General features: G+C 45.8%; 5 protein-coding genes and 1 long non-coding RNA gene across 11 annotated transcripts in view; 2 read left to right on the top strand and 4 right to left on the bottom strand.

The window, feature by feature from the left end:
* Positions 1 to 16969: 16969 nt before the first annotated feature.
* LOC120678506 lies at positions 16970 to 17404 on the bottom strand. The gene is made up of 2 exons (XR_005676612.1): positions 17302 to 17404; positions 16970 to 17179 (listed from the first exon to the last, which is right to left on the bottom strand). It is a non-coding gene; the product is annotated as an uncharacterized LOC120678506 (long non-coding RNA).
* Positions 17405 to 18171: 767 nt separating this feature from the next.
* On the bottom strand, positions 18172 to 29527 carry LOC120678226 (formin-like protein 6). Its single transcript, XM_039959371.1, has 5 exons — positions 29171 to 29527; positions 25161 to 25217; positions 23953 to 24560; positions 23629 to 23718; positions 18172 to 18985 (listed from the first exon to the last, which is right to left on the bottom strand). Exons 1-5 carry the CDS (start codon positions 29525 to 29527, stop codon positions 18964 to 18966), a joined length of 1134 nt encoding a protein of 377 aa, XP_039815305.1. The 3' UTR covers positions 18172 to 18963.
* Positions 29528 to 34268: 4741 nt separating this feature from the next.
* On the top strand, positions 34269 to 42555 carry LOC120678382 (peroxisome biogenesis protein 5-like). Of its 5 annotated transcripts, none has more exons than XM_039959544.1 (15): positions 34294 to 34597; positions 35474 to 35599; positions 36176 to 36329; positions 36881 to 37074; positions 37271 to 37513; positions 37812 to 37919; positions 38259 to 38429; positions 38825 to 38997; positions 39298 to 39544; positions 39946 to 40030; positions 40420 to 40529; positions 40728 to 40952; positions 41639 to 41704; positions 41964 to 42058; positions 42145 to 42555. In XM_039959544.1, exons 1-15 carry the CDS (start codon positions 34481 to 34483, stop codon positions 42221 to 42223), a joined length of 2193 nt encoding a protein of 730 aa, XP_039815478.1. In that variant the 5' UTR covers positions 34294 to 34480; the 3' UTR covers positions 42224 to 42555. The 5 variants fall into 5 exon arrangements, with proteins under 5 accessions (XP_039815479.1, XP_039815478.1, XP_039815477.1 ...); XM_039959543.1 differs by lacking the exon at positions 36176 to 36329 and adding an exon at positions 35654 to 35804 and having other exon boundaries at positions 34295 to 34597; positions 37800 to 37919; XM_039959542.1 differs by having other exon boundaries at positions 34295 to 34597; positions 37800 to 37919.
* A 1641-nt stretch (positions 42556 to 44196) lies between these two features.
* On the bottom strand, positions 44197 to 47628 carry LOC120678782 (pre-mRNA-splicing factor cwc25-like). The gene is made up of 4 exons (XM_039960151.1): positions 47266 to 47628; positions 46940 to 47087; positions 45829 to 45990; positions 44197 to 45386 (listed from the first exon to the last, which is right to left on the bottom strand). Exons 1-4 carry the CDS (start codon positions 47451 to 47453, stop codon positions 44322 to 44324), a joined length of 1563 nt encoding a protein of 520 aa, XP_039816085.1. The 5' UTR covers positions 47454 to 47628; the 3' UTR covers positions 44197 to 44321.
* A 5631-nt stretch (positions 47629 to 53259) lies between these two features.
* On the bottom strand, positions 53260 to 57724 carry LOC120678783 (probable protein phosphatase 2C 66). The gene is made up of 5 exons (XM_039960152.1): positions 57334 to 57724; positions 55081 to 55461; positions 54851 to 54968; positions 54463 to 54686; positions 53260 to 54272 (listed from the first exon to the last, which is right to left on the bottom strand). The coding sequence occupies exons 1-5, from the start codon at positions 57601 to 57603 to the stop codon at positions 53709 to 53711; spliced, it is 1557 nt and encodes a 518-aa protein (XP_039816086.1). The 5' UTR covers positions 57604 to 57724; the 3' UTR covers positions 53260 to 53708.
* A 9798-nt stretch (positions 57725 to 67522) lies between these two features.
* Positions 67523 to 69828, top strand: part of LOC120678953 — a 3086-nt gene continuing 780 nt past the window's right edge. The window contains exons 1-3 of one of the 2 annotated variants that reach the window (XM_039960422.1): positions 67523 to 67868; positions 68574 to 69329; positions 69366 to 69828. The exon at positions 69366 to 69828 is cut by the window's right edge and continues 780 nt beyond it. In XM_039960422.1, coding sequence (XP_039816356.1) covers positions 68680 to 69329; positions 69366 to 69828 — 1113 coding nt within the window. In that variant the 5' untranslated portion in view covers positions 67523 to 67868; positions 68574 to 68679. Of the gene's footprint in view, positions 67869 to 68573 lie in introns of both variants that reach the window. The other variant, XM_039960420.1, reaches the window with a different exon arrangement.

Here is a 69828-nt window from a genome sequence, read left to right on the forward strand (position 1 = left end):
TGTGCCGGATTTTTGAAAGACACCTCGCTCCCACACCAATGAGGTTCTTTTCGCCAGCCATCAGAACCAAGTTTGGGAAGCACGCATGAGAAGTCTGGAACGGCGCCGCCATGAAGAAGACCCCCTGTACCAAGTGGCTACTTACCTAGCCTCCTTGGATCAGCTCTTTGAGGGAGCAGACCCCTCGAGCCGAGCAAGCAGAGCTCGCAGTGAGACTGCAACAGATACGAGCAGCCCAAGCCGAGGCAAGAGCCGCAGCCGCGGTCAGCAGCGAAGCGGTTGCTCAGGAGAGCCTTAGACAAGCCCGAGACCGGCGTATGCAAGAATGGACCAGAAGCGGAACGCCAGTCCCAGCAATTGGGGAAGACCATGTTCTACTCGGGACGCCCGTCATAGGATGGGGACCACTCGTGATAACCCCACAAGCCCCACCCGAGAACCCTGAAAGGTCTACTGCCACCGATGAAGGAGAAGCTGCTACACAACCCTTGGCAAATGGAAACCTAGAGGACGGCGAGCAAGGACCACTCACACACTCCGCCCCAGAAGAAGGCTCGCCCCGCGAGTAGATTGTCCGATGCCATCCTAGTGTTGTACCCTCCCAGCCCCTTTGGCTTAAGTTGTACCCTTAAGTGTGACCCTGTACCCGGACATGTAGTACGCGTTTTAGTCTTGTCCTCGTGTTGTACCCTCCCTTGCAGTGTTAAAGTCGTTTGTGCTTACTGTTTGCTTGTTTGTGTGCTTGTTGTTAGTTGTGTGCTTGCGGCAGAAGGAAGATTCTGCCTTTCCAAAGATACGAATTAAACAACTTAAACATCACTTAATCCTAATATGACAAAGACTCTACCCCATCTACAGATGGCTACCCAAAGCGGTACGAGGGCCTCCCGCAACCGGACCCCTGCAGCCACTGATGCAGGAGTACAACCTAATGGGCAGAATCCTCCTCAGGAAGAACAGGAAGTGAGCCAGAACAGAGGGAAAAATCAAGAAGTGCCACTGCCACCACCACCACCCCTCGGAGACCTGGCTCAGGTAATACACAACCAAACCCTCATACTGGAAGCACTGGCCAATGCCCTCGTTAACAAGCAGCCACGAGAGCAAACCATGAACGACAAGCTGACAGCTTTTCTGAGGACCAAGCCGCCCACCTTCGCCGGATCCAGCAACCCCTTGGATGCAGACGACTGGCTGCGTGTGATCCAGAGAAAACTCAAACCGTTCGAATGCCAGGATCGAGACAAAGTCCTTCTGGCAGCACACCAACTCACCGGGACTGCCTTAGCCTGGTGGGAGAATTACTGTGCAGCTGCCGAAGATGCCTCCACCACCACATGGAAGGAATTTGTCAAGGAGTTCCACCGCTATCATATCCCCTCGGCCACCATGAAGTGCAAGGCGGATGAGTTTCGAGCACTGCAGCAAGGGAGCATGTCAGTGGAAGAGTACACCCATCAGTTCATGGAGCTGGCCCGATATGCACCAGAAGAAGTGAACGATGATGAAAAGAAGCAGGACATGTTCAAGAAGGGATTGAACCCAGAACCCCGGACCCTGCTTACCCCTCAGATCTACCTGGACTTCAACACCCTGATGAACAAGGTCATTCTTACAGAAAGGGCCAAAATTGAAGAAAGGAAGGATAACAAGCGTAAGTTTCTAGAAACCAAGGCCCGCCAGCAGGATCGCTTTCAGAAACCCAGAAGCTTTAGCTACACTGCACCAAGATCTCAGGCCCCAATGCAGTATAGGACCCAGTGTCAGGTGACAGGCCCACAGGCCTCTAACACACAGTTCAGGAGCCAGAACACCATGAAGGCCCCGTAGAGCAATGCCAGTTAAGTCACCACCAACAACAGCAATGCTAGGGGTTGTTTCAACTGTCGAGAGACAGGGCATTTCATTGCTAACTGCCCATATGCCAAGAACAAGCCTACTACATCAGCCTTCTCCAATACAGAGAATGGACCAAGGCCAGTTCTGTCAGGTGCCAATCGAGTGCCCATCCGCAACAACAGCAACACCAACAACAACAGTCAGCAGATGAGGCAGCCCCAGCAGTCATTTGGACGAGCCCGCGTCAACCACATCAACGCGCAGGAGGCTCAAGGAGCTTAGGGCGTCGTGCTCGGTGAGTACCTAGTCAGCTCAGCTCTTGCAACAGTACTATTTGATTCTGGAGCATCACACTCGTTCATATCCTCAAGTTTTGTGGAAAAGCACAATATACCTACAGTACTACTAAAAACACCACTATTAACCCGGACGCCTGGAGGTGACATCAAGTGTCAACTAGGTTGTCTACGGGTAATGATCAATTTAAGTGAGGTAGAATTTCTAGCAGACCTAGTAGTACTTAAGTCTAAGGGAATAGACGTGATCCTTGGAATGGACTGGTTAAGCTGACACAATGGTCTCATAGGTTGTACTGACAAAGTGGTACACCTAACGAACCCAGAAGGAGTACGAGTAACAGTAACCTGCCATACCCAGGAAAGTGGATCTAACCCAATGGTGTTTAGCATGGAAGCCAAGTCCTTGGAAGAAGTCCCGGTAGTAAACGAATACCCGGATGTTTTCCCTGAAGAACTTCCTGGAATGCCTCCAGATAGGGATATAGAGTTTGTCATCGACCTTGTCCCTGGAACCTCCCCTATAGCCAAGAGACCCTATAGGATGACAGCTTCTGAATTGGCAGAATTAAAGAAACAACTGGAGGAATTACAACGAATTGGCTTCATCAGGCTAAGCTTGTCGCCTTGGGGAGCCCCAGTCCTATTTGTCAAAAAGAAGGATGGGAGTATGAGGTTGTGTGTAGATTACCGGGCGTTAAACGAAGTTACCATCAAGAATAAGTACCCCCTCCCCAGGATTGATGACATTTTTGATCAGCTAAAAGGAACCAAGTACTTCTCTAAGATTGATCTGGGGTCGGGGTATTTTCAGCTCAAAATTAGAGAAAGCGACATCCCAAAGACAACATTTGTCACCCGTTACGGGCAGTTTGAGTTCACCGTAATGTCTTTTGGACTCACCAATGCACCTGCATATTTCATGAACCTCATGAACAAGGTGTTTATGGACGAGTTAGATAAGTTCGTCGTAGTCTTCATCGACGATATACTTATTTACTCGAAGAGTGTCCAGATTTAATGAAAATCCGCAAGCATACTGGAGAAAACAAAGCACCGGATTTTCGAGTAGATGATAAGGGAACCTTGTGGTATAAGGATAGAATTTGCGTACCCAAAGAAGGGGGCTTCCGGCAAGTGATCATGGACGAGGCTCATAACTCAGCATATTCCATCCACCCAGGATCCACCAAAATGTATCTGGATTTAAGACAAAAATACTGGTGGAATGGAATGAAGGCGGATATTGCACGATTTGTCGCCCACTGTGATACGTGTCAGAGGATCAAGGCCGAACATCAGAAGCCAGCAGGATTGCCCCTACCCATTCCGGTTTGGAAATGGGATGAGATAGGAATGGACTTTGTAGTGGGTTTGCCCAGAACACAGAAAGGACATGACTCCATATGGGTAATAGTGGACCCACTCACTAAAGCGGCTCATTTCATACCCGTACGGACCAACTACGGTGGAGAAAAGCTAGCCAAGCTATATGTGGAGAACATAGTAAAGTTGCATGGTGTGCCTAGCAGAATTGTTTCAGATAGGGGAACCCAATTCACCTCTAGGTTTTGGAAAAGTTTACATAAAGCCATGGGCACCAAATTGGATTTCAGCTCCGCTTATCACCCGCAAACGGATGGCCAGACAGAGAGGGTGAATTAGATTATGGAGGATATGTTGAGAGCATGTGTCCTTACCTATGGCAAGGATTGGGAGCAAAGTTTACCTTATGCAGAATTTTCATAAACAACGGTTATCAAGCAAGCTTGGGCATGTCACCGTTCGAAGCTCTCTACGGAAGAAAATGCAGAACTCCTCTGATGTGGTCAGAAGTTGGAGAACGTGCCCTAGTCGGACCCGCGCTCATAAAGGAAGCGGAAGAAAGAGTTGCCGAGATTAGAGAAAAGCTGAAAGCAGCCCAGTCAAGGCAAAAGAGCTACGCGGACAAGAAAAGACGGGAAATAAGTTTCAACCCAGGAGATTTCGTTTATCTCAAGGTTTCACCCATTTGAGGAACCCGAAGGTTTCAGGTACAAGGAAAGTTGGCCCCTCGGTACATTGGACCATACCGAGTTCTGAAGAAGGTCGAAGCCGTAGCATATTGTTTGGAGCTACCAGAAGAAATGTCGGATATACACCCAGTGTTTCATGTCTTGCAATTAAGAAGGTGTTTGAAGGTACCCGAAGCAGAACACATGCCAGTAGAAGCGATAGATCTGCAGCCAGACCTGAGATACCAGGAAATACCAGTCAAGATCCTGGACACGGTCACTAGGAGGACAAGAAACTCCGAAGTACGGACTTGCAGAGTTCAGTGGAGCAGACACGGCATAAAAGAGGCTACATGGGAACGTGAAGATGCCCTGAAGAAGGAATTTCCCCATCTGTTTAGAAGCCAGCCGAATCTCGAGGACGAGATTCATTTTAAGTGGGGTAGGTTTGTGACATCCCGAAAAATTCACTAAATTAAATCACGCACTAAAATAATTTTCATCGTTGAGCTCAAAACCTTCATAAACACCTGAGCCCTAATTCCCGAAACCTGTCCCAACGGATCTCCACCCCGACACCCGAAATCAATCACTGTGTCGTCTCTTTCTTTTCCTATTCCGCGCATCGCGTACCGACGACCGCCGCGCCACGCACGACGGCGCGCGTGCATGACCGGACGCGGTCGCCGCCGCGAAATCCGCCGAGCGAATCTCTCTCTCTCTTTCCCCTTTTTCTTTTTTTCCGTTTTTCTTTTTCTTTTCCATTTTTTCCTTTCTCTCTCTCTCTCTCTCCCTCCTCTGCCACGCTCTCGCGCACGCGATGCCGCCGTGCCCCTTGCGCCGGCCACCGCCTCACCCGGCCGCTCCCTGCCCGCGCACGCCTGCCCCTGCTCCCTGCCTAGCTCGCGCGCACTCACTCCCGGCCGCCTCCAAGCACCCACGCGCGCGCCCCCGCACACGCGCTCCGCGTGCCGCGACGCCCGCCGCGCACCGCACGCCGCGACACCGGCTCGCCCGCGCGCGCGTCCGTGCCACACCGCACGCCCACGCGCGCACGCGCGCCTGCTCAGCCCGCCAGCCGCTTTCCCCTCCACGCGCCCCACGCACTGCACGCATGCCCTCTGAGCTCGCCGCGCCGCCCGGCGCAGCGCCACCGGCTTGCCGCGTGAGCCCCGCTGCTCGCGAGTAGTGCTCGGCGTCGTTTAGCCACGTCGGCCCCTCCTCCACATGCCCGCCGACACCCTCGATGCCCGAGCTCCCGCATCTGCCAGCGAGAAGGGCCACGTGCGTGCCCCGTCTTCGCCGCCGGCCGTCCCCACGCGCTCCGCAGAGCTCGCTGCGCCGCTCGCCTTGCACAGCACCGCCACATCGCCTGCCCGAGCCGTCTTGTTGTCCTCGCCACCCGCGCGCCGCTCCGCGATGCTCGCAAGTGGCCAAATGACATTAATGGCGCCCGCGCCGCTCGCCGGCTGCCACCACAGCCTCGTCCCCTCTCCACCGCCTCTCCCGGCCTATAAGTGGCACCCCCACGCAGCTCACCTCCCCCACAAACTCCATCGCCACCCCTAACCCCTTCCACGGCCTTGCAACGCCGCCGCCACAAGCGTCTCCGCCCGCCGTCGCCAGCCCTCGTGGTCCCGCCGCCTCGCTCAACCCCAGCTTGAGCTAGGTGGGGGAATCAAACCACCTCCTCCTCCTCTCCCTTTTCCCCCTATTCCGGGCCGCCACCGAGCCCCGGGCCGCCGGAATCGGCCGGCGCAGAGGCTCCCCCTCCCCTCCTCTGTTTCCCATGGAGGGAGGAGGAAGCGGGTGGCTCTTTGCCACAAAACCCCCTGGCCTTCCCTCTATTTCCTAAAAGAACCCTCCCCTTTGTGTCACTTTTGTTTAAGGGCCCTTCTACTTTTTGCTATTTAGGAAACTGACCCTGCACCATGCAAACTTAATATTAATTAGACCCTACACCTTTCGAGTATGCCCCAAATATTTTCTAAAAATATAACCAAGCCCTTGCCCTCTCATAAATGATTACAAACAGGTCCCTGACTCCTTGTTTAACCCCTAAACCTCTCTGTAACCTATCATTTCATGTGCCAAATAACCCCCGATCGACCTGAAACTTTACCACGCCATTCCTAACATAGTTTTGGCCATGCCATTAGGAAATCGCCCAAAAAAATTACTCCTATATCCATATCTTAATTGTTTCTGATTCGAGCTCAATGATAAAGCTTTTATTTCTTTTTCTTGATTGTGTGTTTGTTTGTATGCGTCGTAGATCATGGTGTGAATGAGGGAGAACCCGTCGACGAGCAGTACTACGAGCAAGCGAACGAGGACTAGTTCAGCGACCCCGAGCCCGAAGGACAGTACTTCGACCAGGACCTCCCGGAAGGCTTTGAAGACGGCAAGTTCAATCCCATCCTTTGATGCATGTTTTGTCCAAGTTTTTACAAACACAACCTATTGGCCTATTATATAAAATTGCATATGCTTTGCCTGCTGAAAACATGGTTGGATAGCCACCCCTTGATTTGTTATAACCATTCCTTGACCACCTAGTTTAATTTCTGAATGTGTTTGGACGTTAATCGCTGCTAGAACGCTTAGGACCTTAAACTCGGTACAATTTGTTTTATAAAAAGAAAACATGTGAGTGTGCGTGGGAAGGGAAAATATGGAATTTTCGAAAGATGAGTTTAGACAGGATGGATGGAATTTCGGTGTGATTTGCCGATTGGTGTGCTCGTGCCTGTGTGGCAGAGCAAGGAAGGGAGATATCTATCTTGTCACAACTAAGGACCGAGTTGGTGTGTCATCTCACCTAACTCCACTATCGTGCAAACCACTCGACCGTTGAATGGGCAACGGCTTAGCATAAACCCCACTAGTTAGTCTGATAGCCATCAGGAGAGCTGAGAGCAACGGGTGATCAAGGAGAAGGGATTAGCTCTCTGTGACTTATGCCCCGGTTAAAACCTCTGTGATAGTTCAATGACCCCTTGGTGAATCCCGTGATGGCTAGTCAGGTCTAGCTAAGGTGGGTAATGGCTTTGTTGGGATCTACACCAACACTACGGTGTTCGAGCTGTGGTACCCCGCTTGTGGGTAAAGTTGTACACCTCTGTAGAGTTAAAATCTATTCGAATAGCCGTGCCCACGGTACTGGGCGAGTTACGGTGTGGTCACATAACTAGTGTTTATTTTTGGATGGGTTGGCGTGAGTTGTATTGGGAATGTGTCCGGCAGTTGTGCCGTGTGCTACGGCGGATGAGGAGTCCGGTAGCAGCTTAAAATTTGGGTCCTGTGTGGGCCAACATTATGTGTTATTCGGTACAATTAAAACTTGCTTTGAAAATCCTTTTTTTTTCAAATGAACCCTTGCATAAAAATCAGCCTTCCGCAAATTAAACCTTAGCCTTATCCTTGATTTATCCAGTGCATTATATTCTTTATATACCCCTCCGTGGGTGTGGTTGGACTTGCTGAGTACATTTGTACTCACCCCATTCTTAATTTTTACAGAGGAAGATCCCAACTTCGTTCCCGAAGACGTCGAGTAGAGGTTCCGTCCTACACCCAACCTTGCTTGTGGATTAGGGTCACCCGCAGGAGGTTCCGCATGGCACAAGACTCTGACGACCCCCTCTTCGTAGTTAATATCGTCGTGTGGGTGTTAGTTGTTATCCTCTCGATAGTGACGCTTCACTGCCCACTTCCGCGTAGAGTTGTACGGTGATGTACCATCTGATGTAATAAAAGTGTTATCAGCCTCCTTGGACTGATATTGTATCACTTTTAAGTCTTCTCTTATGAGGGGATGCTTCACCCACCGGCAAAGGAGGAGGACGAGTCACTCGGCAGCCACATGGTTGAGTGCGCCAAGCTGACCCACGAATGGGTCGAGGTAAGTCCCTTTGCTGCTCTCCTTTTGTAAAGCTGACTTGTTCTTGGAGGTGTTGTCTTGTAACGCATGTGTCTTCATCAGGCTCTTGTGGATATGTCAGAGCAGGCCGCCCAGGAGCTGGCCAGGGGGAGCGCCGCCCTCAGTCGGGTGGTGGAGCTCGAGGCCAGGGTGGCCGAGCTGGAGGCACGGAGCCGCCATCTGGAGGTCGACAAGGTCAAGGCCGAGGATGCTCTGCGCAAGGAGAAGCACGGTATGTAGTCGGAGTTATGTCCGCCGAATTCTTTGTGCGCTGTTTAGTCTCTGACTTGCTTTTGTTTAGAGCTGGAGGCCTGCACCAAGGCCAACGAGGAGCTGCAGAAGCTCCGAGAGGTGGCCAAAGCGCGGGAGGCCGCCACCGAGGAGAAGCTTCGCCTGGAGCGGGAGGCTCGGCAAGGTATGACCCGGAGATCATATGCTATGTTCTTTTTGTCATGTTCTTCGGCTTGGGCTGACCTAGCCGGGTGCTTTTTGCAGAAGCGGAGGATCAGGTGGCGCAAGACCGGGCGACACTAGATTGCCTGAGCAGGCCGCTGGAGGCGCTGCTCGGGGCTTTTGAGCCCGAGGACGTGGCGGCTATCGAGAGCCTGGCTGAGAGGCTAGAGGCGTCTCGCGGCCGACTGGAGGCCTGCATCCGGGGAGCTGCCAAGGATGCTGTGCAGCACACCCTGGGTCTTATTAAGACCCATCTCCCTGAAGCGGACCTGGACCCGGTGGGAGACGGCATCCCCGAAGACTGCTCGGACACAGAGTGGGAGGCCAACCACGCTGCCATCCTAGAGATCACCGAGAGCGTCATGGCCGAGCTGTAGGCTGCCAGTCTCCAGGAGTTTATTTTTATTCCTTTTGCTGCAAAGAAAGTTGGTCAGAGTGGACCGACTAAGAACAATATTTATGTAAATAATGTTTTTAGTTTAATGTTAGTGTTATGCCCACGGTCCGAGTTCTTTTCTGAATTTGCCGAGTAGGTGGAAAGCGAACTCTGAGCCCTTTGAATGGTGCTTGAGAGCGAATCATCAATGTGCGCGTTTGGTCAGGGTGCACAGAGTGGTTCCTGGACGTACTCGGCTGTGTTTAGGAAAGACGAACGGGTTGTTCTTGTCCGACTGGTCGGACTCCGAGTGGGGGCTGGCTGGATGGCCGAGACACAGCCCCCGAGCGTGTTGAAAATGACTCGGTAAGGAACGAAGAGCAAGTGGTATGCAATGTTTGAAATATAACAAACTTTATTGAATGAGTAGATGGGTACATAGCTTTGCATTTCCTGCGCTTCTACGGATAGAAGCGACGCAGGTGTTCGATATTCCATGGGTTGCCCACATCTATACCGTCTGGCCTCTGTAGGTGGTAGGTTCCAGGAACCACTATCCCACTGACTACAAAGGGGCCTTCCCATGGGGAAGACAGCTTGTGAGCGCTGGTGGGCGACTGGATTCGTTGTAGAACTAGGTCGCCGACGTTAAAGTCGCGCTCGTGAACGTTGCGATCATGATAGCGCCGGAGCTGCTGCTCATATCTCGCGTGATGGATGGAGGCCGTCAGGCGGTGCTCTTCTACCGAGTCGATGTCCGTGCATCGAGTTGCTTCAGCTTCGTTCTCGTCGTAGTTCTGGATGCGCGGAGCACCAAAAGCTATGTCCGATGGCAAGACTGCTTCAGAACCGTACACCATGAAGAATGGTGAGTAGCCGGTAGCCCGGCTTCTTTGTGTGCGGAGTCCCCAAACTACTCTGGGTAGTTCGTGGAGCCATTTTGCACTGTATTTTTCAATCGGGTCGAAAATTCTGGCTTTGAGCCCCTGAAGGATCAAGCCGTTGGCCCTTTCGACTTGGCCATTGCACCTGGGGTGCGCCACGGAGGCGTAGTAGACGGCGATGCAGCTTTCTTGGTAGTAGTCCCAGAACTCGGATCTGGTGAATGAAGTACCCAGATCTGTGATGATCTGGTTAGGCACCCCGAATTGATGTGATATCTCCTCAATGAACTCGGCTGCCTTGGCTGCTGTAGTGACTGTCACTGGCTTGACTTCAATCCATTTTGTGAATTTGTCGATAGACACAAATATATGACTATATCCGCCGACGACCGTCTTCAAGGGTCCTACCGAGTCGAGTCCCCAGCAGGCGAAGGGCCAAGAAGGCGGTATGGTCCGTAAGGCCTGGGCCAGGACGTGTTGCTGCTTGGAGAAGAACTAGCACCAGGGACATCGCCTGACGATGTTCCGGGCATCGGCCAGAGCCGTGGGCCAGTAGAAGCCTAATCGAAAGGCTTTTCCCACGAGGGTGGAGGCGCCTGCGTGGTTGCCGCAGATACCCGAGTGGATATCGCTAAGGAGTCGGACTCCTTCGTCCTATGCGACACATTTGCACAGGGTTACTGAGGAAGCCGAGTGCTTGAACAGCTCGGTTCCTATGACAACGTAGTTGCTTGACCGGCGGGCAAGCTTCTCGTGTTCCTTTCCTTTTGGATAGCTTTTGTTGTTCTTGATGAAGTCGATGATTGGGGAACGCCAGTCAGTGTCGAGGGTCAGGACCTCCTGTCCTATGGCCGGGGCCAAGTCGGGCTTTGTGGGAGGCTCCTCTTCCATCTTGACCGTGGGGCTCCTGAGTGCTTGAACGAACATGACGGGTGGTACGATAGACCGCTTGGATCCGAGTTTGGGTAGAACATCGGCCGCCACATTGTTGTCCGCCGCAGAAGAGCGGTTGGGTGGGAGGGTGAGCGAGGCGTGTTGGAAGCCAAGTTCCTCTCCTGAAGTCGGGTCAGATCGGATCTGACCGAGGGTTGTCGGGTCGGGTAGTCGCACTCGGATCTGATCCGAGTACGTTGCAGCTACATTACGGAGCCCGAAAGGGGTCCGATCCGGGTCGTCGTGGTGACGGAGTGCATCCTCGCCGAGCCTGACGCACTCGGCAATGGATCTGCCGACTAGATCTATCTGAGAGATAAGATCGTTAGCTGATCTGGCTGGACGGCGGGTCGTCCTGGAGGAAGTGACCGTGGTGGAGTCCGCCTCGGGTTCGGGAGTGACCAGATCGGATCTGGTCCTGGTGGGAGCGTTGCCGAGTTCACGAAGAACACGGTCGGGGTGGTCCCGATGGCGAAGCACGAATTCGCCAAGTCGAATGCACTCGGTGATGGATCTACTGATGCGATCTATCTGGAAGATCAGATCGTCAGCAGATTCGTCAGGTGTAGGGTCGAGATGGCGGACTAGAGTGGGTGAATAGTCCTTTCTAAAAATAATCGTGCTGGCTAACCGAAACTTATGTGGAATTGAAACTATTCGCTTAGTCAAGACTTCACCCCTATAACTATGACTCTAAGGCACCTCCAAAAAGATCCTACACAAAGCAAATGGAGTGCCAAGCTAGCAAGAACTCTCCTGACAATTCTAATGCCAAGCCACACAAGCCTAAGCACTAGTACTTCACAAACCGGGGGAGCTCCTACACAATTCTAATGAGCAAAAGCACAAAGCCAAATCTAAGCTCACTAGATGCTCAAGGACAAGGATACACAATCCAAATCCAAGAGCTCAACTTGCTTAGCTACACAATCTAAGAAAGAGCAACTAATTAAGCTACACAAGCTAACTAGCTACACTAGAGAGCAACTACACAAGCACAAGGTATAGATGAATGTAAATACAAGGCTTGTGATTTGGAGAATGCAAACCACCGAGAAGAGTAGACAAAATTGACACGGTGATTTTTATCCCGAGGTTCACTTGGTTGCCACCAAGCTAATTCCCGTTGAGACAAGCTCCAAGGTTGCCGCCGATCCTCTTGCTAGTGGTGACTCTCAAGTCACACTCTCCCACGTGGAGTGCTCACACCGAGCTCTAGCACATGATCCGGCCAAACCATTTGTTGCTCTTCACGTCTCACACAACTAGAGTTGCTCTTCGCGGCTCCCGCGGGGTGAGCACAATACCCCTCACAATCTCTTCTCCGGAGCACCACACAATCTTCTTACGGGCTTCAACGGAGCCTCTTGCCACCAAGCCGTCTAGGAGGTGGACAACCTCCAAGAGTAACAAGCACACCGGCTTGCAACACGATCACCTAGTGCCACTCGATGCAATCTCTCAAAGCAATCGCACTAGAATCGCTCTCTCACTCGATCGGATGATTACTATCAAGTTAGAGTGAGTAGAGGGCTCTCAAGCACTCTCACACATGGACACCAAGTCCCCAAGGTGCTCAGCAACCTCAAATGGCCGGCCACACCCTCTATTTATAGAGGGAGGCCCCAAACTAGCCGTTACACTCAAATCCCGTGAAAACAGAGTTTTCGCGGACTGTCCGCCTCACAGAGACCGGACCGTCCGCCATTCAAAACCAACGGCTAGAACTGCAATGATTGTGTCAGAGTTGACCGTTAGAGCCCCGGGAGGACTGTCCGCACCCCTGGGGCGGACCGTCCGCGGTTCAAAACTTCGAACCAACCGATTTGTAAACGTCTCTGACTAAATCTGGAAGTGACAGGCGGACTGTCCGCTCCCCAGGGGCGGACTATCCGCCGTTCAAAAAGTGAGCACACACAGAAACCGCAGTGTTTCTGTCCCAGAATTTTCAGTAGGAGGCGGACCATCCGCAGTACAATTTGGACACCCAAGACAGAACTACCAAGTTTCTGCGCCCGTTTCAGCTTTTAAATGCGGACCGTCCGCCCCCATGGACCGGACGGTCCGCAGATCATTTTGGACCACCAACAGAGCCAAAAACGGTTCTGTTCTAGCTCATCCGAGATAACGGTGGACCATCCTCCCCACAGGAGCGGACCGTCCGCAGGTCTATTTCCAGCAGAAATGTATCTCGGTAAAACGGCCATAACTCTTAGCTCCTATGTCCAAATTTGGTGATCTTGGACTCTATGGAAAGCTTATTCAGAGGGCTACACAACCCAACTGAATATTTGATCCAAAATACAATGGATCAAAGCAGTATTTCACTCCAAGAGCCAACCTAATCTCCGAAGAACACCTAAAAAGCCTTTCTTGCTTCCCCAAGTTGATAAACATCAACTCCAACTCTTTCTCCTTTGCAAATGTGCCAACAACACCACATGAACAACACCATGTGCATGTGTGTTAGCATTTCACAAACATTTTCAAAGGATTTTCACTTGATCTCACCACGCCACTCGATCCTAGCAACATCGCAATGTTAGATCGCTCAAGTGGCACTAGATGACCGATATGCAAACAAGTTTAGCCCTCTTGATAGTACGGCCATCTATCCTAAATCCGTTCATCCACTTCTCTACATAACCTTTGACCAGTGAAATGAAATGCCCTACAAGTCATACCTTTGCCTTGCGCATTCCATTTCATCTTCCCAAATATTGATGACACACAAGCACCAAACTCCATCAAGCCTTTTGATCATCATCATGAGTCAACACTTGGCTTGATCTTTCTTGAATGATATGATCCACTCCATATCATCATATGACCTCTTTGGTCCATCGATCTTGACCTTGCTCGCTCTTCACCGTTGCCTCGGTCCATCGGTGCCAAATCTTGCCCAAGCTTCACCGCCTCGCGGTCCCTCGCTTCAAAGCCTTGACTTGCCATTCTCCATTGCAACCGGTCCATCAAGCCAAGCCTTGTCTTGATCTTCTCCACTTTGGTCACATAACTCCATGTCATGTCTCATATGCAATGAGCTCCTCGATCACACTATATGAGCATAGCATCAACCCTTAGCCATTTCTCCTCCATGGCACATGTTGCTCATACTAGTATCTTTGTGTAGACTAATCTCCTGTGTATCTCAACATAAACACTTATTAGTCCACCTAAGTTGTCACTCAATTACCAAAACCAAACAAGGGCCTTTCATCAGGGCTCGATCACCCTGGTTGGCATGGCCGCCACGTCGTAGCTCTCGGATTCGGGAATCCGAGAGGCGGCAGGCGCTTGGGGGTTAGATCGAATCTAACCCCGGCGACGACGTTGCCTCCGGCGGCAGGAGAGTCGGAAGCGGGGTTCCTGGGAACCGTAACCTCCGGGAAGCTTCTGAAGGTGAAGGAGAAGCCGACCGTCGCCTCCATCTGGGCGGTGACGCTGGCGGAGAAGGCAACGCCGGTATTGGCTGCCATTGAACTCGACGTGTGAGCCCTGAGTCCCCTACCTGGCGCGCCAACTGTCGGATTGTTATTCCGGCTAGTCCACCAGGGGTGTACCCGGCGGTAGAGTTTCAGGATGGGGATCTCAGGACCAAGAGCTCGATGTAACACGAAGACGCAGGGACTTAGACAAGTTCGGGCCGCGATGAGGGTAATACCCTACGTCTTGTGTTCGCGATTGTATTAGGGTTTGCAGGATGCTGCGAAAAGTGGAGAGAGTCTATGGGTCGGCCTACGTCTCTTTATATAGACCAGGAGGCGTAGGGGTACATGGAATGATATACTCGGGTTGTTTTACAAGAAAGGAGGTCGGTTAAGATCCCTAAATATCCGGGTCTCTAGTTAGAGCCTCTCGTCCTGATCCTCTGAGAATCTTTTTCGCGCACGGCCGAGTCCCGCACACCGAGTAGTTGTTGCCGAGTCACCGAGCAGGGTAGTCTCCCGGGTTCGGGGATCCCACTCGGCAGAGAGGTACATAGATCTACCTCCATCACAGTCTTTCTCAATTTTTTGAGGGACAGAGGTATACCCTACTTTGTTGGGAACATATCAAGCTTGCCTGGGAAGTGGTGCAACAACGACACAGTATCCTCTAGGTTGCATTAAATGGGCGAGATATGACACTTGTCCATGTTTGTTCTGAGGCCAGATACGCGGGCAAAAATTTCTAGGATCCCTTTTGTTAGTTCCAGGTCTTGCTGCTGCGGCCGAAGAAACAAAACTACATCATCGGCGTATAGGAAGACTCTCTCTTTTATACGATCATCGAGAGGGAGTAGCAGGCCCAATGCATCGCAAAGCGTTTAGCACTTCCATTGTGAAGACAAAAAGCAACGGTGAGAGCGGGTCACCCTGCCTAAGGCCTCTTGCGTGACAAATGCGACGACCAAGGGACCCATTGACAATTATCTTTGTGCTTTCCGAGGAGAGGATCATCGAGATCCAGTTTTGCCATCTCCTAGAGAAACCCATTTGTTTAAGCAAATCAATGAGGAATCTCCAGTTTACTGTATCAAAAGCCTTTGATATGTCGATCTTTAGGAGAGCTGTCGGTTTCTTTTTCTGATGCAGCAGCTTTGCTGTGAGTTGGACGGCTTTAAAGTTCTCATGTATCATTCGGCCACGGATGAAAGCGCTTTGGTTTGGTTTTACCAACCGATCCATGTGTGGTACCAATCTACATGCCAAAACTTTCGTAAAAAGCTTGGCAAAGCTGTGGATGAGACTTATGGGCCTAAAATCGCTGACCGTATTAGCATCTTTCCTTTTCTTCAAGAGCACCATAAAAGCTTGGTTGACTAGGTACAAACTTCTACCATCCAGCGACCAGAGTGCATGAAAAGATCTCATGCTATCCGGCTTTATGATCGACCAAGCTTTTCTATAGAAAAGACCTGTGAAGCCGTCTGGACCGGGAGCTTTATCAATTGGAATTTCCAAGATGGCCTTCCAAACTTCTTCCTCGCTGAAGCACTGATCTAGCGTGGACGAATCAACTAAGGGCAAACCAAGAGTGTCAAAATTGATTCTAGAAAAGATATCTCCTGGAGCTCCCAGAATGTTGTCGAAATGTTGAAAGAAAGCATCTGCCTTTTCATCCTCATTCTTGAGTTGTATATCATGTAACCGCAGGGAGTTAATATAATTTTTCCTGCTGCGGTGACAGGTCTGTAGGTGGAAAAACTTCGTGTTTGCATCACCTTCAGCAAGAAAAGTGATGCGGGAACCTTTGTCTAGATATGGACCTTTGCAAGGATGCAAGTCCCAGCGTGCATAGCTTGGCCTTTCTCCTCAGAGCGAGTTCATGAGGTGCAAGCGCTCGTCTCTCCGGAGCACAGTCAAAGCGGAAGACAATCTCTCTAGCAATGGCAAGCTGTAATCTTACTGAACCGACATGCTTAGCACTCCAACTCTTAAGAGCCTTGGCCGTAGCTCTCAGCTTGATGTCAAGCGACCTAAAAGCATCCAGGTCTTGGCGCGGCAAGGGGGAGTTCCATGCCTCTTCAACCACTTGTAAAAATCACTCGAACTTTGGCCAAATATTCTCAAAACGAAAACATTTGAGGTGAGGTAAGGCGCAGTCCGTCTTCAACAGAAGCGGCGCATTATCCGAGCAGGCAGTAGAGAGCGCAGAGAGGTCATGATCAGGGGAATCCAGCAACCACTCCTCAGAGGTGAAGAAGCGATCAATGCGCTCAAGGGTGGGGGTGTCACGTTCACTCGACCAGGTGTAAAGACGACCCCTGAGGGATAGTTCCTGCAGCTCCATATCATCTATGAAGCGGCGGAAGCGACCCATCATTCTTCTATTTAAATTGGAATTGTTTTTGTCTTCAGCCTTGTAAATTAAGGGACACTAGCGAGCGATCCGACAGCCCTTCCCTTTCCATTTTTGGTAGTGGCTACTTCCGCACGTCCACCCACTGACCCGCATTAATTTGGATGCTGATGTGCAAGTCATGAAATCTCACGCGCCACTCGAACGCGGAGACAACCATTTTCTTTCTGCGCCTTCAATTTATTTTTTTATTTCACTTTCCTCGAGCATTAAACTTTTCGGGACCGTTGGAAATAAGAGGGAAATAAAACGGGTGGGGGATAAAAATGAAAAATAAAACCAAGTTTTATTTTTAGAAAATATAACGCTCTCTGGACCATATAATAAGAATCTATGAGTAGCAAATGTTATGGATATAACTTTGTTGTCAAACTTTTTAAAAAGTTTTTGAAAAAGTTATATTCTGAACTAATCCAATAAACAAAATGTAAAAAATACAACTTTTTCCCACCAACTTTTTATATAATAAAATTTTAACATGCACGTATAAATTTTAAGCATAACTTTTTCCAGCATCCTTACTACATGATAACTTTGGTGCATAAGTTTCGTGATACAACTTGTAACAAAAAAAAATGTTTAATATAACTTTGTAGCATACTTTGTCCTGCACATAATGATCTCACTTCATGGGTGCCCTAAAAAAAATCATACAAAAGTTGTAATAGATACACATTGAAAGAAGGAAAAAAAATTATATCAAAATAAAACAAGAAATAAAATTATAAATAAGTATAGGCGTGGCAGGGGAAGGGCACACTTGCATGTCGCGAAGCAATCATCTTTGCTTTCAGGATTGTGATCTCGTTTTCAGCGTGGGTACACTGGTAGTATGTTAGCGTTTCACGAATTGTCTTGCTTGTTCGTAGTTGTTTTAGAGAAAAGAAAATTCATAAATTATATAAAAAAATGACCGCTAGTAGGTATTATATTGGGGCGAGGTATGCTTTAATTTGCTAAAAATAACCTCTAGGTATATACATAACTTATGCACACCATATCATCGCTCAACCTAACTTAGTGACACGGCAAAATTATGTCAAAAAAATATTTTGCAGAAACATGTTCTTTATCTAAAACTGTTTATAACAACAAAGCAATGCAAAGGAGTCATGTATTGTCTAATGTCTCTATTGTCAAGTTTCAGAAATCAGAATACGCCGCTTAGCTAACACAGCAAGTGAAAAATTAGCAAAACTGCAGCGGCATTCCACTATGCAGACTTTCATCATGCTATTAAATTTATACAATGATATATATATATATATATAGGACAGGGCTAATCCCTACCCTGGGTATGAAATACTTATTCCATACCCGAGCCAGCCTCTGGCACGCACCGGTGCGTGCTGCTCGTCCTGGCAGCCTCCCTCTCCGCGTACATGGGCTCGGTGCGGTTCCCGCTGCTGCAAAGATGCGATTTTCCCGGGAGCTGTGATGGGTGGTTACATAATGAATTCAGCGCTGAAAATCATTCGTCGCAGAAAGCTAGCGGAGTACAAAAATTATACCACGTGCCCTGTGACGACTCATCCAACCATTCCATTAGTTTCTATCCACGTGTGGATGCATCAGCTTATGGATTAAATTATTTTTTCCTTTACAATACCAACCGTGATACATCTGCCCATGGAGTAAATCAATCTTTCTTTACAACACCATGTGGATTAAAATATTTATTCTTTACATCAACGGCCATGAAAAAAAGCATACATTGGTTGAATAAGGAGCACTAATACATTTGCTTCATGGCGCCAAATTTTACGATTTGGACTTACAGGGAAAACTACAAACCCAACAACTAACTAAAGAGGTAACTAAGCACAGTACACATGAAAGCAGTGTTTTAAAGGAAGTAAGGTGTCCTGTGTATGCCATGTCTTGAACCAAGAATCTTATTGATTGGTATACTAGTGACGAAACTATATGCCTATGCTGACCTTCACTTGCATCAGGCATGAGCGTAAGATTTTTTTTTTTTTTGGAATCCAATCAGGCCATAAGAAGGGTTAGGAAGGATCACACTACAGACATTAAATGGATTTCAGAAAGACATGAGCCATGACGCTAACAAGAATTTCTACACTTCCCACAACATACTTCAGACTTCACCATGATCTGACTGCTTACTTGGATGTCTTCCATAATGCAAACGAACGCTAAGCTTGTTTGTTCTCACCAATCTGCTCCAATGATCATGATGTGACTGCTTATTTAAATGTCTTCCATAATGCAAATGAATGTCAAGCTTGTTTGTTCTCACCAATCTTCTCCAATGACCATGATCCAACTGCTTATTTAGATGTCTTGCATAATGCAAACGAATGTCAAGCATTTTTTTCTCTCACCAATCTGCTCCAATGTGACCCTGTAGCTGCAGGCAGAAGTCAAACGAATGTCAAGCTTGTTTGTTGTCACCAATCTACTCCAATGTGATCTTGTAGCTGCAGCAGAAATCAATAGATCAGAGCACTAAACAGGATCTAAGCCGGTCAATATACACAATTTAAAAGATATAAAATGACAGGATTTCAGGAAACTAACCAAAGGCTAGTTTATTTAGCAAATAATGGAGTTATCAATCTGATCCAGCCTTTACTGCAAATCTTAAACTATTAATCTACAACAACAACAACATAGCCTTTTTTCCCAAGCAAGTTGGGGTAGGCTAGAGATGAAACCCGAAAGAAAAAATTTCAAGGTTCAGGCACATTGATAGCTAATCTCCAAGCGCTCCTATCCAAAGCTATCTCTTTAGAGATATTCCAATTCTTAAGGTCTCTCTTAACCAACTCATCTCACGTCAGTTTAGGTCTACCTCTACCCCTCTTTACATTATCGACCCGCTCAAGAACCCCATTACGCACCGGCGCCTCAGGAGGCCTTCGTTGGACATGTCCAAACCATCTCAGCCGATGCTGAGTAAGTTTCTCCTCAATTGGTGCCACCCCGACCCTATCCCGAATAACTTCGTTCCGGACTCTATCCCTCCTTGTGTGCCCGCAAAACCACCGCAACATCCGCATCTCTGCTACACTCAGTTGCTGCACATGTCGCCTTTTTGTAGGCCAACATTCAAGCACCGTATAACATCGCCGGACGAATTGCTGTCCTATAGAATTTGCCTTTTAGCTTTTGTGGCACCCTCTTATCACAAAGGATGCCAGAAGCTTGCCGCCATTTCAACCAGCCAGCTGAAATTCTATGCCTAACATCTTCATCAATGTCGCCATCCTTTTGTAGCACCGATCCTAAATACCGAAAAGTATCCTTCTGGACCACCACTTTCCCATCTAGACTAACGTCTCCCCCCTCATGCCTAGTCGCGCTGTAGTCGCGCTGAAATCGCACATCATGTACTCGGTCTTGGTCCTACTAAGTCTGAACCCTTTCGACTCTAACATGCGTCTCCACAGCTCTAACTTCCTATTAACCCCTGCCCTACTCTCGTCAACTAGCACCACATCATCAGCAAAGAGCATACACCAAGGGATCTCACCTTGTATATCCCTTGTGACCTCATCCATCACTAAAGCAAATAAATAAGGGCTCAATGCTGACCCCTGGTGTAGGCCTATGTTAATAGGAAAGTCGGTGGTGTTGCCATCACATGTCCGGACAAACGTCGTCGCATCCTTGTACATATCCTTAATGAGGGTAATGTACTTAGTTGGGACTTTGTGCTTCTCCAAAGCCCACCACATGACATTTCTCGGTACTTTGTCATATGCCTTCTCAAGGTCAATGAAGACCATGTGCAAGTCCTTCTGCTCCCTATATCTCTCCATCAATTGTCGTATTAAGAAAATCGCCTCCATGGTTGACCTTCCAGGCATGAACCCAAATTGGTTTTGGGTCACACTTGTCACTCTTCTTAGGCGATGCTCGATAACCCTCTCCCAAAGCTTCATCGTATGGCTCATCAGCTTAATCCCACGGTAGTTAGTACAACTTTGAACATCGCCCTTGTTTTTGAAGATAGGTACTAATATACTTCTCCTCCATTCTTCCGGCATCTTGTTTGACCGAAAAATGAGATTAAAAAGCTTAGTTAACCATACTATTGCTCTATCTCCTAGGCATCTCCACACCTCAATGGGAATACCATCAGGGCCCATCGCTTTACCTCTCTTCATTCTCTTCAAAGCCTCCCCGATCTCTACCTCATGAATTCTCCTCACAAAACGTCTGTTGGTATCGTCAAAAGAGTCATCTAACTCAAGGGTAGGGCTCTCACTCTCCCCATTAAACAACTTGTCGAAGTACTCTCTCCATCTATCCATGATCTCCTCATCCTTCATTAGCAGTCGATCTGTCACATCCTTAATGCATTTGATTTGGTTGATGTCCCTTGTCTTCCGCTCGCGAATCCTAGCCATCCTATAAATGTCCTTCTCCCCTTCTTTCGTGCCTAGCCGCTGATACATGTCATCATACGCCTTACCCTTTGCTACACTCACAGCTCGCTTTGCAACCCTCTTCGCTAATTTATAGCCCTCGATGTTGGCTGCACTCTTGTCAAGGTGGAGGCGCTTGAAACACTCCTTCTTCTTCTTAATAGCCCTTTGCACCTCGTCGTTCCACCACCAGGTGTCTTTCCCCTCCTGTTTACCTCCCCTACTCACGCCAAACACCTCTGAGGCCACCTTCCGAACACATGTTGCCATCTTTAGTCACATGTCATCTGCGTCTTCTCCTTCTTCCCAAGACCCCTCACCTAGCATCCTTTCCTTAAACGCTTGTGCCGCTTCCCCTCTAAGCTTCCACCACTTTGTTTTCGCAATCTTGGCACATTTGTCCCGGTGGACACGTACCCGAAGACGAAAGTCCGCCACCACAAGCTTGTGTTGAGGGACAACACACTCCCCAGGTATCACCTTACAATCTAAGCAATCACGTCTATCCTCCCTCCTAGTAAGAATAAAGTCGATCTGGCTCGAGTGTTGTCCACTACGAAACGTCACAAGATGGGATTCCCTCTTCTTAAACACGGTATTCGCTATCAACAAGTCGTAGGCTAACGCAAAGTTCAACACATCCTCCCCCTCTTGACTCCTGCTACCATACCCAAAACCCCCGTGCACTCGCTCGAACCCTACATTAGTCGCACCCACATGGCCGTTGAGATCTCCTCCTATGAAGAGTTTCTCGCTGGTAGGCACGGTACTAACCATGCTATCTAGATCTTCCCAGAACTGTATCTTGGTGCTCTCACTAAGGCCTACCTGAGGGGCATAGGCACTGATCACATTCAAAACCGAATCTCCAACTACCAACCGGATTAGGATAATCCGGTCGCCTTGCCTTCTAACCTCTACGACTCCATCCTTAAGACTCCTATCAATCAAGATGCCTACACCATTCCTACCCGGAGTTGCTCCCGTGTACCAAAGCTTGAAGCCAGTATCCTCAACCTCCTTCGCCTTCTGACCCTTCCATCTAGTCTCCTGAACGCATAGAATATTTACACGCCTCCTAATTGCTACATCAACTAGCTCTCGCAACTTACCCGTTAGGGACCCTACGTTCCAGCTACCTATACGAATCCTAGTTGGCTCGGCTAGCTTCCTTACCCTTCGCACCCGTCGAGGGAAGTGCGAAGACCCTTGCTCATTTTTCACTACACCCGGGCGTAGATGTAGCGCGCCATTTAGGTGACGACCCGACCCTTGCTCACTTATCATCGTACCCAGGTCATGATACGACGCGCCCTTGGGGGGATGGCGACCCGGCCCTTGCCCATTTATCACCACACCCGGGTTCCGATGTAGCGCGTCGCTAAGAGGGTTACGCCCCAACGAGTTTCTTGTGGGTTTCAAATCCATTAGAGTGGCATTTTTTATGCTGGTTTGCCAAAACCTAACGCAACCCTCCTCCTTTACCCGGGCTTGGGACCGGCTATGTTGAGACGACTCAGGAGAGAGAGTCTTCCAGTCAGCATAGGCGGAGTTAAAATCTTAAACTATTAATCTATATAAAAAATAATCCCAAGAAGAGAGCAGTTTGCAGAATACATCTAATGCAGGAGCCAAAACAAAATGAATGGGAGCTGAAGACAGATTGATGACAATAGGGCTAGAATGAATTAGCAGGCAGCTTTACAAGGCTGTCTGAGTTTTGCTGGAAAGCTGGTCTGAGGATCAGCATCTTGACAAAGGTTGCTCTGCAGGCTGTGTTTAGTCAGAGCCAGTAGAGGTTGAGGCTTCACAACACACTGCCAATAGCTCGAGTGTGTTCAATGGAGGATTTCAAAAAGAAATTCAGGAACGTAAGCTCACATTTGAGCACTCATATATAAACAAAATCATTTCCATCTAAGAACAAAATCATATTGTGTATCTGAATTCCTAACAGGTATACATACAGAAACAAATAAAGTCATCAATCCAGTTTTTTAAAAGAACATAACGCTCTAGTTATCCGAACATGTATTCCCCCACCAACACTTGACAGAAAAACAATTAGTGGTAATAAAGTGCTTGGTCCTGGCACTCAGCAGCTCGATAGACGGATAGAGCGTGTTCAACAATGACTTATCTTTCATGTTATATAAATTCTATGGTCCAAGACATGAGCTCCACTGAATTCTACACAATGAACTATCTTGCTTAAGATTCAACCCAACAGGACGATAAAAATGAAGACAATCAAGACATAAGACTGACCAGCATACCAATACAGTTACAGCTTGTCACATTGTCACAGAAAACTGAGAACTATGCATAAATTCCCCCCCTTGGTTGAAACAGAAGTACATGGTAGTGCACTAGCAAATCGGTTAGCACTTGGAAGTCTAGACAAGTAGCCTGCTTTACTGTTAGACAGGGATGAAAACAATTGAGATCTAAGACTAAACATAAGCGTATAGAAACTAACAATTTAATTTCAACTCAACAGGTTCTCACGAGCCACTAAGAAGCATGCCTAAATGTTCCGCTTGGCTCACGTATAAGTAGATGACGGGAGTGCACCAGCTACTCGATTTGAGCAACCAAGGCGCCTATGCAGATAAGTTTCCTGCTATACTGCTCTGCATGAACGCCATAGCAGCACAACAGTGGTCTCCGGGGGGACGGGGGATGAGTACGAGCTCACCGTGGCCTCGTTGTGGCAGTGGCGACAGGGGAGCACCTGATTGCAGGCCACGATCTTACACCTCCGCCAGTAATGCTCGCACCTGCAGAAGCAGCACAAAATTCATTCTCGTGAGAACAAGCTCAGCGAGACGAACCTGACACGGATCGAGGAAGTCCGAAGGACCCAATCCATCGAGCGGAATCGGACGGCCTCGCAGATCCGGGCCATTCGACCCCGAGAGTAGCAAATCTAGGTTCCGTCGAGGGGCGAGGAAATGGAAGAGTGGAGGAAGACGAAGGGCGAAGCTAATCTAGGCGCCCACTCGCTCGCTCACCCGTGCTCCATCTTGCCTACGTTGCGGCGGTCGACCTCCCCGTCGCAGGCCGCGTCGACCTCGGCAGCGCCGTTGTCGCCGGGGAAGTGAGCTCCCCCCCAACCCCGGCGGAGAAGGCGAGCGGCGCCGGGAGGAGAGAGACGGCACGGGAGGTTGGTGCAGCGCTGGGAGGGATTGGGGGCTGACCGAAAAAATAGCCGTGGTGGGGGGAGCACCGTCGGAGGAGGCGAGCGCCGTCGGGAGGAGAGCAACGGCGCGGGGAGGGTGCGGCGCCGGGACGGGAGCTGGGCGGTGGAGGCGAGCGGCACTGGGAGGAGAGCGACGGCGCGGAGGGGGTGCGGCGCTAGGAGGGACTGGGCGTCGGGACGGGAGCTGGGCGGTGGAAGCGAGCGGTGCTGGGAGGAGAGCGACGGCGCACGGGGCCGACAGGGGGATGGGGTGGGGTTGCGGCGCCGGGAGGTATTGGGCACTGGGACGGAGCTGGGCGGTTGGGCGTGGAGACGGTGGTGGAGGTGGTGGGGGATGTCGTCGCAGATCGGGGCGAACCGGATGGAAAAAACCGAAAGCGGGGCGATCGGGGGACGAGATGGATCGGGTGTGTGGGCTCGCTCGGGTATGGAATTCCTTATTCCATACCCAGAGTAGGAAATAGACCTACTATATATATATATATATATATATATATATATATATGTGTGTGTGTGTGTGTGTGTGTGTGTGTGTGTGTGTGTGTGTGTGTGTGTGAATCTAATAATGAAAGTACGTCGCGACCAAGCAACCAATGACCTCGAAAAGAAAATAGGATGCCGAGCCTTCTCGAGAAAAACACAACAGATTTGAGTGTCAGAAAAGCTCATACTACCCACCTCAAGTCTTACTATAAGGTCCGAAAAAGAACACAACAGATATGCATCAATAGAACTCTTCTAGAGAATTCATCTAGAAACCTTATGAAATTATCCAATAAAAATTTCCTTTACACTGTAACCTAACTTCACATCTTTTTTGAAAACAACCTAACTTCACATATAAATTTCTCCAGGACTTTTATTATAGAAAAAATATTTCTAAAAAAATTCTGCACACAACTTGTCACTACACATTTCTTAAAATTCAAGGTTCACTTAATGGAAAATATCTTTAGATAACGAGCTTTTACCAAAATAAAAGGAAGAGTTCACTTATAAAAAAAAAGAGATGAGACTCACCTCCACCATTTCAAACTTCTTTGGGCAGACCTGAAAGCCTTGGTAGACATAGGATTCCTATACAAACATGATAGTAATTCAGTTAGGAGATGCAAAAAATTCAGAACAAAAAGTAATGTAAAAAACAAAAAACATTATACACAATATTATATAACCAAGTTATGTTACTAAATTTCAAAGCAAGGTTATATAACTATATAGGAAATATAAAAAATATATAATTAAACTATAAAAATTCAATCCTAACCATGAAAAAGGTCGATACAATGAAGGCCGACCTTCTCTCTAGCATCTATGTAGGAACTTATATGAAGAACTTGCAAAGAATTTTTTTTATAAATAACTTGTACCTATACCTTTTGCGCAGGCTTTTGTAGACAAACTTTTTATGTAGACAAACATAGGTGGCAAACATGTTCAAAAAAATAAAATATATATACATAAACAAAATTTATAAACACAAATTTATATAAACAAATCTGTAAGTTATTACAATAAAGTCATGTAACAGCAGATTAACTTGTCACATAAAGTTTGCATGCATAGATAAGGCCATAGATTTTGTATAACTTCTGTATTAGCAAAATTTTCAAATATATAACTCGTTGCATATAGTTTGTCCATATAATTTGCCACACAAAAGTTTGCGCGCATAACTTGTGGCCATAACTTTTAGAGAAAACTTATATTGAGAGAAACAAACCAACAATCTACAGTAGAACTTATTTATATAACTTATGAAAATAACTTGTAATACAAGCTAGCTAAATAAGTGAACTTATAACTTGTGCTGGAGACATAACTCGTGGTCATAACATGCAGAGAAGAACTTATATTGAAGCAATCTATAAAGTTTGTAAAAACAATGATATAACTTGCAGCTATAACTTGTATAAAAAAATTGTAATAAGCTAATAGCTAATAAGTTCCTGAGAGGGTTTACATTGAAACAAACTATATGACACAATGGTTGTAATGCATAACTTATAATCTTAAATGGAAGTACATTTGTGTGAGCAAAAAAATTTAAACATAGAACTTGCGGATATGAGTTGCAGATCAAAATTTGTGGCTATAACTTGCAGAGAAAAACTTGTACGGAAACAACTATTTATATATTACTAACAGAACTTGTATACATAAACTACAGGAACTTCATGTTTTGAAAAATTAACCAGAAGAAATCAGCCTCTGCCTCGTTCCGATATAACTGTGCCTATGCATGGCCCGCCCTCATCAGCGAAGTAATATCATGATATGGAAAAAGAGAGGTGGAGTGGAAAAGGCTTATACACGAACATCTATAAAAATCTGCAACTACTAGAGCACGATCTAACACCTGCGAATGGAGCTTCTGAAATTCGTGCAGCCAGAACTGTCTGGTCTTAAGGCGCATTCCTTCATATGGTACAAGTCGATAAATTGTTAGCCTGGAAGAGCAAGATGGCAAAGAAAGCAAGTGCACTAGATAGGAACCACTTCTTGACTATTTTGTTACTGCTGAGTTGTCCGCTGCTACCCCTTCACCCAGAGAAAATATTTTCTATTTTCAGAAAGGTTAAATGTGTCTCCATCCACAAGCAACTTGGGAAATTTTCTGCATAGGCCCAAGTAATAATCGGAGGTCAGCAAAATTGCCATTCACATGAATCGATGATGGACTACTAATCTTGTGGCTATGACTTTTTGTGATGGATGTACTATATGGATCATTTTAGTTGAACACAAAAATTCAGCATAGACTATCTAAAATCACATGACGTACCTGTTTCTATGCAAAAATGGAATTGTATTCCGGTACTAGGGAGCGGTGATCATCATTGTTGCCAACTCCAACTTGTCCAAACTGCAGGTTCAATATATGAGAGATAATCAGCATAAATAATGACACAAAACCTCAAATGAATAAGTGAAACATCTATACCACTGATCGACGCAATGCATTTCTAAGGCACTATGCTTGAATCAATCTCTGCATGCATGTTCCTGCATATGTTTTCGAGCTACAACCACCTCACCATCTCGTCCATCCGCCTGCCTTGAACCTCGTCAGACCCAGTAATCCTGATTCAACTGCACTCTTCCATGGCACCGCCCTCATCGGCTTATTGAACTCAGATCTAGAGAAAAAGGAAGGGTTGGAGAGGCAGGTGAGAAGAGAACATGGAGATGGGGGGAAGGGAGTAAGGAGCAACGATTCACCAGGTATCATTTCCTGTCCGGTCCAATTAAGGCCACCGACCCTTCAATCCTCGCTGCGCGTTCGGTGCCGTCATCTGCTTCGCCATGGCCCCAACCCCCTTCGCTGCGCCGGTCGCCACTGCGCTTCTCCACAGGCACCAACACCCTCGTCTCCTTCGTCGGGCACCGCGCACGCCGTGCGGCGCGGCGCTCCAGCAGTCGCGTCCAGCGTCTGGATCTCGATGCCCTCGCCACCGCTCCACCCCACCATAGCAGCGGCAAGCGTCGGGCGTAGGCCCGAGGGGCCTCCCCGGCAGCTCGAGGAGATCGGTAGTTCCCGAAGGCGGCGGGGCGAGCGTCGGGTCAGGCGTAGGCCGCCTTCCTGGCAGCGGCCAGCGGGGCGTAGGCCTGAGCTGCCTCCCTGGCAGCGCGAGGAGAACGGTGGTTCCGAACGGCAGCGGGCGAGGATCTCGGGGGCTCGCTACGGCGGCGTCTTGGAATTGGGGACGAGAACGGGGAAGACCGGAAGGGTCGCGAGAGGGAGAGCGTGAGGAAGTAATTAATTTCCTGTGGGGCCCGCGAATCTGAAAGGTAAAGAAGGACGCGCTGTCGAGTCGATTGTTTGGTGGAAACAGGGTTCACCCTTTCGTTTTTACTATTCCAAATTTCGTTTTTTTACTAAAATTTAACTTTTATATTTTTGAATTTGAAACCGAAATCACCCACTTTTCGGACCGAAATTCACTTCCCGGTGAGTAGCGAAAACAGGAAAAATGATCGAAATTTCGGTCTTTCCGACCGAAATGGTGAACCCTGGGTGGAAAACTAGCGAGCGATCGTAGAATTGGATTTGCATAAATTAAGTTGAAATCACCACAAACCATCCATGAGTCCGAGCAAGAGGACCAAATCATGCGCAGCTCATCAAGAAAACGAACATTATCAAGGTCTGACTGGGGACCATAGACACTGGTCAACCACCATGACACATCGCTGGATTTAAGAGTAACCTTTGCGGTCAGGGAGACTTCCCCCCTCGAAATATTTGAAACAGACCACACATCACCCTTCCAGGCCAATAAAATTCCTCCACAGGTATGACACGCAGGGAGGGAAGCAAACTCAAAACCAAGGCCAAACAATTCTCTGATCATGGTGTCATCACAGTCATCTAGTTTTGTTTCCTGCAAGGAAATCAAGGAAGCTCGCTCCTGGCCGACCAATTCATGTACAACATTGCGACGCGATCGCGAGTTCAACCCGCGAACATTCCAAAGTAGAAAGTTTTCACAGATCATTTGGGCAACAGGATTTGCGACCTGGGTGGGAACCCGAATTTACAGCAGATCATCTCCCTCGGAGTTACCGAAGGAAGACAACCCAGACGGCAGTAGCGCGTCCAAAGCCTCACATTGGGAGGAGCTGAGGGTGGAGTAGAAAGTATCCGTAAATTGCTGGAAAGATGATGAGTCTGGCGGGTGGCATGCCGAAGTGAGCCCCAAGCGCCTCATCATGACATTTTGCGCTTGGAGTGCAGGCTTCATTGCACGGTGACGCGACTTCTTGGCCAGCCTCTCGCTGCGCCTGATGGTGGGGGGGAGCTGCGGTGTCCGAGCTCGGCGTCGCGGCGGAGTGGAGGCGAGGACGGTCGGGGAGGCCGCCCTACAGACATCCGCAGCGAAATCAGAAACGACCTTTTTAATCGGCAAGCTAACATCAGGGGAGAGCAGCAAGGGTGGGGCCTCCTGAGATCCTCTCGAAACAGTGACATTTCTCCTTGAATCAGGTGAGCGAGCTACCTGATCGATAGAATCGATTTCAAAACGTACTGATTCCAGTGCGACCTGATTGTGCAGCATGGTTTCCTGGATTGGAGCAGTTTCCAGCCTAATATCTGTGCTCCCAGCAGTCGAAGACGAAACACGAGCATGGGTGTGGTAGCTGGTTCCCAATGCCTCATCTTCCATGAGCATTGGGTCGGCAGTGATGGAAGGAGGGCCCAAAGAGAGGCGCTCAACAGTCAGCAGGGTGCAGCAATCATCTGGCAGGCGGCATGCAAGCCCACGACCAGAACAAACAGAATTGGCTTCAGCAAAAGAGCGTGGTACAGAGCACAAAGACCTCACAGCAAATTGCGACGCCTCAGGTTCAGGGCAAACATGGGGCAGCGTCGTATGTGAGGCCATGCCTGCAGTAGTCGGGGAGATGTGCTGGGGTGGGGCGCCGCGACCAAAACGCAGAGAGGAGCAGGCAACGACCAGCCAAGCCTCGATGCAGGTTCCGGGCGAAGCTCCGGCAGGGGCGACCGCGGCCCAGGGGCACGACTTGTTCCCGCACCCGAGGCAGAGTGTCCACCACTAGAGGGTCCCGCAACAGCGCTACTGGAGCTGGCCAGGCTGCGGAAAACCGTCCACCGAGGCCAAGGCCGGGAGCGCGAGCCTGAGGACCGCGTCGCGGCTAGCTCCGACGCGCCGCACCGGCCTCCCCTGGCCCCTAGGGAACAGCGCGGCCGGCCGTCGGCGCTTGCAGTTCTTCGACGAGTGGCCAACACCATCGCAGCGGAAGCAGCGCATGGGGAAGGTGCATCGGGCCGCCACATGGTTGAAAGACAGGCAGTTGAAGCATCTACTGACCAGATCTGCCGGGACAGGGCGGCGAGAGGGGGCAGGGCGACGTTGACGCTGCTCAGACATGAGGCGGCGCCTGCTCAGCACCAGTGTGAAGCCCTCAGCGTCGACGAGCGGGACGACCCCGGGTTGAGCGACCTGCGTTGACCGACGAGGAATAGCGACCGAGGGGGGAGGGGCGCGATTGCCCCCAGCACCCCCCTGTGGATGGGAGTGACGAGCGTCGGCCATGAATCCGCTGGCATCGCAGCCAGAGGGGCGTGGAGGTGGAGGGCGGCGAGCTTCAACGGCCACCTCCTTGCCCTTCACGGAGGGCGCGAGTGGACCAGAGCAACTGCTCTTCTTCTTCCTCGGAGACGGATGGGGCACTGAAACAAAGACCTTCGGGGGAGCTGCCAAGGGGGCGGGAGGGGCCAGATCCGGGCGATGGGGCGAACGGAGAGGCGTTGGGGTTCAGGGATCTAGAGCTAGAGGGCTGCGAGGGGGAGCGAGGGTGGCCGCCGGCGTCGGGGTGTCCGCCGTCGGGGTTGGGTGGCGGCGGAGGGGAGGAGGGTGGGTCGCTCATTTCTTTCTGTTGGCTGCAAATTCCGTATGTACTTCTTTGAGAAAATAAACTTCATCTGTACTTTATTGAAAACTAAAAGAATGCTATCAATCGCTCCCAGCCTCCAAGCAGATGGTGTTTCTTTTTTAAAGTTATCAGATGTTGTTTTTCATTGGAATCCTTTTTTTTCATCTTGTTTCAATGTGCACAAGAGGTAAGATCACCTCTGGTAGCAGCTTTCTTGACAAAAGAGCAAGTGAATCATTCAGACCCAAATATATTTTTTGGATAAAAAAGTCACATCATCATGTTAGAATCTATTTTCTAGATAAAAAGCAAAAAAAACAATTCAGGTCATAAGATATTTTCTTGAATTTAAAAGTGGATCGTTTATACAAATTTCAATCTACAGTGTTGTCTTTTGGATTGGTTTGAGTAGAAATGTCAAAATGGAAGACTTGGTGATGAGCTAGCACCTTTTAGCTTGTGGGACCTATGATCTCTCTTGCTAACGGAGCAAACGACGTTTGGGGTGGGCACCGGCCCCTGTGAGCAAAGGAGAATTTCCGTTGCCAGTAAGCTTATTACTTATTAGCATGTATTTGTGACAAACCCGATCTAATTATATTTCTCACCATATAACCATGACTTTCTTGGCAAAGGTAGACACCACAACCATTTGATAAGGGCAGTTTCCCCACATATTTGCAACTCGCAAGTGTTGTCAACAGGACCAGCACTGCGCTTCTTGCTCCTCTGGTCACCAGAACACTGAGTCACTGACATGCTCAGCATCCTTTTTTAAAAAATATTTGCAGGCACAAGGGAATTCAGATTGATATAGTTGATCTGTGGATTTTAGCACAGATATCAAATATCATTGCATTACACAATTGGTTAATAGACATCTCACGAACTACATTGACAAATCATGCTACAAATGTCTCGTAGATCTATGTAGTGGAAAGGCCTGCAACAGACACATCATGAAAACATGCGGAGACCTACACACGCAGGGGCACACGCCAAACACTACTTGATAGTTTGATACTATCTGAACCACAGCTGTGCTGAAGCATTATGGTGGTCAGTGGCGTTCAACTTGGATATTCCCTACCTATGCTATGTAATCAACCTAGATTAGTTTTCTTATTGTTTTTGCATTAAGCATTATGTCTTAGTGATCTGTTTTCAAACCATGATGGATATGGCTACTCTACAAGATCAAAATCCTAAAAATGATGGAATTACACTGGATGCTCCTATAAAAACATTGAATTAGCAAGAAATCAAAAGAAATATTTTATCACCCATTAAAAACACTCAAATACCAAAATGAATGAACTGATCCCATTAAATTTCACTAACGGTAAAAAAGAAACAGTCTCAATCACAATAGCAAAATTGTCACTTTTTAATTTCTATAGATAAGGAAATCTACTGTGAAAATACATGCAAGGGGGACAGCACTATCATTTGAGCTAAGTGTGGACAGAAATTATTCCTAATGTGGAGTGACAAGTGTTATCTGCATGCAGTGCTTTTATTATACTAGCTATACCAGGTATATTTTGAATATATTTACTTAAGCTGATGTTGTAGCAAAAGGAGCATTTCATTTCACAAAATATACCTTGAATGGATCGACCTGTCTGTTGTGCATTTTCTTTCACTCTCCCTGTTATGCCTTTGTTTTGTGCCTGGAAAGTTCCTACTTTGTGCATGTGGCCATATATGTCCTACAAATTTGAATCTAACTGTATTTCTTGCTTCATCAACTAAAGCACATATATGCCCACTAATGCAGCAGCCATGCTATTGCTGCCCCCCAGATTACCAACCTTATTAATATTATAGACTGGCATTTGTTTTGCTTTTCTTTATGATCTCGCATAATACATGCTTAAGTGCTGGGTACAAATAAGTCTATCAAACATTGAGGTATCTATGGACCTCTGTATGCATATGGAGCTACACGAGTGTAGTACCAATTACTTGAATTACACTATAACTATATTTATAATCTTCAGATTGATCTACATTTTTTCAGCAATACACATCAAACATAACTCATATACCATCATTTCAATTTGAATATTAGTACACAAACAGAAGCCATCCAACACATATATTATCTAAGATCAGAACAAAATAACAACAGTGATCACACGAGAAAAGCAACATGAGTTTTCTAGTAACATAAGAAACGATACCAGTCCTCCGAATCACGATAGCAGGATCACACGCAAGATATATACATGAACTTAGATGTCTCGCGCACACAGAGGTCACATGCATGTAGTAAAATATTTAGCCAGTCTTAATCCCTTACCAGCAAAGCAATCATCGATCTCTGGTGCTCACCCGGCGAACCCCTCGTCCTTCTCGTCATCGGTGAACTCGATTTCCACATAAGCGCACCCGTACTCAGCGTATTGCTTGAGGATGTTGTCGCATTCTTCAATATCAGCAGTTTGTTTAGCGGCATGGCTTTCTTGCAGCTCATTGAACCGCCGATCGAAACTAGGGAGGGGTTGGTAGGGCGGGGGAAGGGAGTTTTCCGTGAGGAAATCGATATATGCCTTTTCCAACCGTAGCACCTTCTTCTTCCTCCTCTTCCCGGCCCCCGCCTTGGACTCGCTGCCCTCCTGCGCGATCGATAACCGAAAGCCGAAGGGCACGGGGGTCGGCAGCACCTCCTCCTTCATCTTCTGCTTCATCCGGCGCCCACCTTCTTCTTCATCTTCTGCTTCGATAACCGAAAGCCGAAGGGCACAGGGGTCGGCAGCACCTTCTTCTTCATCTTCTGCTTCGATTCGGTGTGCGCCTTCTCCTCGTCGAGCTTGAGATCCTTCTCCGCCTCGCGCACTCCCTTGCCTGTCCTCGCGTTGGACGACTCCGTCGCCGTCACAGCAGCCCACGACGAGAGGGTGAGGAGGGTTCTTGTAATTCTTTGTGCTGGGCCACTTTCATTCGAACGATGGGCTGGGCCCAAATTTGATAAAGATGTGGGCCCAAAAAAGGGAACGGAATGCGTTCGATTCCTGGGGTCGGACCATGTGTTCACCGGAGTTTTCCCCTAGTGTATAGTCTTCGCTTGGATCCTTCCAAGTGTTGCCTCTCACGCGTGAAGCTACAATAGAATCGTGACGTGCCTGTTACCTACGGAAGATTTCGGTGATCTTGAGAAGGATACGGTCTAAGAATCTAAGTGTAGTTGTAGGTTTATTTGTACATGTATAGTGTGAGTGAGGTGTGCATGTGTAAAATGAGTGTGCATGTATGTATAAATATATACTACAGCTAGCTGTACCCAGACGAGAGGCTTAGGGGGTGTTTAGAAACAGAGACTCCAAAAAAGTCCCAGGGACTTTTTAGTATTTAGAAGTATTAAATAAATATTAATTATAAAACTAACTGCAGAACCCTGGGGCTAAACTGAGAGACGAATCTAATGATGTATCTTAATTTATGATTAGCGAATGATTACTGTAGCATCACTGTAGCAAATTATGAATTAATTAGGCTCATTAGATTCGTCTCGCGAAAAAGCACTCAGCTGTCAAAAAACATTTATAAACAGATTTTATTTAATAATATAAAATAGTAAGATTCCTTTTGATGTGATAGGGACTTTTGGAAAAAGTCCTGGAGCCAGACAGTCCCTTAAAAAAACTAACCCCGAAACTTAAAGACGGGAAAAAAATGTGTAACAACCACCCATACGTACGCAGGCCAATCTCTCACGTGTCCGGTGCGGCATCTGGCCTTATCGGGTCTCACAGCTTTCCGCCCTCCACACCCGCAAAGCCACCGCCGCACGGCGACTCCTCCCTCCTCACCTGCTCCTCCCCATCTCTCAGTTCGAGGCGGGCGCCCCTCGTCGCCGGCGACGACCGAAGCGGCGCCCGTAGCATCGCACCTCCGGCGCCGGCGAGCGCGCCCGCCCGGCGGAGGCGGCGGCCGAGATGGCGATGCGGCACCTCATCACGGGCCAGAACAGCTGCGCCCCGGACGGCGCCTCGTCGTCCAACCCCCTCAACGCCTTCGCCAACGCCGTCCTCGGCCAGTCCTCCAAGACGCAGGTGAGCCTCCGTAGCCTTAGCTCTGCCGGTGTAGTCTGGAACTCGGAGGCTTTAGTCGACGCCGCAGTGATGGATAGGCTTGGATCAACGATTCGTGCCGCTTCGGTTGCACAGTTCGTCAATTGCGCCGATTTTTCCGAAAGCGGAACTAATCCTGTTATTCTAGGTTGTTGGTAGTTTGATCGTCCCGTGATTGTTTAGGCTGGTGTCCTTTCACTTGTATTGTTTGTACCGTAACTAGGCGAGTTCCAATTGGCTAGTATATAACAACCCCACTCTACTAGATGTGCCCAATTCTGAGTAGAATTACTGATCTCTGTGTTCCACTGCTTCTTGGCTCTGATTTTTTTTCCCACTCCGGGCTATACCCATGATTTCATTACCACATAGTAACGAAATTACAAGAGTTCAAAAGGAATACTTGGTCTGATTGAGCGGTGAATTTTTCTTTTTAGCTGCAACTGAAATTGCCAGTACACCTCGGTGAGATCATGTATCAAGTATGATGTAGTTTTCTACTGTGATCCTTTTCTGTTGCCAATGGATGAAACAGCTCATTTTTGCTTCAGTTGAAAGGATGTTCAATTTCCCAATTTATAGACTAGCTATCAATGTGCCTGAACCTTGAACTTATTTCTTTCGGGTTTCATCTCTAGCCTACCCCAACTTGCCTTGGGAAAAAAGGCTATGTTGTTGTCGTTGTTGTCGTGACTTTGTGGGAATTTCTGATTGACCTACTAATGGCATCATGTTTCTTGATATACGAATAAAGAGTGGATCTATAATATTCTGCAGTGGTTAACATCCAAATGCATTAATAGGTTACATTTAACATCAACACAACTTTCTCCATAAAAACACCCTGTATTTTTGCAGTCCATTAAGGAACTTCCTGGCTCAGTCAGTGTTCCATCTACATCTGATTTTGGCACAGCTCCTCCCTTGTCAACAATCCCTGGTTCAGAGAATGAGTTCAAACAAGATCAGCGACCCCTTGCACGGGTAATAGTTATTCCGAATGCTGCCCTTTTTATTCCTGTAATTGAGAACCTGCAGGGTGCCGACTTCATTCGTGGGGGTCCTGCTAATGATTGGATTGAATCTTTTCGCCCTCCAGGGGTTCCTGAATTTGGAGGAGAATCACAATATGCTGAATTTGACCAAATCTATAACAATGCAGGGACAACCATCAGACCACCCTTGGATGGTAGATGTCTAGATTTTTCTTTCTTGTTTTTTTTTGACATGATGTTTGTCTGTGTGCTACATTGCACAAATACAAATCTGATAGTTTATATAATACACCCAGCTTGTTGAATAAATGATGCAATCATGTACAGCTTAATAATTATTATTTTGTCTGTGAGATATTACTGCTTATATATATTACAATCCTTTTTTTGCTTTGTGTGGCTCTTACTGTTTCACATCTGGCATACTTCCTACCCAATTTGCTTGAGACAAAAGGTTTGGTTGTATCAAAGCACTAGATCCTGCTTAATATATAGTGCTTGCATACTGCAGAATAGTTAAATCTTCAGGCAATCCTAAGTTCTAACTGTAATTGAGAACCTGCAGGGTGCCGACTTCATTCGTGGGGGTCCTGCTAATGATTGGATTGAATCTTTTCGCCCTCCAGGGGTTCCTGAATTTGGAGGAGCAGAATCACAATATGCTGAATTTGACCAAATCTATAACAATGCAGGGACAACCATCAGACCACCCTTGGATGGTAGATGTCTAGATTTTTCTTTCTTGTTTTTTTTTTGACATGATGTTTGTCTGTGTGCTACATTGCACAAATACAAATCTGATAGTTTATATAATACACCCAGCTTGTTGAATAAATGATGCAATCATGTACAGCTTAATAATTATTATTTTGTCTGTGAGATATTACTGCTTATATATATTACAATCCTTTTTTGCTTTGTGTGGCTCTTACTGTTTCACATCTGGCATACTTCCTACCCAATTTGCTTGAGACAAAAGGTTTGGTTGTATCAAAGCACTAGATCCTGCTTTAATATATAGTGCTTGCATACTGCAGAATAGTTAAATCTTAAATGTTTGGTTCTTGACTCTTTGTTATTCGAATTGTGTTTGACTGCGAGGATTGAAGTTTAATATATTGAGAGCCTTTGATAAATAGATGCATTGTTCTTCCAACATACTATATGAAAATGGAGTATACCTTAGACTCAACAGTATTTTCCAGTTTAGAGTTGACAAAGATGCCAAAATACAACACACTATAGTGACTCTCAACATAATTCATTTCAGGTCCACCACAAAGGGTGTTGTCTGGTGTCTTGCATTCTTTTCTTGCAAGTGGCAGAGCAGGCGTGCCGTTTCAACCTGTTCCAGTACCAGCTCTTGGTTTATCTGAAAGCGACAAACAATGCATACGTGATCGTAGCTGCATAATGGCACGGCATATTCTGGCTGACCAACCAGAGGAATATATACAGGATCAGGTTAACTTGTTATTTGTGAATTCTCTGGATCTGAAAATTACCTAGGAAACTAGGATCATATGTGGTTTGCTCAAAATATTTCTGTTTTCTGTTCGCTTATATAGCTATAATTGTACGGTACCTTCAGTTTTGCATGCACTTTCCAAATTCAGTATTTATGTTATCATTGGTGATCTTACAAATTTATGTTTGTCAGGTCAATACTTTGTTGCATTCTCTTGATATTGACAACCGAATGAGAGGCCCTATGCATGGACAGTACCCAGAGCTGGAGCAGTACTGGAATCAGTCCCAAAGTTCTATGGGACCTGCCTCGATGCATAATGCTGCAGATAAATGGATTACCGAGTTTGGCAATCAAAATAATAACCCAGAAAGCTGGGCAAATTCTTTTGAGCAGCAATATGGCCCAAATGGTTGGGCCTCTGAGTTTGAACAGGTCAGAGTCTTTAGCATGCTTGTTTAGGATTTCTTGCATTGCTTGTTTAGGATTTCTGCAAGTATCAATTCTGAAAGATGTTTTTTTTGCTGGAGAAGGCTTCTTAGAAATAGACAGGATGTGGAGTTGATATGAATTTTTATCTGCTCAGTTTTTTTTTACCCTCAATCCAATTGTATGCCCAATTTGGATTCTTAAAATTACTTTGCCTTCTTGCAATATCATTGTGCCTGACATGCTCTTTTTATTACCTTTGGTTTAAATCACATTTATAATACTGTTGCAGCATCAATCTCAGATGGCCATGGGTCAGATGGGAGGAGCGAACATGGCTAACCTGGCTGCTATGGAGCAATCTCGTATGCTTGCACAAACATTAGCAAGTAATAACGACCCCAAGTTTCAGGTACTTGATGACCTGATTACTTTGCTTTCTGGAGTGACTGAGAAGGGGGGGGGGACTCATTGGATATGCTGAGAAAGTATAGTGTGTATTACATTTTTATAACTTTTCACATTGTACTGCACTATTACTTGTCATGAGGGGGGGACCTCATTGGATATGCTGAGAAAGCATAGTGTGCATTACATTTTTATGAATGTTCACATTGTACTGCACTATTACTTGTCATATCTGAACCATTGTTGACTTGTTGTTCATTACTGACTTCAGTTTTTCCTAGACCGTGTATCAAACAACAGTCTTAGAGCTGACAGTATCCTTTTTTTTTCTCATTTTCGGAAGAATTCTAAGTTCTTCCAGTTTGTTTCAAAGATGAGCCGTGGTGAACTTATTATAGAAGATAATCAAGTAAAACAAGGTTCAGCATCCCAATCCAATGGCTGGGCTGATGAATTTCAAACACAGTACAATGCTAATGCAAACTCATGGGCGGATCAGTTTGCACATGAAAAGGTAATAACAGGGAGATGGGTGTATGGCATGCTTAATGAGGATTCAATTTTCCCTTGTCAGAGTTTTTTTTACAAATCACTGGTGCATCATGGCACTTTATAGCCTGCGACTTTTGAGCTTTTGTGCCTAGAAGCATGTGCGAGACTAGAACTCGTTTGGATGCATTCGTTCAGTACAGACTTGCACAACTGCTGAAGCTTCTGATTAGATATCCCCAAACCATGGTGGCTGGATTTTCTCTCTAGGACCTGGATATAAAAAAATAATGATCCTTCAGTTCAAAGTACAAACCACGTTGTATTCTGGCACATTTGGTGTTGGCAGCCTTTTGTTTTGTTCACACTTGTATCAGCTGTGCTCTGATTATTTTCTTCCCACTATTCTTTATCCTGCAGCTTTCACAAGGGGCGGATAAATGGGCTAGCGAGTTCGCTAGTGAACATAATCAGGGTGCGTTAAATGATAACTGGGTTGACGAGTTTTCAAAATTAAATGTTACTGATGAATGGGCAGAAGAATTCAGTGGTGGTGGTTTTGGCGAAAGCTCGGCAGATCCATGGGCAGATGAGTAAGTATAAGTCTCTTGTGCCTCTGTACATTTGCTTTGTCATAGGAATAGCATTCAATTTGAGTCAACATCTATTGCTTCTTTCTTGGTGTGTTGTCAGACCTATCTTTATATCAAGATATTGAAATAACTTTGGGTTTTTTATTCCAACATCCCATCTAGTTTAAAAACTTATTAATAAAATTGTCTAATTAGTTTATAGTGCCATGTAAATTATGTTGTTTTTTTATAGGAAACCCTTTCATATAGCTGATACATTGTGGTATCATACCACTAATTGTTATCATGCTTGGTTTGTAGGTTCCAAGAACAGTTGTCATCCTTCAAACAAAGCTCGAGTACTTCTCGAGGGGTTTATGTCTTTTCTGAGATGAACCCGTATGTTGGTCACCCTAATCCAATGCAAGAAGGACAAGAGCTCTTCCGCAAGGGCCTCTTAAGTGAAGCTGTTCTTGCTTTAGAGGCTGAAGTTTTGAAGAATCCTGATAATGCTGAAGGTTGGAGGTTGCTAGGAGTAACACATGCAGAAAATGATGATGACCAACAGGTGATGTATCTCCCTTTAATGTTTATATTTTTTCTATATGTGAATTATGATATTATCAATTATGTGGATGCAGTCCAACATGTATCCACTGGAGTATGAGTCCTGTTTGTTATGAGTTTGAATAGATTAATTTCAAAGAACTGCTTAACAAAATCTGAGAGATAAAATTATTAAGTTTGGTACAGGGTGGCTGAGCTTGATTGTTTGGTCCTGCATGCAGTATACAAATTGTCATGAGGAATAATTTCAACAATGTTCCATTGCAGTTTTGTATACCTATCAGGAAAAATGTACTTCTGTTAGTCTTGGCATGATAAACTATGATGTTATGACCTAGGGGTTCCATGGTTCTCCTTTTCATTAAGGTGAACTTTGTTTCTAATTTTTTGCTTTGAATTCAGGCCATCGCAGCAATGATGCGTGCGCACGAAGCTAATCCTACAAACCTTGAGGTTCTTCTCGCTTTAGGTGTCAGTCACACAAACGGTTAGTGCCTGGAATTGTGAGAGTAATTTAATATCCTGCTCAATCTGCTCTGAAGCTCATTGAGATAATTTTCTGACAGAAGTTGTGATTGGAAGTAATCTTATTTCCACAATGATGCAAAGCTAAATCACCAGGAACAGTGAACAATGAAACACAACTTATTGAACTAATTCATGTTTGAGGGAAAACACATCTTTTTGCCATTATAGTTTCAAAGAAGGAAAAACTTTTCCATCCTTCTCCAAGCTTTATCTCCAATAATGAAATGCTTTGCTAATATCATTTTTGTAATTCAAAATTCTTTAATTTACTTCAAGTAGGAAATTAATCAAAATAACAAATTGTAAGCTATCTTGAAAGGTTTTAATTCTTCTACACAATTGCTGCAGAATTGGAGCAGGGAGAAGCATTAAGATATCTTTATAGGTGGCTTCAGAATCATCCAAAATATGGGGGCCTTGCCCCTCCACAGGCGACTGATTCACCTTATGGTCCAGATGTAAGTGCATGCTATATGCTTTTACTCTTTTATTGTGGATGTTTCAGTTTAGTCACTCATTCATTGAACTCTGTCAGCTTCAGATTTCAGATGGGTATCCTGTATACATTGTTAGATATTTAAAGCTACAGTCATATGCATATATTTATTTCTCAAAATATTTTCATTCTGACATGCTAAATGCTTACATTTCATCAGGTTGTTAGATTGTTTAATGAAGCTGCTCAGATGTCACCTGAAGATGCAGACGTTCATATAGTTCTGGGAGTCTTATACAACCTCTCAAGAGAGTATGATAAAGCTATAGCTTCATTTAAGACAGCACTGCAGCTCAAACCTCAGGACTATTCACTCTGGAATAAGCTTGGTGCAACCCAAGCAAACAGCATCCAGAGTGCTGATGCAATATTGGCGTATCAGAAGGTAATTAGTTCCGATACGTATTTTAATTTTCAACTTTGGCCGTTTTTTCCCAGTTGACAACCCAGATTTATATATATGCTTGTTTAAAGAACTATGACACTTTGTTTCTATCATCTTTGATGCTTAAATGGCCGATTATCCTGTCTTTTGTTGGTCTTTTGTTATTCCTTTTGGTGGAATATTTGTGGCTATTATATCCTGTGTAAGCTACAGAACCAACAGGAAAAAAACTATATGATTGTTGTCATAAATTCCTAAATAATGCATCACTGGTCCTGTAGGACTTGTTATTGAAACTTGGAAATGACTATTCTATAGACTGACACAGACATGGCAGAAGTGTTGTCTTGTTGCAACTTCAGTGGGCTCATGCCCTCTATGGGTAAAGTTTTTGTTTAATAAAGTTATTGCTACATTGCTGTGCTTCTAGCACTATTAACGCCCAAAATACTTATCAAATTATTTGAAATACAATGTAATTTGTTTGACCAAATTCTTTAAAGATATTTCAGGTAAAAATTTGCACCTTCACTTATTTGGTTGGTATAATATTTTTTTGTATCATCTCCTCTATTTGTGGCTGATATAATATCATACAATGGATAATATTGCAGCTCCTGGTATGACAACCCTTGTTTATGGATTTGAAACACAACTAATCACAATATGTTGCTTGTTGGTTTCAGGCTCTAGACTTGAAACCGAACTATGTCCGTGCATGGGCTAATATGGGAATCAGCTATGCCAACCAGGTAATTCTTCTCTTGTAGAATGCTATCATTTGATTATGTTATCGGCTGTGTCATCACATTCTTTAATAACACCTTGTGATGCAAAATAAGAGGCCATATTTTGACTTTGCTTACCTTGGTTTCTCAATACTACTACACTAACATGCAACCATGGTGGAACTTCTATTTTTGTTATTTATGTGAACGGTTGTAACCTTTGTATTGCAACGGTTATCTAGACAACCTAGTAAGCAAAGTTTCTTCTATGTTGCTGATGCAGGGTTTGTACGAAGATTCTATTCGATACTATGTAAGAGCAGTTGCGATGAATCCGAAAGCTGACAATGCCTGGCAGTACTTGAGGATTTCTCTCAGGTATGTCCTGTATGCTCGCTGTTCGTACATGTGAACCTCGATGCTGGTTTTACCAACTAATCACATGTTGTTCCATTTTAAACCAGCAATGCGTCACGAGCTGACATGATTGCTGCATGTGATGCCCGCAACCTCGATGCTCTTCAGAAAGAGTTTCCTCTCTGAGTCCCGGTCCTGAACATCAGCTGTTGAGCAGATCCTCATCCAGCAAGGAAGCCGCAAATTAGCAAGGCGCATGCTATCATTGGCTGCACTCATGGAAATGGAATTCGGAATCCAGGAGCCTTTTGTTCTTCTGATTCTTGTTTGATGTATGCTGATTCTTCTATTTAACAAGCTTGGAGTGTACAGTGGGGAACAGCACCCGATTGTAGATGTGAAATACCATGGCAAAAGGCAATGGTGGCAACGGGGAGAACATTTGTAGTTACACACGGGTGGCACAGCAGGAATAAAAGAATGATTTGAATAAAAAAATATTTATTTCGAGGATGATACCCTCTGCTTGTTCAATGGAAATGCCGCGTGGAGCCTCTAGTGATTCTGATGTATGTGGTCAACTGCACGGAAAGCGTAAGAGAGGCCCAGATTTAGACCCACCTCGTACATCTTACCATTCGGATCATTAACACAGTACAGGACAGTAGCAGCGGTCTGACCATTCTGACCCAAGCTAACGTCCGTATAATCTTACCAAAATGGTAATTTTCCCGGCCGTTTTGCAAAAAAGTCCTCGGACTTTGTAGAAATCAATCTGCAGTCCAACCTCCTCTCTCAAAATTTTTTGCAAAAAAACTCTCAACTTTTTCTGAAATCAACCCGCAGTCCAACGTCCTCTCTCAGTTCTTTTTGCAAAAAAAAACATCGAAATTTTCAGAAATACAACCCGCCATCTAAGCCTTCTTGGGCTGGCTTGCCACTCACTCCGTGGGCCTCAGTGGGCCGAATTCGGCCCAAAGCTGGTTTGCCTTATCTATTATTCTTTTTCAATTACGAATAAATTTACTCAAACTTTGAAATTGCGCAGCAAATCACAGAAAATCATAAAAATAGAAAATGAAATTGTTTCGGAATGCTCATGAATATATCTATGCGTTGGATTCATATAGAGTATGTTTTACTATAATTTTTTTTAACTGTACACTTTTGCCTATATTTCTAATGGGCAAATATGAAAGCTTAATACTAACTCCGCTTTCCCACCTTAACACATATTTACCACCATTCTTCAACCACAACAAACATAGCCATTAAACATAATACATATATCTCAAAGCGAAAAAAATAGTACTTATATAATAAAAGCAAGACAATTTATCCCTCAAAATATATAGAGAACAAAAAAAACACAGTTGACATATATAATCACCGGTAAATGATAATTTCCAATTAAAACAAACAAATACCACTAATATACTACATAAAGAATAATTCAGATAACATTAATCGTGTTCATATACCTAATTACAAAGGGAAAACATTTTTATGGTACACAAAGCAATAGCTCAAACAATGATTACAAGTATGCAAAATTTATCTTTGGCTGAACTAACCATCAACTTCAGTAATACAACGGGCATGTCCATTGCGCCACGCCTACGACAAATATGGTCCATTCGATTCTGATCAAACGGCTGGACAAAAACTAGCGCATAGGTTAGTTTCCCAAAGCTTCTTGAACTCACGCAGTGCTACTCCAGCAAGATAGCTAGGGACGCTTACCCTTCTACATCTCTAGGAACTTGACCCTGTGATCAGGCCAAAATAGAATACAAGACGAGCCACATCGCCAGCCGGCCGGAACACGAGATCTTCCTTTGGTCAGGGATTATATCTCTAGACTTTTCTAGATCCCATCCCAAATCGATCCATCATGCAATTCCATAAATCTCACAAACTCTTTGCCTTCTGCAAGATCGCAACTCTATCACAGCTTCCCATCTGTCTTGAACTTACATAGAAATTCCTTCCCCATTAGAAAGCTCGATCTAATCTGCAACAAAAGTGAAATAGTACTATGATGCTTAATGTTTTCCCACCTTATAACACTGGCTCACCTCACCGGAGGGCGCGGCAAAGCCGCGCCAGGTTTCTAGTTCCATCGAAATTTCTAGTCTCATTCACGGGCGAAAAAATCATGGAGCGAAATTGCAGCAAATTTTTCGTATTCAAAACAACAGAATCATCGTACATAATGCTCAAAATTCTTAGTACAGTACTAAGGGCACATGTGTCAAGCAACAGCAACCGTACACCAGAATATTCACCGCCTGAACGCATTGCCCTCAGCGTCACGGCCACCTTGCGAGTAAAAAGCACGGCGCCTGATGCTCTCTTCAATTGTGGCGCTGCCACCCTTGTCTGTTCCAAATATGCTCTTCTTTTCATCTTCCAAGAAGTTCTTTCCTTTGAACTGGTTTACGTTCACAGTTGCTGCCTCTTTGGCATCGTCATCTGCAGCTTTTTTCAACCTCTTCCATCTCTGCTCCTCGTGGACCTCAGCATCAGACTGCATCTGACGCAAACGAGCTAACCTCTCCTCTTCCGACATATGGTGAACACCACCTCGTCGACGGTTGAACGAAGGACCATTGTTTCTGCCATGTTCACTTTCTTGCCTGGTCTGCTCACCTGAGCCTTGTTCACCACGGGAACGGTGTTCAGAAGCGGAATTTCCAGTTTTGTGGCCATCCTCCACTCTTTTGGACCTAGAGTCTAGACCGTCATGCTTTGAGTATGCATGATGGCGGTCTGGTGACGATTGCCGTCTCCCCTTCCTATCATCAGCATTCAAGTGATCATATCGGGGACGGTCATCATGCTGTCTTCCCCTTCCTTCCTCATCATCCTGCCGTCTTCCCTTTCGTTCCTCATCACCCAGCCATCTTCTCCTTGGTTCCTCATCCTCCTGCCATCTTCTCCTTGGTTCCAAATCTTCCTGCCGTCTTCTCGGTTCATCGTCACCCTGCCGCCTTCTCCTAGGTTCATTGTCATCATGCCGTCTTCTCCTCGGTTCATCAACATCATGCCGTCTTCTCCTAGGCTCATCGTCTTCTGACAAATCCTGTCTTCTCCGGGGTTCATCATTGTCTGAATCTGATGAATCATGTCTGCGGCGTTTCTTCTCATGCCTGAACCTTTTCTCTTCTTTCTTATGGTCAGGGGAAGAATGAACTCTCTTCCTTCTCTCATCCTTTCCACCACTTATTTCATATGAATCTGAATTCTCGTCTGAGTGATGCCTCTTACTCTTTGACTTATGGTGGTGATGCTTCTTGTGCTTTTTCTTCTCTTTCTTCTCTTCTTTTTGCTTTTTCTCAACTTCAACCTACACATAAGAGTAAGAATTCGTCAGTGTCTCAGGGAGCATGTTCAAGGGAAAATGCTTGAGAATGGATATTGAGCTTTCCAAAAGGACATTTCCTAAAACCAAATTCAGCCCAAGCACAAAACACTGTTTGGATAATAAAAAACTTAATTTTCAAAAAATCAGAAAATTCGTGCTTTTTACCAAAAGCAATTATTTGCATTTTTTACAAAATTGGTTTTGGATATCCACCTATTCAACAACTAGCATTTTCTACTGTTGCATTAAACAAATTAAATATCATTCAAGATGTTACTACAGTTATTTTCTGAAAACTTGTTTATAACATTGTCATCTCAAACGAACAATTTGAAACCATATCAATATTTTTACCACTTGTTGATAAATTTGAATATAGTTAAGCTACTCAGAACCCAGATTAAGAAAGTAAAGCAGAACTTACAGATTTCTTTATCTCAGCCATCTTGATTGGATTGTTTTTAATCCTTGCAATTGCATCCTGCTCCCGCTGCCTTATTAGGAGTAGAGGATCGGAGTGGAGTTTTCTCCATGTATCATTTGCAGATTGAGGCTTATCCTCAAATAAAGCTCCTGGTGCAGCTGCCTGAGTCAAGCAAATGAAAAAAAAATAATGTTCTTAAAATCAGTTTTTCCCTTTATATGATTTTCGTAAATAAGACATCAGTAGAAGTACAACTCCAAGGTAAATATGAAGTTTAAACAAGAAACTGAGCGAAAAACTTCAAACCATGTTTCACAACACAAAGAACTGCTGTTAGGATGCAAGTTTAGTGTGTGCAATTCAGTTTTCTGTTCAAAGACTACTAGGAGACCACTTCTGTGCTGTACCTCTACCACTTAATTCTGTAGATATGATTTTTAAAAGAAGCGATATATGCAAGGAAACCACTACTAGGGACTGCATATATGAAAAGATCAACATATTCTGTGATATGTTCTAAAGAGTAAAGAATGCTGATGCAAAATAAAATTGTTTTGAGTGGCTACAACCGTGAATGCATCATATCATGATACTCCCTCCATTCACTTTCATAGCTATATTTCCCCTTAACCCAATGACCAAGAAAATAACCTTACTTCCTTAAAAAAAACCTTATTATCATATAATAAATGCAACACAAACTTTTTTGTTGCTCCTCCAATGTTTTAACTAGGAACTCCTCGTTAGTAGTGCTATTTATTGCCATAGCCCATGCCAATAGCAAATATAGCTATCATTTATGAACATTTGAATTTTTGAAATATTTGAAATATAGCTATCAAAAGTGAATGGAAGGAGTATAAGGTAACACTATTCTACCATGACAACCTCCCAACATCAATAATCCATGCATCACTATAATTTATCTTGGCATTTCTTACTTAATAGCCAAACATCAAACCTGCCACTGCATCAGCAATACCCAGAACTTTTTTTTTTATCGATTCTCAGCTTTGAATTACACTCAACCATTAACACTTCGGCTGATCAGCATTTACTTAAAGGAACTACAATCAGAGAGGAGGTAAGAGTTACAGGCAAGCGTAAGTACCTTGGAAGAATCAGCCGCACTCACTTGCGCAGAAGAAGAGGATGCAGCAGCAGCGCCCGGTGCAGATTGCTGCAGCGCCTGGAACCCTTCGGAGCTCTTGCCGACGGCCAACCCCGACTCGTACAGGAAGTCCAATCTCTCCTGCGCCCTGTAGCAATCATCACAGCGCGATTATAACACCGGGCGAAGCCAGAAACACCGGAAATGGCACCGCCCAACCCCCCAGACACTCAATCGAAGCGAACCCTAGCCGGACGATTACCCGCTCAGATCCAATCGAGCGAAGCGGAAAAAAAGAGAGAGAGAGAGAGGGACGAGACACTTACGGCCTGAGGCCGGCGCGCTCCTGCATGGCCCGGAACTCGGCCTTCTCCTTCTCGGCGGCGACCTGCTTCTTGAGCTCCTCCGTCTTGCGCTTCTCCGCCTCCTCCGCCTGCTCCGCCTTCCATACCCGCTCGATGTTGCGGAGGGACCCCGTGTGCCACCCCTTCTTGTTCAGGAACTTGAGCGCCATGGCTGAAGCCTGCCTCCCGCCCTCGTAAACCCTAACCCTAGCGGCGGCCTAGCCCGGTCTTCCTCTTCTTCCTCGCGAGTCGCGTCCGCTGCGAGACGGGGGGCGGACGACGCGAGAGAGAAGGTGAGATCGGGAGGTAGCCGCCGCCTCGGCCACGAGTTGTCTTTGGTGGTAGGCCTGGCCACGAAAAACCGAGAACCGAGGACGGAACCGAAAAAACCGCGGACAAGAGCCGAACTGAACCGAGACCGAGAATTTCGGTTTTCCAAGTTCTCAAGAACCGAAATAGATCGGTTAATTCGGTTTCTGAGCTCGGTTAACCGAACTAACCGAAGCCCAACAGCAGCCCAAAGCGTACAAAGACACATCTTGAACTCTAGCTGACCCCCTCCCGGCCTCCCCCAACAGCACACCCGCCGCCTCCACTCCCCAATCCCGCCGCCTCCACACAGCGCGCACACATGCCACCTCCACCCCCCCCCGACCACGACCGCGGCGCAGCGTCTCCGACGATCCAACCCCCCGCCCAGCCGCCGGCGCGACGGCGAATCGACGGCGCGTGGCTGCGGGAGGGCGCGGCGCCCGGGCCCTGCGGCCTCCGCCTGACCGCCTCCAGCCTCTCTCCTCCCACGGCTAGCCTGGAGTCCAACGCCGCCGCTGGCTACCCGTGGCCGGGCCTGAGGCATGCGCCGCCGGCTAGCTCCTCCTCCCTCTCCGACTCCGCCTCGCGTCGCCCTCCAAGCACGACCGCAGCTAGCACAGGGCCCCCGCGGTGGATCCCCCCATGGCGCCTCCACCTCCAGCCGGCACAGGAGCCTCCGCCGCCTGCTCCTCCTCCCTCTCCGACTCCGCCTCGCGCCGCCCTCCAAGCACGACCGCAGCTGGCATAGGCCCCCCCCGTAGTGGATCCCCCATGGCGCCTCCACCTCCAGCCGGCTGCTCCTTCTCCATCTCCGGCCCCGCCGCGCGCCAAGCCCGACCTCCATGGCTCCACCTAATCTAGCTCTGCACTGAGTTTGCAATAGTTCGGTTCCCTCGGTTAGAATCGGAACCGAACCGAACTAACCGAAACCAAAATTGATCGGTTCTCGATTTTGAAAAGAATCGATCGGTTCTCATTTTGTAGGAACCGAAATTCTCTAGAAACCGAAGAACCGAACCGATCGGTAACCGAATGCCCAGGCCGATTTGGTGGGCCCGGTCCACCACTTCAGCCGCGGCGACTTAACGTACTCTTTCCGGCGGCTTTTTAATTTTTATATTTTTCAAAAAATGTTTTTTACAAAAATATATTTTTGGTTTCATAATTTACAGTTTTATATCCTTACCGCCCGGCTGCGGGATGGCCGGCCCCCTGCCGCCTCCCGTCGGGCGGTAGGGACCTATATGTAATTAAAATTTAATTTTTCTTACCGGGAGGTCCCTGGTGGGAGGAGACCGCCCGGTGGCTGGACGGCAGGCACCGGCCGCCCTCTGGCTGGGCGGCAGCCCCCCAATGCATAAAGGAATAGTTGTTTTGTTTGCCTGCATCGGGAGACTGATTGACAGTGGCAATGCATCGGAAGACTGATTGTGTAGTTAGTGGAGGAAATAAAATAAAGAACGGGAACGATAATAATAATCTATCCTGGATTTGAATTTTGAAACTACACTACACTACACTACTTACCTCCCCCCACGCGATCTTTGTTTCATCAAAGCCTGATCTCTCCTGTTTCCCTATTAGCCCCTTGTTTAGTTCCCGGCGTTTAGATTTTAAAATAGAATCTTTTCATATTTGAAGTATTAAATATAGACTAATTATAAAACTAATTACAGAACTCGTCTGTAAACTTCGAGATGAATTTATTAAGACTAATTAATTCGTCATTAGCACATGGTCACTGTAGCAGTTACTGTAACAATTTAGTGTCTAATCATGATCTAATTAGGATCATTAGATTCGTCTCGTAATTTACAAGCAAACTATACAATTAGTTTTTTATTTCGTCTAGATTTAATACTCCATGCATATAAGATTTCCGTTCGATGTGATAGATTTGGAATTTGGAATTTTGAAACTAAAGAAGGGGTAGGTTTGGCTTGTCCTCTTGTAGTAGCGCATGGTTGTTCGTGACGTCTTCGTGGAGTGGAGGTTGAGACAAAGCATCGGCGTATGGCGTGTGCAGGCACAGACAATCTGGTCCTGTCCTCGGTATGCTGCACTGCCACTGCCAATCAGTCTCCCAATGCAGGCAAACAAAACAACTATTCCCTTGTTTATTTGGGCGGGGGGGGGGGCTGCCGCCCAGCCAGAGGGCGGCCGGTGCCTGCCACCCGGCCGCCGGGCGGTCTCCTCCCACTAGGGACTTCCTGGTAAGAAAAATTAAATTTTATTTATATATAGGTCCCTATCGCCCGGCGGGGGGCGGCAGGGGGGCGGCCGCCCCGCAGCCGGGCGGTAGGGGTATAAAACTGTAAATTATGAAATCAAAAATATATTTCTGTAAAAAACATTTTTGAAAAATACAAAAATTAAAAAGCCGCATCTTTCCGCGAACGAAAGCGAATCGAGGTGGCAACCGACGAGGTGGGTGGTTGCCGAGTCGGCCCTGTTATCGTTGTTGGGCCAAGCAAGCCCATGTTTTTTATTTGGGTAGAGGTTTTTTTTATTTTTATATTTTTCAAAATCGTTTTTTACAGAAATATATTTTCGGTTTTATAAATTACAGTTTTGTACCCCTACCGCCCGGCAGGGGGGCGCCGGGGGCCTGCCGCCCTCCTGCCGGGCGGTAGGCACCTCATTGTAAATAAAATTTACATTTATTCGCATTTTGGCCCCTGGGGGAGCCTGCCGCCGCCCGGCACTCGCCGCCCACTGGCGGGGCGGTAGGCGGGTACCTGCCGCCCGGCAGGGGGGCGGCAGGCACCCCCCTCTATATAAAAGGGCTAAGCTCCCCTCCCCCTCATTTTCTTCCCTCGACATCCAGAGAGGGGGAGGAGAGAGAGGAGGGGTGAGGGAGGGAGTTGCAGCGGCAAAGCACTGCCGGATTTTGGATCCGAACCGCAGGTAATAAATATTTCTCAACTTTCTTATTCTAAATTTTTTGTATGTTTAATTCTATAATTAGTGTATGCAGCAGTAATAATATTTTAGCGATTTAGGTATTGTTTTTATTATAATTTATGTAGAATTTGGATTAGTTTTTAGAAAAAACCATTTAGGTTTATTGATTAGTTGTTTAATGCGAGAGAAAAATTTAAAAAATGCTAGAAAAGTATATGAAAAATTCCGATAAATTATAGAAAATGCAGAAAAATTGTAGAAAATGTTAGACAAATTTATTTATAAAAAATTATTGTACAAAAATTGTAGAAAATGCTAGAAAAGTTTATGAAAATTTCAAATAAATTGTAGAAAATGTAGAAAACTTATATTTTTTGTGTTAGGTATGGCCGAAGATACGCCAGCTCTACTTGACCGAGTCATAGACTCATCGCACCAGTCCTTCCTTGCAGTGGTTCAGCGTGTGAAACTTAACGTGCTGCGTCTACGTCCACCAGCGGAGTTGATTCCTGTTGACCCACATTGGGTGCCCAGGTGATATGTCGTCGGATTATATTTCTGAGAATACGTTTGTTTCGTATACGTTTCCTACATAATGTACTTACCTTTGATCGTTCTACTTGTCAGGTTGAGTGAGCCTGGTCTTCTTACTATAGGCCGTCTTGCTGAGAGTGGTTTGGCAAAGCTGGACAGGTCCCTATTGACGGCTCTGGTTGATAGATGGAGGCCTGAGACACACACCTTCCACCTCCCTTGTGGGGAGATGTCACCGACCCTACAGGACGTTGCGATGCTGCTGGGTCTTCCTATCAGTGGGGATGCCGTAGGGCCTCGCGTTGTCCCGCCTACGTGGTTGGACGATCTAGAAGAGCGTTTTGCAAATATTGACGTCGCGATTGATGTAGAGGAGCACCCAAAAGCAACAGGGCCTGCCAAGTCATGGATTCTGCAGTTCCAGGTACATACCTCATTTTGTTATGAGTAATATTAGAGTTATGCTTTTGACTAGTGCAGTTATGATTTTATTTTATAATTGATCTTGTACTCATAAATGTTCATCTTTTCTATGCAGTCCGACAATTTGGCACATGATGTTGATGAGGATAGCGTCACTCGATCCCTTGAGGCATACCTGTTGTGGTTGTTTGGATACATAATGTTCAACAACTCACACGGGGCCTATGTGGATAGGGTGCTTGTGCCTTACGCACAGGAGATCGCAGAGTCAGCTGTGGAGGAAATGCCTCAATACAGTTGGGGTTCAGCGGTACTTGCAGCCACGTACAGTGGCCTCTGTAAGGCATCGGTGCAAAATAAGCACAATGCAATTCTTACAGGATGTACGATTCTGCTACAGCTTTGGTCGTACGAGAGGATAGCAATTGGTCGTCCGATTATCGACCACTCACCGTATGAGCCGGATATGTACGGTGACACCGAGGATGATAGGTCGACCATGGGGGCTCTCTGGTACGCTCGTCAGGTACGGAAATGACTGCTACTCGTACTATTCTGTTGGCAATTCTGTTGCTTTGTTTGACCCTCTTTGTATTTCTTATTGGTATATATTATTAATTTCGCGCAGAAGAGTTGGACCCACGTACAGTCTCGGCGGTCCTATCCTGAGTTTGTAGTTGAGTTTGATCGGTTGACACCTGAAGACGTTGTGTGGGAGCCCTACTCCCAGTTGGCTATAAACACTCGTGCACCGTTCGGGATATCTTCGGTTTGCTCTCAGGACCAGGGCCTTTGGATGACAACTACAGCGTTGATGTACGACGTTTACATTGAGACCCACTGCACGGACAGAGTCAGGAGGCAGTTCGGTCAAAGGCAGTTGTATCCTGTGCTGTCAGCATTGGATCGGTCCAACATCATGACCACATGTAACGATTCATCTGTCATTTCAGTGATAATGCATTGCTGCTTTAACTAATCAATATTTAGTTTGTCGAGGGCCGGTCAACCCTTCTCGAACATGTGGATGACAAGGGTGCAGCCTTGGGTCGATGGCTGGGACCAGGCAGAGGAGAACGTGGTGCTTCCGACCCCTGCACACACGGAGGCTTCGTACAGGGCATACCTGAGCTGGTACCAGCCTAAGACTCGTTGCCGCTTGATACATGCTGACATGCATCCAGAGCCGCATGTTGCGACCCCACAGGATGGCTATGCACGACATAGGGATGAGGCATTAGCTGGGGCGGTGAGTCAAAGTTATCATCGCTTTTCAAATACTTTGGATTAGAGTGTTAATGTCTTTCTTTGCGGGACTGTACGTCAAAATATTTCTATCCAAAATATCTAAAACCACATCTAGTGCCGCACTGCACGTTCATTTGCGGAAGGAGGGGCCTGCCGCCCCCCTGCCGGGCAGCAGGTACCCGCCTACCGCCTCGCCAGTGGGCGGCGGGTACCTGCCGCCCGGCAGGGGGGCGGCAGGCTCCCCCAGGGGCTAAAATGCGAATAAATATAAATTTTATTTACATTGAGGTACAAAACTGTAATTTATAAAACCGAAAATATATTTCTGTAAAAAAGAATTTTGAAAAATATAAAAATAAAAAAACGCTTGGGTAGATTCTGTAAATGGGCTTTTATGTAGCAAGCTAAAGTCCAATGTTTATGTGATATACACAGAGACTGGTACGTCCACTGTGACACCACTTGAGCAGTGCCCGGCACAGATTTCAGAGAAGATGATGATACAACAAACAAGAATACAAGAAGATTGTTACATAAAAAATAAAGGCTTGAACAAAACAAAATCATCTTGATGGGTGAATTCACAGGTGAAGCCAAGCCAAAGTAGGTGAACAAAATCACGACCTAACATAACACATATAGTACTGAATCCGTCTTTGTTTGAATACAGTCACGGACAGCACAACAGGCGAGCGTCCATCCAATGTCAGGAGGTATCGCATGATTTACAAAAGAAGCTTCTTACAGAACAAAAACTTTCTTATGCACAAACGAAGCAAAGAAGCCCAAGCATGGACCACCCTCCTGGCAAAGCATAAGCAATCTGGAATGTACACGCCTGTCGGTCAAAACAATCTGGGGGAAGCCTAAAAAGCAGCTAGAACAAATCCCAGAGGCCGAAGAATTTTACACGGCCTCAATCAAAATGCCCACGCTGGTTTGAAATGCTCTGCAAGCACCCAGTCTGAATCCAGTTAAGAATTCTAGGGAGCTTTCTTTGCTGTTTACCGCCGCTTCCTCCAGCTGGTCGATCTCTTATCACCTGACAGTATTCTAGGGAGGTTCAGGAGGGAATTCACCCGGGTCACACCTTCGAGCGCGGACCATTCCTCTTCCTCGTTTGTTGATATGCAATCTGCCAGGCTGCGAGCAGATCCACACCTCTCAGGCTCCTTCAAGATGGGAGGCTCATCAACTGGTACAATCTCATCAACCTCCCTTAATGTGTTGGAGTGTTGCAATGTGGCCGTGGTGATGTGCTCTTCACTGGATATATGTACATTTACATCTGCAATGTCTTCATCAACCTCAGCACTGGCATCTGGTGTTGAAACCTCCCCAGTGGTTTCCACAGTCTCCTCCTTGGGTTCCCCCTCCTGAACAGACTCAGGTGACTTCTCATGATCCAAGAATAAGCAGACAACAGCACAGTCATCACTCTTGGATGTCGGGAACTTCAATCTCCAAGATCTGACAGCACAGTCAACAAGAGCCCTAGCTGCTGTTGCCCGAGATGGTGCTGATGCTACTATGTCAACAGCCTCCTTGTTTGAGAGGACATCCCAAACCTACAGGCATTGAACTTTTCAAATATAAGAAAGTTGATGCAGCTGGAAGTTGTAAAACCTTTCTATACAAAGGTGCTAAAAAGATAAGATAACTACAAGCAGGGATTGGAAAATTAAGATACAATGCATTGGCAAGCGAATTTCTTGATAACACCACCTAAGTAACAATGATAGATGATTAGAAACATACCCCATCAGTGGCCAATATTATAAATTCATCCTTTTCAGTAAGACGCCGATATGATATCTCAGGAACAGATATTAAGCCATAATCTTTAAGGCAGAAGTCTCCAAAAGCTCTTGCCATTGCCAATCCAGGAGAGTCATTATTTGGCAACCATACTCTAGCAACATCTGGTTCATCCTGAAGAGCAAAAACTCTTCCTTTACATTGCTGGATCCTTGCAGCTTCCCCTAAACACGGAATGAAAATGAAATATTTACATCATAGTCCGATCAAAGACACCTTAAGGACAAAAAAAGAGAAAAAGATATTATATGCAGATTAAGATGGCCTTAAGTTTGGAAGCCATGGGCATGATAACCAGCGTAATTATCTAAGTGTGAAATGAACATACTAGGAAGGTTAGGCTTCAAATCAACAGTGAGTTGCACAGCAGTTAGATTGTTGGAGGCATCTCTTGTCCCCATTATTGCTCTTGAGTCCCCAAGATTTCCAATTACAAGGTCCAATCCCTAAAAAAAGAGGCATATCTGAATTCAGAAAATTAAGTTGTATTTCTACCACTTATCTCAAAAGCTTCAATATCTGCAAATACCAGGGCAAAAGTTTAGAAGTATTCATCACCTTTTTCACCAATGTTACTGCCGTAGATCCACTGCAGAAACAATCAACTGTAGGATGCAGCTTGAGTTCTTTATCCATCAATTTGAAAGCTTTAAAGTAAGATTGCTTAAGTGGAAGAAACATCTCAGGAAGCTTGTCACTCTCATCACCATTAATGGATTCACTCCATTCATCATCAACGACAGAACCTGTTTCTTCAGAGTTGATACTTCCAGAGATGCTTCCATTTTGATGAGGACTAGAGGCCCCATTAGCACTGGTTTGCCATTGTGTGCGCAGCTTGACAGGAAGTGAATCTCTAACTTTCTTGGCAACAAAATGACCGTAAGGCCCATGGCCATCAAACACACCACAGAAGATGCTATCACTTGAATTAAAACTCTGCAGTAAGAGAAAAAAAGTCACACAATAGTCAAGTAATAGCATTTACTGCACTATATGCTGATATTTTTCTGTGTGTATCCAAAAGTCCCACCGGGTAGTAATGTCTGTAATTTTCTAAAGCAGCAGTTGTATATTCTACTGTTCAGTGAAAAAGTCTCAGTAGATAGGCTCGTTGACCAGGTTTCAACAAACTATGAAGCCAGTTAGCAGCTAGGCAAGGATAAGGAAAAACAATTATCACTTGGACCCCCAATCATCCATGCATAGAGCTAGCGAACTTAGAGAACTATAGCATGCAATAATATAGACAGAGTAGGCCGGTTTCACAACAGTTTGGACTGACCATATTTAAATTACGGGAGTATTCCTACACTGACATTAAGAAAAAGTCCTATCAGCAGTCATCAAATAACTCCTGCAACAGTGTGGTTACTCACAGTGAAATGTACAGAGATGAACAGAAAATATGTGAACTCCGGTATATAATGGAAATGTAAAAGTATAATAAAGTATGAGGAAATATTATCAAAGAGTAAAACAAAAACCTCAAGATGGAACCACAAGGCCATATTTAGTTCGAAGTTTTAACAAAATTTAAAACGTTTGTAAAGGAAATACCTCACCCTAGTTAATTAAGTACCTTTCTAGCCTTGAATATTAGCAATCAATAGCACTGCTCTGAGAATCTATAGGCATAAAGTCTTTGTTGTCCTCTGTAGAACATGATCCGCAATGCAACTTATGAAAGTGGCTGCCTTTACTTCTTTGACTTCCTAAACTAATGCGTACAGATATTCTTAAATACCTACAAGACAGCAACCTGTCTACACTTAGCTAGGTCTACAAATAGTGAGAGATCATCCTTAAGTACACTTCATCCTCTCCCTCTGCTAAACTCCACTTATGTGAGATAAGGATCACAAACAACCTATGTGTAATGGAACTGATTTTAGTACCAGTTGCTTGTTCGTGAAACTAAAGAGCAATTCATGAATTAATTATGATGGGCCATAAATGAAATAAGACAGCTATCACTAGGCCCAACCAATCACCTGACCGCACAAGCACATCCGGTTCAAGAAAGCAGCAGCATTATACCATTCTTTGGAACAAAAGGATATCAAAACAAAGAAAGGTAGAAAGGTTGCCAAAGTACCACAGGAAAGAATCTTACCTGAAGTCCTGAACTACAATCAAAGATTATAACCAAAAGCAAAAAAGAGAAATGAACAATGCTCCTATACCTCAACCAACTCATGCGCCATCTATCAGCTTCTTTTTGTTTTTGAGAAATCATCGGAAAAAATTATGCTGGTACTTTCCGATTCCACTCTGAAAACTTCTCACTTTCATATTAATAAAGCTTGAATAATCTACAGCACAACACCGCTCATTTTGAATCAAGCCTTCACGTGGACTAAAAGGGTTGCCAAACCATAAAAAAGCACACATTCCCACTCTAACTACAAATCCGAATCCGAATCTATCTAAATCATTGCAAGGAACACCTCAGAGAAGAGTGTATTCTCCATCCAAAGGCTAAACACCTCTTAGCATTAAAAAAATCACAAATTTCTTATATACAAACGCTTATTCTATCAAATCAATACAAAATCCGAAACCAAAATATACCCCTAACCGGAACCCACCCAAGCCAAAACATTACCACCAACATCTAATAGAACACTTCGATTTTGGACGAGTAAACGCAATCATTTCGACGCTCTAAACCAGGCGAAAGAAGGACACAAAGGCGGCCGTTTGGGGACCAAGATCGCACATGGACCGAACATCGCCACTGATCAGGGCTCAGAACCCACCGGACACCGGAGCGAATCACCAGACAAGAAGCGGCGGTTACGAGCTCACCTCCCACACGACCATGGCGTCCTGGTTCGTGCCCTTCCGCCCCTGCTGCGTGTGGAGGCACGCCACGGCGCTCGCGCCGTTGCCGTACATCCTCCCGGAGACCCGCGAGAGCTCGTCCTCCGTCATCTCTCCCCCGCCCCCAGGCAGCCTCTTGCCGCCGCTGGAGAAGGGGCCGCCGGCGGCGAAGCCCTCCCGGCTCCCGCGGCGTCTCTTCCGCCAGGCCGGCCCGTCGCTGGCGGCGGGGGCCTCGGAGGAGAGGCAGGAGCCCATGGCGGCCAATGGGAGGGAGGCAACAGGGTGGAGCACAGGGTGGGGGTGGTAACTGCCGACTGTGGGGTGTTGCTGCGAACTGTGTTGTGGCTGTAGGGTTTTGATGCTTTGCAGGTCTTGTGGAGTTGAGCCTTTTGTATCATCAGGATTGTATGGTCTTCTTACTTGGAGGTTTGTGCTAAAAAATATTATTTTATTTTTTAACTAGGGTTTGGTTGGGTGTTGGTTTAATTGATTATCATGATGCTCTCCTTATGGGTGATGGAATCCTATGATGGGGAAATAGGGAAAATTTTACTCCAAGATAAGGTCAATTTGAAGATACAAATGCTTTGCCACGTGGGATAATGTTGACCGACTCATAAAAGATATGTTTTGAATTAGATACTTTCTAATTTATGTAAGTTTTTTAGTTATGCCTATCTTGGAAATTGTAAACACTTAATATTATTTTCTAGTTACTTCAATCTAGTTTAGTTTTAGATAGTATAATTTGACTTCATAATTTTGAATAGCATCATGATTTTTGTCAGTACCCTGTAGCAGGGATACCCACTCTTACTGCGGGAAGGCGGGACCCGCATAGTTATCCATAACTGCGCGCAAAAGGCGGACTAGCCAGGCCCCACGGGTCAGGCTCTTTCCTCACCAGGCCAATGGCCCCGGACCTGTTCTCCGCCTGAGGATAGGTCCGGAGACGCCACGTGCCCCTAAGGAGTGGAAGCTCCATGTCGACTGGCCTCGGACCCCCCATAAGGGGTCCGGGACCTCTTGCGTCCATCCAAACCTCCCCATACTGCGGGGGGGGGGGTCCGGAGCTGCCACGTGTCCCGGAGGCACGGGTTCGAGCGCGAGCCTTCCGCTGGAAGACTCGCCCACCCACTGCATTTAATGCAGATGGTTAAGGCGTGCTCTGCCACTGCGGCACGCGGGACAGCCTTCGTCAGGCCTCACTGTGCACCGCGTATTACCAAGGTACACAGTGCAGCCGCCTGTGCCGCACCCACGCAGAGCCCGTCTGCAGCATTAAATGGATACGACGGCACGGCACTTTTCCATCATGCCGCCTACGCCGCAAGCTACACAGCCCGTTCAGCTACGTGGCAGGCGACGCCTCTAGCTACGTCTGGCATCGTCCCGACAAGACAGCGCCTGGACATGATGAACGAGGGACTCCAGGAGCAGGCAAGGGATTCCAGGAGAGAGATCTCCTTTGCCTGCGACGCCATAATGTATGAACAGTACGTTATTTTATACTACACCGTTGGGCCCACCTGTCGGGGACCCAACAGCCATGTACGCGCCTCCCTTGAGATATAAAGGGGAGGCGCTCGCTGTGCACACGAGCTCTCCAGACACACAAGCTCTCGCGAACTCTCTCTCGAGAAGGCAATACAACACACAATGGACGTAGGGTATTACGCTCCGGCGGCCCGAACCACTCTAATCCCGCTGTGTTCATCGTGTTCGAGAGGGAGATCGAACTAGGACTAGCTAACCCCCGAGTACACACCCTCTGGGCTAGGGCGGGTGCCTTCCGCCACCCGGCCGTGGTTTACAGCACCACGACAATTTTTAACAGTGCAAAACTGCCAATGGAACAGGAAACCAAAGTATTACCACTGACATAATATGGGAAAAAGGGAGGGCACAAGAATCATGTGCCCTCTGTCGTCTCAAAACACACTGATGGCTACAGCCGTACAAAAATGCATTTTTTTTTTTGTATTTGCAAGTGTCAAAGAATCTTAAAACCTGAGATGGCTATCTGTTTAACTATCAGATCCATTTGACAGCACTAATCCAACCTGCCACAAGATGATACATTGGATGCTGACGGCTGTATTAAGTTTAACGATGCAGTTCTAAATTGTCCTTACATGAGAGTTATAGGAACGATACAATTATAACAATCCAGTTTCATTTAAAAACGTAGTATAGTAACCCATATAGTACTGCCATTTTCTGATATTTTTTCAACATTTATGAACTACTAAAAGTGCATTAGAAGATTTTGGTATTTGGCACCTACCAAAAGTAGTACCAAATCAATCCACTCCTCTTTTCAATCCTCTTTTGACACAAAGGAAACTTTTTGGTGCATCTCCTCTTTGGATTCTAGATTGAGATTTTTCAACTATACACATATGGCATAGCCTTTTTGTCTGCAACAGGGACAAGTGATTACCTTATGGGTCCCTCTTTTGTCCTCATCACCACAAGTGCATGCAATAGATTACTGATAGTGCTCCTCTAAATAATTTTTTATCATCTTGCTGAGCATCACAGTGTTCTTCACTAATCTGCATTAAAATGGACACTGGTGACGTAGATGCAATACTTATCTTGAAAGCAACGCACTTGTATATGTCACTATAAAAAGCACGGCTGCGTATATCCATGAATCATGAATGTTTTTCTTTTTTTCTTTACTGAAACTGAAGCCAAGTCAAAGCACCGGTGAGATGTGTAATTTAAAAGTCAGAAAATCGAGCCGTTGAACGGATCTATCGACAAGTCAAGATTAGTTCAGTCAGTGGCAGATCTAGGATAATTATTAGGAGGGGCTTTCTTCTATCTCTAAATAATTTTAGACTCTCCTCGCAGTGTATTCATGTCAAAAATTATAGGGGGACTTAGGAGGAGTTCTATGGATCCAGCGGCGGTAGAAGAGGCTGGACTGGCAAACTTAGGAAGAAGTGGAATAAGTGGCGGTGGTTGAGTTGCCACTCAAAGTGCATGAGGACAGGTGGCATTGACAATTGTACTCCGGTTTTCAGTTAAACCACACAAACGAAGTAGGTTTCTTGTTGTTGGCCAAGAAGATCTCCCGAGATGCCTAATAGTAAACACTTGTGATCCTGGAGAACTTGGTCTGAAAATGGCATCTCCCTTCTAGAGAAGTCTATCAAGAACTCCTAACAACTTTACTTTGGTTGGGTGCATGGAATGGTTTTTAGTTTCTGATGATGCATACGTGTAGGTAGCCACATGTTGATGTTGCTGACACCATATCTGTAGTTTGAGAATCGTCCCTGCATTTCTCTAGTTTTTCTTGTTGGATGCGCTCGTTGCAAATGTTGGATACTAATTTTATACACGCGCAACAGCGATCGGGATATACACGTGGATCAACCACGTTCATGGAACGTTCGGTCACATCTCGGATCAACCTGGGCGATCTTGCCGGCCGTTGCAGGCGCCGCCGCCGCCGGCGCGCAGCTTCTTCCATCTCGCATCGCATGTGGCGGCAACGCGGCTCCACGGTGGCAGGCGGCGGCAGCACGGCGGCGGGCAATAATGCCGGCGAGGCTCGTGCCCTGCTGTCCCGGGTTGTCCGTGCCCGCGGCGGCTTCTCACCGGCCGGGGTGGATCCGCGTTGCCATCTCCCCTCTCCCGCCTGCCGCCGCGCTGTGCACATGAATGCTGGCAGCCAACTGTGCAAGGGTCCCCGTCCAGGGAGGAGGGAGGGGAGTGATCGAGGGCCATTAGTTGCGGTGGATGGACGGGCTCCGGCAGGAACGCCGACGGCCGTGTGCCACACCTGCACTGTTCGTGTGCGTGCAAAACAGGGCAGGTCGTCGCTGCAATTCTGCCTGAGATTGAGCTAGCTTGTTCAGTTATTTTTTTTTAAAAAAAGGCTAAGTTAGCTGATTCAATGGCCATGGTACCTGAAATCAAAACATCCATGTGGGGCATTCGTGTCGAATCTTGAGTTCTTCTGCACACAAGAAGTAGTCAAGTAGAGGCTGTGTTTAGTTCCCTTCCATTCCTCCAAACTTTCCAAATTTTCCATTACATCGAAATCACATCGAAACATTAAATATAGTAAATGACCCGAAGTACTAAATGTAGGTAAATAAAAAACTAATTGCATAGTTTTGATGTACGTTGCGAGACGAATCTTTTAAACCTAGTTAGGTCATGATAGGACAATATTTACCATAAATAAATGAAAAGTGCTACAGTATACTACAGTCTCCGGTGCGACTTTTTCTACCATTTTTCTCCGGTGCGACTTTTTCTACCATTTTTTCGCGGATCTAAACACACCCAGAATAGTACAATACTCGAGTCAAGTAAGTTTGCATCGTGACTTTGTCAGTACAACAGCTAGCTTCGATGGGACTCATTCGAGTAGTACTACACTGCTTGTGATTTCTTCTAATCCTGTCTCGTTTAACCTCTTGTTTAGATGTAAAATTCAAAATTCCAAAACTGCCACATCGAATGAGAATCTTACATGCATAGAGTAGTAAATCTAGACAAAATAAAAAATAAATTACATAGTTTGCTTGTAAATTGCGAGACGAATCTAATGAGCCTAATTAGAATATAATTAGACACTAAATTGCTACAGTGCACATGCTCTAATGATAGATTAATTAGGCTCATTAAATTCATCTCGAAGTTTACAGACAAATTCTGCAATTAGTTTTGTGATTAGTCTATATTTAGTATTTCAAATGTTAAAAGATTCTCTTTCAAAAAATCTAAAAGTTTGTTGGCTCTCGTAACCCAGAGGTTACTGATACAAAGCACGTGGGTGCTCAAAACCAGGCACACAGGTCAACAACCCAATTAACTTCTCGGCACATCAGACGTGGGCGCATCCGGGGCCAAGAACACAAAGCTGCCTGCCTCATCAGCAGGGAATTTCTTGCTGCATTCCCAAGGCAATCTCACCGCCGGAGCTAAGATTTTGTCGCAGATCGATCGCGCTGCTCATCGTCGTCGTCATCCGGGACCGGGAGCACCAAACGCACCGAACCGGGTGAGCCCTAGCAGTTAATGAGGCGGCGAATCGTCGCCGCCCACGTCCCACCCGCACGTCACCGGCGCCGATCAGGAGGCCGCGTGCTTCACGGATGGGGACGCGAATTATTGTTACCAATGGCGACGCCGGCTCTTGCGTGCGCAGAGTGCAATTTCTCTTCTTGTGTGCGGTCGATGCTCGCAGCATTCATCTTGAGATCTGTCTGGCCTTTTCTACGGATTCCGGAGGGAGAACGAAGTACCCAAGAGGAGTACTGACATTGGGTCCTTACTAAAACACACTTGGTTGAGGGAGCTATAGTAGAACACCATAGCAATTAGAAGGATGATCATCAGGTCTCCGTCAGGCCGGCCATCGATGTGTACTGTTGCAATCATGAGAGTTTGCAGCAGTGGCGTCAACATTGATGATTGTCGGACTTGCAATTGCATTAAACGAAACACTATGATTCAGTACCAAAAAGACGTCCATTATTTTGTACTCCCTCCGTTTCAAATTATCAGTCGTTTTGATTTTTTTAGATACATAATTTTTGTTACGTATAGTAAAATATATGTATCTATAAAAGTTAAATTGACTAGTAATTTGGGGCGGATGGAGTTACCAAACCAGTTATATTCACCCCTCTAATGTAATGGGGCCAATCAGACAGTTCGGATAATATGCATATTTCTTGTGTCATGCAATGCAGGGTGAATTGAATCTCGAGCATATTCGAGTATTCGATCCATTTATCAGGCAAAGACATGGTAATATCTTGTCATAAACTAAAAAAAATCATATTATGCTATTTTCTTTTATTTTTGCATACTACTCCGTACTACATACTAGCCCATTGTACAACCATGTCCTTTGGCTAAGATCAACAGTACACTGTACACATGCGTGCAGCAATGCAAGAAGCCACTTGAAAAATAAATGTAGAATAACATTTTCCCTGTCTGTGTGCTTTATTATATCTGTGGATCCGTCTGTCTGTAAGGTCAGTCTCAGTGGGAGTTTTATGTGCACAATTATCTAGACTGAGAACTAGGTAACTGTGCCAGATGGGTTTTATGGTGATGAAACTCTTCTCACATTTCATGAAACTCCATCTTTCTCTCTCCTTACCACGTCAGCAAAAGTGAAGCTATTTAATGTCATGAAACCCTTCATAAAACTCCCATTGAGATTGTCCTAATTGCATCAAGGAGCAGCGTGAAGTGAGAAGGGTTGCCATCGCGGCAGAAATGGTGAGCAAATCAAGGCGGACAAAGATACGCTGCTTTAGGTTAGGTCGCACTAGCTACGTGTGTCCTACACGCATGAGTGAATTCCATGGCTCCGTTTTCTGCATCACAACCTGTCGCCACGCTTCTGCATGCTTTCTTTTCTGCTTCATCTTTCAAACAACCTTTTGGAGTCTTCTGGTGTCATTGTGGGTGAAAAGAAAATGAGAGCTGCCGAATCGTTGTGGTCATATTTAGTGGAAAGTGATGACAAGTGGTGAGTAGTAGCTTTTGCGGATCTTTTTGTTTGACTTGCTAGTGCACGGATACTAGGATATGTAGTGGCGAGGAGTCCGTTGAGGTATTGGGTGTATCATGTGTGTTGTCCTTTTTTTTTTCGCTTCTATTTGTCAATTTGAGATTGCAGTGGCAGGCAGCACACTCAGTCTCAATATAAAATGTGGTAATTGGCATGGTTGGGGAAGGAGGCGGTGACCTACATGATGCGATAGTACATGAACCTACCTGAGGTGAGTCCATCAGGTGAAGGATGTAGTAGTCAAGCGGCGGCCAACGATCATATTTGAGTTGTGGAGTTTGCAAGGACTGAGTGGTGCGCATTGTTTGGAATTTTAGCTTTATGTTTGGGGTGTGTTTGAGTGGTGCGATATATTTATTGAGAGGCTTGGTGTCGGGTTGTTGCATTTCCAATTTTATTGTATTGCTTAATCTAATTTTTCACCTTCTTTTTAATATAATCGTCACTTCTCTTCGTTCCAAAAATATAAAATGTGGTAGGTAAAATAGGAGTAACGGTTTATATTGAAATCTAGCATATGGCCTATCTCAGCAGATAACCAATTTACGATTCATATATCTTGATTGATATTCAGATTTCGTGTAATATTACCCAACTTGCATTATACTTTCTTAAAATTTACTTGGGCTTTTCATGTTGTTAAAAAAGAGCGAGTAGATTTTAATGGGGAATTCCAAAGGAAATCCTACTCATACAAAATCTCTAAGACCATCCCCAATCCTCCATGTAGGATGGTGTCCATAGCATTAAATATACTGGCACATAGGACTTTTTACTTATGTGGCACCATAATAAATGAGAGAGAGAGTTGAAAGAGGAAGAAACTGGGTCTCATGCAAGACCCAGTGTCACCACACAAATCAATACGCTAGACACCACACGTTGTGCATTGGGAGTGAGGTGGTGTCTTCATAATAAATGGAGAACAAATATGATATGTGGAGAAAAGGGAGAGAGTTTAATAGGAATCCACACCAAGAAATCATAGATTGTAGAGTGTAGTTTCTAAAAATGGTGTCTTGGTGATATGGCAACATAGATACTACTAATGGACACTATGGGTTGGGATTGGCCTAAGTCCATTTGCACAGGTAAAGGTAACAAATAAATGGAGTACCGACCACTTCGTCAAAGTTAGAGCTTTGTCCTACTTGTCAGCAAAAGGCATGGAAGAATAACCTAGTGGCTTTTAGTTTTTTTTTAAAAAAAAATAACCTAGTGGCTCGGCTTGCATCAATGACAGCTCTTCATATATACCTGAATCTGAATGTATGGTACAGCTCCATTGAAATTTCCAAGTCTAAAAGTTCCTCTCATTGTCAAAGACTCTGAACTTATGCTTAACATCTGCTTACATTTCAACCACCAGCCAAAGAAACACTACTAGTCACAAATAGAGGAAAGGGCGAGCCATAAGCCATCGAACAAAGAGGAAAGGGATATCTTCCACAGTAAAATTCACAGCTACTATATATGTATGGACCTTGCATCGTCCATCAACCTGACAAAGTGGGCCATATATTCATTGATGATCGCATCGGTGTCATTTTCGCATTCATATAGGTAATAAGCTTAAGTATTTGATATATTTATGTCATCATTCTTTATTATGTTTTCATATATTCCATACTAATAACTAGTGTCCATGACAAGAAAAATCACAATTTATATCCAGATGGAGAGTGTGGGTCCGCTCAACAAGTCAACAATTTACCACTTGCCTATCTCAATTAACAATGGATTTTATTGTAATATTACAAAAAAATCATTATATTTTTTAAAAGAATTACTAGTGTTTTCCATGTTACAGACAAACAAGATCCTTTATAGAATTCTATATTTAATCAAAACTCAAAGTGAATGACAGATGATATCTAAGTCCATTTGCATGCCACACCGATGACTTTGTAGATAATAAGTTTATGTTTATCCTACTTTTACAATGGAAGACTTGGAATAATAACTTACTCGCTTGACTTGCTCGAAGGATGATTCATCCTAACTGAATGTATGGTACAACTCCATTGACATTTCCAAGTTCAAAAGCTCCTTTCATTGTCAAAAGCTATATTTGCAAGCTTTCATTACCATCTTCGCAAATTTCAACCACCGACCAAATAAGCAAAAGAAAAACAGCGAAAGTATCTTTAGCCTAGTGGTTAGAGCGTATGAGTAGTGTCCAACAGACCTGGATTTGACACTTGATGGGGATGAATTAAAGATGGACCTGGGTTAAATAAAAATTTATGAAAAAATAGGTAAGGGGCTCCCTGCTGACTTCAGTCAAAAAGGCAAAAGAAAAACTAAAAGTCATAAGTAAAAAAGAGGAAAGGTGAAGCAGCCATCAACAATGGTGAAAAACATTTGCAAATGGAGTTACCCTACATCTTAAATTAACGTGACAACATGTTGGTGTGCCACCACTCCCTCATATTATAAAAGAGTGTTGTGTTTAGGATGTATGCAATTAGCAAGTTTAAAATATTTCAATATATTTGGTAAAATTTTGAAAATGGTATAGCTAGATTTCACATCAGCTTCCTATATATACTAAAGAGTGCATAGTCAACATGTTCATATTTCAAATGATTTAGGCCTTGGTTGGATCCCAAAAATTTTTAGCGCTACAGTAACTTCGAATGTTTGATAACTAATTAGGAGTATTAAATGTGGATAACTGACAAAACTCATTCCATAACCCTTTGGTGTAATTGCGAAACGAATCTTTTAAACTTAATTGGATCATGATTAGACCATGTAATGCTAAAGTAAACAACCTCTAATGACGAATTGATCAGGATTAATAGATTCATCTCGCGATTTTCTGTCCATCCATGTAATTAGTTTTATAGTTAAATCATATTTAGTCGCTCTAATCTTCGGCTGGAAATTGCTACAGTAAATTTTGTCCAAATTTTTACAAGATCTAAACAAGACCTTATCCATTGATCGAACATTTTTGGAATGACATAGTCCAATTTACCATCGACCTGTTCGATGGCTGGGCTGGAGCTGCGCCCAGCCAGTTCCAGCGAGCTCCAGCCAGCCCAGCTCGCTGCCCCTCCAGCAGCACTCAGTGAGCTCCGTGCAAATGCCATGCAGACCGATCACCCGAACAGCTGGGACAGCCAGAACCAAACCAGCCCAGCCAATTTCCACCAGCCGAACAGGTTCTATGGAGACAGATTTATAAAATTACAATTTGCTATAGATTGGATATGTTATTTCTATAAATTATTTTAGGCCGTTTTAGCTTTTCCAGACATAGTGTATGTACCTAGAAAAAAATAATACGGCATATAATTTGTGATGGAGTACTAGACCAATGGTTGGACGTATGTGTAAATGATGTTCAAATGTCTTGTTAACGGGAAAAATGACCCTCAGTCTCTAAGGTGTGCAGTGCTAGCTTGATTCTCCTATGCCACTAGTGTCGGTTCTTCTCTGGTTGCGGCAACTTGAAAAGAAATCCGCCCAAAATATGCTACTAGTGCGGTTCTACTATCCAGGAACCAACGAAGCCATGGAGCCGCAAGAATTCTCCACGAAATGAATGCAAGGAACCGTGCCCAAGCACCGAATTGCACGAAAGAGAAAAGGCAACCGAAAAGAGACGGAACCCTGCCGGCAAAGCGGCCGCAGAGCCGCTGGCCGCTGCGCTACAGCCGCGGGAGGAGACGGGCAGCGGAAGGCCAGGCCGGCATCACCAATCCCTGCGCTTTTCGTCGTGCGCACGCGTGGTTTTCGCGGCCGCGGATGGTAAGCCAGCCGGGCAGCCGCGGGACAAAATGGGAAGCGAAGCGAAGCAGAGGCGCAGGCGCAACAGCGCGGCGGCACAGTACCCATCACCTCACTGCTCCTCCCCGTTCCCCAATCCTCCCTTCCTCGCCAAGCGCCTGCCTTTCCCCTCCTCGGCGCCGGCCGGCTGCGGCTCCGACCCGATCCCCGGCGCGTACGCACGGTGAGCATGCATCCCCCCGCCTCGATCCCGCGCCGCGGAGTGACCGATCGATCGTCCGGGTTTTGGTGGGGGCTTGAGGGCTTTTGGTAGGCTTTGGGATATTGGGGGGGCACTGGGCGCCGCGCTGTCGCTGGGGGCGTTGCTCGTCCCGGAATTGCGTGGCTGCAGGCTTGCGATTGGCGTCGGTTGGGTGGATTGATGGATGGTTCCGTCGTGTGAGGGCTCGGTGATTCTTAGGATTTTCCTGTTCGTGGAACTGGCCTGTCTGCTTGTGTGATTCCGTGGTTTACGGACGACTGTTCGAGCCTGAGAATTCGCGTAGAATGGTTGTACAGCGCTGTGGTGTTTCAGTTGTTTGCTTCCTGAGGTGCTACCGTGCAAGGAGATCGCGGATCAGACTGCCTGTTGTTAAACTTGGTTGCTGTGCTCACTAGAGGAATCACTTGTGCACAATTAGTTCAGTGACTAAATAAATTGGAAAATGGTGCTTACAAACAAAATGCTGCCATGGCTTATGTTCCTAAACAAAATTGATATGCTGCACTGCATTGTAGTCAGTATTACTTGTTACTTTCAATGGTTTTGGTTCTGAATTGCATTGTGTTGTTGACTGCTGACCACATTTTGCCATTCCATGATATGTGCTGCTAGGATATCGCTAAGTGATTAAGTGCTCAAATGCCTTTGTTCATTTTCCCCCCTCAGGAACCCTCTATCTGATGAAGTGGTGGTGTGCTCGAAACTCCGTTGACTATCCTCTACTTTGATCATCTCTTATCCGCTTGGAGAATTAGACCACTTTTTTCGGACAATGGGGATTGTCAAGATAGCGAGTGGTGAGCCTGCAGAAAAGAGTGGTTCCAGCTGTGGAGATGGGGACCTTACACGAGATGACAGAGTGCTGCTTCAGAGCTTTCCTATTGACGACTCTCATGACTATGAACTTGCAGAGGTCGACTGTGAGTTTGCAATGTCCAGAGGTCAGGTGTGCAATGTGCCATATGGGCTTTATGATCTGCCTGACTTGACAGAGGTTCTTTCTTTGGAGATGTGGAATTCATGCCTCACAGAAGATGATAGATTGTATCTAGCAGCCTACCTCCCGGACATGGAACAACACAACTTCGTTACAACAATGAAAGAGCTGCTTAATGGTGATGCTATCTTCTTTGGAAGTCCACTTAGAAGCTTTTTCCTTAGATTGAACGGTGGGCTTTATTCTCCACAAGTTTCTCAGGCAAGAGAGTTACTATTGATGTTTCAAAGACGAAGATATTATCAATTTCTGATGATGTACCATGATGGTATGGTTGGCAAGTTTGCATCCATGGCCAAACTGTTGAGAAATTCTGTTATGAGTGCTAGTCTTAGAGAGAAGGTTCCCATCTCGCACAACCGGGTATATGAGAAGCAGTTCCCATGTGTAGGTCTCAGGGGTGAGTCTGCCACTATGTCAGTGTCACCAATGAAGCAAGCTAAACTTATGGATGGCTCATTACCAATGAAGCAAGCTAAACTTATGGATGGCTCATTAACCACTCATCGTTCAAGCAGACATAATGAAACAGGCAATGTAGCCAAATCAGCAGAAATGAACACACTGGAAAGTCAAATCTTCCATCCTCTCAGTGATCCCAGGCAAAATTGTGGTAAACTACGAAAAGGTGTGCTGAAAATAAGTACTGGTTGCGCTTCTCATATTGATGGTAGTAAAGGTATACATCACAGACCTAGACTGGTTCTAGTTGATCAGTTAGGAATGCAGAGCTCCACCTTTTTTGCTCCACCTCATGCTTTTGCGCATGATGTACATGTTTATTCTGAGAATTCATCTTCTCACATCAACACAGACAGTGGTACTCCTGCTTGTTCACGACGGAATCCCTTAGACACTTGTGCTCTGATTGGCAAAAGCCCACTTGGAGTCCAAATGACAGTTCCAGAGGAGCACAATGCAGTT

Source organism: Panicum virgatum, chromosome 6N (assembly GCF_016808335.1).
Source record: "Panicum virgatum strain AP13 chromosome 6N, P.virgatum_v5, whole genome shotgun sequence".
In the NCBI taxonomy this organism is placed as follows: Eukaryota; Viridiplantae; Streptophyta; class Magnoliopsida; order Poales; family Poaceae; genus Panicum; species Panicum virgatum.

Excerpts from the sequence above, each read along its gene's own strand:
- LOC120678783 (XM_039960152.1), bottom strand. The coding sequence starts at position 57,603 with ATGGGCTCCTGCCTCTCCTCCGAGGCCCCCGCCGCCAGCGACGGGCCG. Across the intron at positions 54,969-55,080 it reads CAGTAACATTGGTGAAAAAG|GGATTGGACCTTGTAATTGG; the intron begins GTGATGAATACT and ends CTCTTTTTTTAG. Across the intron at positions 54,687-54,850 it reads TTTGAAGCCTAACCTTCCTA|GGGAAGCTGCAAGGATCCAG; the intron begins GTATGTTCATTT and ends TTCCGTGTTTAG.
- LOC120678226 (XM_039959371.1), bottom strand. The coding sequence starts at position 29,527 with ATGGCCTCACATACGACGCTGCCCCATGTTTGCCCTGAACCTGAGGCG. Across the intron at positions 25,218-29,170 it reads ATCAGGTCGCACTGGAATCA|GAATCCTATGTCTACCAAGG; the intron begins GTACGTTTTGAA and ends ATGTTTGTATAG. Across the intron at positions 18,986-23,628 it reads AACGAGGCCACGGTGAGCTC|CTACAAGATCACATTGGAGT; the intron begins GTACTCATCCCC and ends TTTCTGCTGCAG.
- LOC120678382 (XM_039959542.1), top strand. The coding sequence starts at position 34,481 with ATGGCGATGCGGCACCTCATCACGGGCCAGAACAGCTGCGCCCCGGAC. Across the intron at positions 40,031-40,419 it reads AGGTGTCAGTCACACAAACG|AATTGGAGCAGGGAGAAGCA; the intron begins GTTAGTGCCTGG and ends CAATTGCTGCAG. Across the intron at positions 40,953-41,638 it reads CAATATTGGCGTATCAGAAG|GCTCTAGACTTGAAACCGAA; the intron begins GTAATTAGTTCC and ends TGTTGGTTTCAG.
- LOC120678782 (XM_039960151.1), bottom strand. The coding sequence starts at position 47,453 with ATGGCGCTCAAGTTCCTGAACAAGAAGGGGTGGCACACGGGGTCCCTC. Across the intron at positions 47,088-47,265 it reads GAGCGCGCCGGCCTCAGGCC|GGCGCAGGAGAGATTGGACT; the intron begins GTAAGTGTCTCG and ends TGATTGCTACAG. Across the intron at positions 45,991-46,939 it reads GTGCGGCTGATTCTTCCAAG|GCAGCTGCACCAGGAGCTTT; the intron begins GTACTTACGCTT and ends TGCTTGACTCAG.